The sequence below is a fragment of the Lepidothrix coronata genome, unplaced genomic scaffold, assembly GCF_001604755.1.
Source record: "Lepidothrix coronata isolate B3197 unplaced genomic scaffold, Lepidothrix_coronata-1.0 Scaffold37, whole genome shotgun sequence".
In the NCBI taxonomy this organism is placed as follows: domain Eukaryota; kingdom Metazoa; phylum Chordata; class Aves; order Passeriformes; family Pipridae; genus Lepidothrix; species Lepidothrix coronata.
The window spans coordinates 2,381,932-2,453,848 of NW_016690217.1; the positions used below are offsets into that span (position 1 = coordinate 2,381,932).

At 41.5% G+C, this 71,917-nt stretch overlaps 1 protein-coding gene across 6 annotated transcripts; it reads left to right on the top strand.

Annotated features, from left to right (window-relative positions):
• Positions 1–4,838: 4,838 nt before the first annotated feature.
• On the top strand, positions 4,839–35,609 carry PJA2 (praja ring finger ubiquitin ligase 2). Of its 6 annotated transcripts, XM_017812667.1 has the most exons (11): positions 4,839–5,002; positions 8,851–8,917; positions 9,397–9,539; positions 16,814–17,014; positions 23,492–24,497; positions 26,349–26,528; positions 27,941–28,111; positions 29,700–29,805; positions 33,794–33,896; positions 34,197–34,312; positions 35,462–35,609. In XM_017812667.1, the coding sequence occupies exons 4-11, from the start codon at positions 16,816–16,818 to the stop codon at positions 35,534–35,536; spliced, it is 1,956 nt and encodes a 651-aa protein (XP_017668156.1). In that variant the 5' UTR covers positions 4,839–5,002; positions 8,851–8,917; positions 9,397–9,539; positions 16,814–16,815; the 3' UTR covers positions 35,537–35,609. The 6 variants fall into 6 exon arrangements, with proteins under 6 accessions (XP_017668156.1, XP_017668158.1, XP_017668157.1 ...); XM_017812669.1 differs by lacking the exon at positions 9,397–9,539; XM_017812668.1 differs by lacking the exon at positions 8,851–8,917.
• The last annotated feature ends 36,308 nt before the right edge of the window (positions 35,610–71,917 follow it).

Consider the following 71,917-nt stretch of genomic DNA (forward strand, 5'->3'; position numbering starts at 1 on the left):
AACCTTAGGATTAAAGGGTGGGTTCAGTTCAGCGCATACTGTGTCTCACCTAAAAAATCCATTGCGCAGGCTTGAAGGCTTTACCCACATTTGCAAAGCCCTGTATCAACATCTTCTACAAATGCAGTCACACAAAGATCAAAAGACAAAGGCATATATACCTGCCTCCAAAGGTGCAGCCAAATTAACTCTAGCATGCTGGAACATCAGCACCATGCTCGATTCTGCAGAGAGTGGACGTCCTGAGCACCGGTCTGCCCTGTTTGCCCATGAACTGTCACGTCTCAACATCGACATTGCCGCTCTCAGTGAAGTTCGCCTTCACGAAGAAGGCAGCCTCAGAGAACATGGTGCCAGTTACACACTCTTTTGGTCAGGTAAACCCAGAACCGAAAAGCATCTCTCAGGAGTCGGCTTCATGAGCAAAAACTCTGTTGTTCCTAAACTCAAAAATCTGCCAACAGGTCATTCTGATCGAATTATCTCCCTACACCTTCCACTACACAACAAGCAACACATTGTCCTCTTTAGTATATATGCCCCAACTCTCCAAGCTGACCCTACTGAAAAAGATAAATTTTACACCGACCTGTGCCGCCTTGCCCAGAAGATTCCTGCAGAGGATAAGATCATTATCCTTGGTGATTTCAATGCCAGAATAGATAAGAATTTTGAAGCCTGGAAAGGAATATTAGGCAAGCATGGTGTTGGAAACTGCAATGATAATGGTCAACTTCTGCTAGAATTCTGTGCAAAGCAACAGCTCACCATCACTAACACTATCTTTCAGCAGAAAAATAGTCTGAAGACAACCTGGATGCACCCCAGATCCAAACACTGGCACCTCATAGATTATGTCTTGATGTGACGGACAAATGTCCACGATGTCCACCACACCCGCGTGATGCCCAGCGCAGAATGCCAAACACACCATCGACTGGTGCGCTGTAAACTTAACCTCATTCTTAAATTCAAACCTAAAAGAGGCAGCATCCCAAGGAGGAGACTCCATGTTAATAATCTCCAATCAGCCACAGTGAGAAACAAATTCCAGGCTAATCTTCAAACTAGGCTTGATAACCATTCGACAGATTCTACAGATGCCTCTCCTGTAACACTCTGGCACCATATTAAAAATAGCATTCTGCAGTCCTCTGAAGAATCCTTAGGGTTCTCCCTCAAGAAGAACAAGGACTGGTTTGATGGGTTAATGCACCATGAAGAGTATTCACAGAGGGTAATTTTAACCTCTAGTGCCTTTCTCCTGTTCCCTTTTCTGCCAATCTGTGGGTGTGGGAGTTTGATTCCTTAAGAGAATGGTCTTCATAGAATCACAAAATCACAGAATATGCTGAGTTGGAAGGGAACCACAAGGATCATTGAGACCAACTCCTGGCCCTGCACAGGACCATCCCTAGCTGTCACACCATGTGCCTGAGAGTATCATCCAAACGCTTCTTGAACTCTGTCAGGCTTGGTGCTGTGACCACTTCCCTGGGGAACATGTTCCAGTGCCCAACCACACTCTGGGTGCAGAACCTTTTCTCTAAGAGCTTAATATCTTTCTTATATTGTGGTGCCCAAAACTGCCACAATATTCAAGGTGAGGCAGCACAAGTGCTGAATGGGACAATCCCCCTACTCAACTGGCTGCTTTGCCTGATGCCCCCCAGGACATGGTTGGCCCTCCTGGCTGCTAGGGCACTGCTGACTCAGATTCAACTTGGCATCGACCAGCATCCCCAGGTCCCTTTCCGTGGCACTGCTTTCCAGCCTCTCATTCCCCAGTCTGTCCATACATCTGGGGTTGCCCCATCTCAGGTGCAGAATCCAGCACTTTCCCTTTCTGAATGGAAAGCAAGGCCAGTCTTCCAGGGGGCCAAAACCTGGCAGGCAGAGGGCAGACCCCAAGTGTAAGCCTAACTTGAAAAGCTGTGTCCTCTGTTGTTGAGGGATTTAGGCTCTACTGATTGTAGAGGTAGTCTATAAACACTAGCTTCTCTTGATATTTCTGAATAACTAGCCTAATTTCCTCTAAGTATCTGAATTTGGCTTGTCTTTCCATTTGGCTTCTCTGCACACCTGCCTATAGGTGCTCTTACCTAATGGATTTGAACCCCAAAATGGTTTTAGGAAAAAGTTGTAGAAGAAAGGAACTCTAGAATAGAATGGAATGGAACAAAATGGAATGGAACTGACTAGGTCTCACCAACACTGAGTATAGCAGGACAATCCCCTCTCTTGACTGTGTTTGATGCGCTATGCTGTGTTTAATGCACACCAGGATGGGGTTTGCCCTCCTGGCTGCCCAGGCACACTGATGACTGATGTGGAGTTTGCTGTTGATCAGTGTGCCATATCCTTTTCTGCAAGGCTGCTCTCCAGCTAATCATCTCCCAGTTTAGCTTTGTCCCTAAATCTCAGCATCTCCGTTTAGTATCACCAGAAAATCTGCCAATTCCTGCATCCAAATAATTGATAAATATATGGAACAGAACTGCCTCTAGAAGTGAGACCTGAGGAAGGGCACCAGCAGCAAGCCAGACATAGCCCCATTCACTACAACCCTTTGATCTCTGTCCTTAGCCAGTTCTTCACCCAGCACACCTTGTACCTGCTCATCCCACAGCTGCACAACTTGTCCAGAAGGATACTGTGAGGGACAGATTAAAAAGCCTTGCTAAAATCCAGAAAACCAACGTGCATATTGGATGAAGCCTTTCCTTCATTCCCTGGGCAGGTGACCTCATAATAGAAGGAGAGCAAATCAGTTAAACAGGACATTCTGTTTGTGAAGCCGTGTTGACTGTGCCTGATGATCACATTTTCTTTGAATGTCTTTCAACAGTATCCAGTACAATCTTCTCCATAATTTGCCCAGGTACTGAGGTTAGACTCCAGGTTTGTTATTTCCTGGGTCCTCCCTCACACCCTTTTTTTGTAAATTGGAATAACTCTGGTAAACTTCCAGTCAGCAGGGATCTCTCTGGACTCCCAAGACTTTTTAGATCACCAAGAGGGGTCCTGCCGTATCATCTGCCAGCTCCATCAGTACCCTGGGATGAATCCCACCAGGCTCCCACAGACTTGTGAACATTCACATGATACAGCTGACTCTTAGTTTTAGTGTCCAGGAATGGAACACCACTGTTCCCATACTGGTGGTGCTCTGACTCCAGGGATGGGACAGCCCAAGGTCTGTGAGTTTATGAAAGATTGAAGCAAAAAAACCCAAAACATTGAATGCCTCTGCTTCTTCTTCATCCCTGTTACTCAGAGATCTAAGTAAATGGATGACTGGGGATTCTTATTGCTGAAGGATATCAGGAATATGGGATACATTCATAGAAATCACATTTCATTAGGTCCTGTGTTCACTTATTTTCTTCTTTGGGGATGAAGTTTATTCTCTGTCATGGTTGTCATGATTCAACATCTACCAATGTAGATATTGGTGTTCATAAATGATTATTTCCTGACTGTTATGTTTAGAGTGTACCCAACATGGTAATACTGAACAACTAAAAAACTTTTGCTGTAGATGGAAGCAGGTTAGGGTACCATCATCTAATAAGTTGTTGTTTTGTGTTTTGTTTTTGGTTGGTTGGTTGGTTTGTTTTGGTTTGCTTTTCCGAGAAGTGACTATGTTTATTATTGGGACAGACTGTAGGAATCCCTATGCTGACAAGAGGACTGTAGCCTTCCCTTATGCTTGTTGACATATTCCACACGAAGTTGATAGCAAGAGATTTCCCTGAGGAATGACTAGTCATATGAACAAAAAACAATATGCAAACCTCATCTTGTTTTGGCTGGTATTAAGTTAGTTTTCTTACCAGTGGCTGTTATGAGAGCTGTGTTTTGGATTTGTGCTGAATACAGGGATGTTTTTGTTATTGGTGAGCAGGGCTTACACAGAGCCAAGGGTTTTTCTGTTTTTCACAAGGCCACTTGTCGAGGAGAATGGGGGTGCACTGGGGGAAAACACAGCCAGGATAGGTGCCCCCAGCTGACCAAAGGGGGCCCAGACCATATGGCATCATATGAGGGGAAGAAGAAGGAAGGGGGGGCGTTTGGAGTGATGGTGTTTGTCTTCCCAAGTAACCACTACATGTGATTGGGCCCTGCTCTCCTGGACATGGCTGAACACCTGCCTGCCCACGGGGCACAGTGAATTAATTCCTTTTTTTACTTTGCTTGTGTGTGCAGCTTTTGCTTTCCTTATTAAACCATTTTAATCTAAACCCATGAGTTTTCCAGCTTGTACTCTTCTGATTCTCTCCCTGACCCTCCTGGTGATGGAGTGAGCAAGCAAGCAGCTGCCCGCTGCCTCTGTGCTGGCTGGGGTTAATCACAGAATCACAGAACCAACTGGGTGGAAAAGACCTCCAAGATCATCGAGTCCAATCTCTGACTGAACATGACCTTGTCAACTAGACCACGACATTAAGTGCCACATCCAGTCTCTTCTTAAACACCTCCAAGGACAGTGACTCCACCACCTCCCTGGGCAGCCCGTGCCAATGCCCCATCATCCTTTCCGTGGAAGAACTACATTTTAATGTCTAACCTAAACCTCCCTTGGCGCAGCTTAAGACTGTGTCCTCTTGTCTTTGTTAAACTACCATAAAAGCTCATAAATACAGCGTTTAAGAGCAAGTGAAGCGCGTTACTCTTCCACTGCCCCAGCCACTCTTAGGGGCCGCCAGCGCCCTGGTCCCCTCAGTGCTCGGCAGGGTCCCGCCCCCCAGCCGCGATTGGCCGCCTCTCTCCCTCCCGGGCCGCCATTGGCCGACGCGAGCGCCGCGCGCAGCGCGATTGGCCGAGCGACGGCGGCGGCGGCGGGACGAGCGCGGAGCGGGCCCAGCCCGGCGCGCTGGGACGCCATAAAGGGGCGCCCGCAGGCCCTCGGGCTGCCCTGAGTGCCTAGTTCCTGTTCTCTCTCACTTTCTTCGGGGACGGCGCTGCGGAAGCGGCCTGTATGGTTCTGTGGGAGCAGCCGGTGGGTCGAGTGGACGCTGCGCCCGTGAGGCCGTTGCGGGATACAGGGGGGGCCCGGCGGGGTACGCAGGGACACGGCAGGCACGGGCGGGACTGTGTGGCAAAGGGGTTTGAATTTATTCCCTTTCTTTTTTGGAGGGTGAGTTTCTTGTTTGGTTGGTTGTCTTGTTTTGGTGTGTTTGATCTTGCCCCTCACAACACCGTGGCAGTGCCTCACTGCCCCCGCGAGGAAGGGGGGCCCTGTCGCTGCCCAGGTGACCCCGGGCTCGCTGCTGAGGTGCTGCTTGACATCGCCTGGTGAAGCACCCACACTTTACTGGAGGAGAGATGGGCTGAGCCACCCCCAAACTGAGGGCTAGCAAGAACGTGCCTTGGGCCCAGAATTCAAAGGATGTTTGTTAATGGGTGCTTTTAGCTGATGGCACTTTTTTTTTCCAGACGAGCGAAATTGAATTAACCTGCGGTAACAGGTTAACCCACAGCAGGGTGGGTTTTGCACCTGGAGGAAAGTTGCACCTCCTATTGCACATTTAAAAGTTCACTTGAGCTGCTTGTCCTCAGCTGTGCTGGCTGCGGTGGAACTGAGGTCTGTCAAGATACTCTGCACTGCTGATAGGTGTGGCTGGATACTGCTGGTGAATTAACACTTTGAAACATATATTTTAGCTACATACTGTGTGAGTCTCCATGATGCACAAAGATGTAAAAAGTTTTTTTAAAGTTTATTATAACTTGAAGGCTGAGTACTTTAGAGGATGTGTTTGAAAACTTGGAGACTGCATTTAGGTCATTTTCCCATGCTCTGACATGTTCAGCACTTCATTTTTTCAGTATAGTTTTTGGTTTGTACTTGTCTGTGCAACTGTGCACAGCTGCGAAGAATGATTTTTGATAGAGTTGCACAAATTTAGTCTAGAAAAAAATCATTGTAGCAATGGACAGTGCTGTCAGAGTGTTAAGTGTTCTCTTTTAATGCAAAAATGAAGAATACCTACTTTATAGATTGAAATTTCATTTAGGAGAAGTGTGCTTTTTTATGGTTGTGTAAGCAAATTCATGTAATAAAATAAGTTTGTTTACAGCTGAGTCAGACTTGCACAGAATGATTTCCTCATCTTTCTCACCCATCAAAGCAAGGAAACAGTCTGGGGAAAAAAGTTATTCACAAAAATCTTATTTTGAAGTTGCATTAAAATGCAGGATCAGGAAAATTCTGTGAAATAGGCCTGGTTTTTTTAATTTTCTTTGCAATGCAGTGACTTGCAGTGTGGCGTAGGTAATGTGCAAGAGTTTGTGACAGACCAAAGGCTCATCAAAATAAGACATACTTGTGAATTATCGCTTTGTTAAACTAGCTGTTTCCACAAAGATGTTTACTTTTGCAAAAGCGCTTTGGCATAGCAAATGAAAAATACCGATATGACATACTGGATTAATTCAACAAAAATTGTTATGGTATATGTTGCAAAAAGTTAAGCTGGTGTTGCTGCTGTTTTTACATCTCCCTGGTGGTCCAGAGTAACTTGTAGAAGTGTGTTCATTTTGATTCTTGGCCTCTTAGGAAGGCTTGAATGAAACCAGAAGTATTATTGTGCTGTACAGCAGTAGAGGCTAGAATCCTGTTGTACTGGGGACATTTTTGGTGCTTGTGTGTTTACAGTATGAGTCGCATTCGTTTGGCATCTGAGGTAATCGGGGGCGTGGGTGTCATTGAAACTGTCACCATAAAATTTATGGTTCCTTCAAGATTTATCCTAGTATTTCTGCAAAATATGTTGAACAAAGTGTGGGGAATAAATGTGTTATAATTCATTTATTCACTGATACAGTAGTGACCCTCCCCTCTGTTTTAGTGGGTAGTTTGATAAAGTTCACTGCAGTTGCAATGGTGCTTCAGCAATCTTTTGTCTGTATGTTTAGTCATGTGTTTCAACAGGTCCCTAAGGGCTGCTTTGCATTTATTTTTCAATTGGGAAATGTATTTAAAAACTTCACTTAATACCATGAAACAATGCTGGAGCTACAGAAACAACTTTGAATGTGGAATAAGCTGAGGTAAACTTGAACCTCTGGAAGAGTTGTTCTGTTCAGAACATCCATGAGCAGGGGGTGCTCTGACTGTCCCTAAAGGAGACACTAACTTGAACTGCGCACAGTACTTTCCATCAGTGTCTGGAACTTCAACTTCTGTGCTTTTGATAGCCTGAACTCAAACAAAACACACCATGCAGTTTAACGGGAGTATCCTAAAGCACTCTTAGTAGTGTTGTACGTACATAGTGCAGGGACAGTTGTTTGGGTTGTCAAAGTGCAAAATATAGTAGGTCTTACAAGAACCTTGGTTATCATGCAGGCCACACCTGGCTGTCTGTGTGGAGCACAGCTATAACTTATTTATATGGGAAATTGAGGTAATTATTGATGAGCTCGTAGTAATGAGTGGACTACTCTGCAAGGATGACAGAGTGGATGGCCATGTAAATTGCTAAATGCTCATGTGTCGTGGGGAAAAATATTTAGCAATTCTGCTGCCAATGGCATTAATCATTCTGAGTAGTTTTAAAACAGCTTTTCAAATTTGATTATTTCAAGTCTGATGTTTTTATACTAAACCCTTACACAGCATTTCAGGTAACTAAAAATGTGACTGTGGAAGCAGAGAGAATTCCAGCTGACACACATATGTGTGTGTCTGTAATGCTCATTAAAACATAATTTGAAAAGGTTGTGGTGGTTCAGATTCCAAAATCCCCTGTGGTTTTTCTGAATTGCTGTGGCATCTCAATATCTCTCTATTAGATGCTAAGCGGGGGGGAGGGAAATCCAAGGTGATAACAGATTTGAGATTTAAATGATGCCACTAGTTGATACTATAGAAAAGTATAATACAGAGAAACAGTTCTGATCCTGAGGGTGGATTGGGCATGATTGCTCAGGAGATTAGGATAATCTGTTATACCGAAATGTCCTATCATGTCATCTTAGTGTCAGAATGTTCCAAAACATTCAAGAGAAGTTTCCATAACCTAGATGAGTTTANAAACAACAGCAAGACCTGCCTTCTGTTCTAGTGGCTCTAGTCAACTTTATATATTAGATAAGTGTCTGTTCATTAAATGTTTGGTGAACCAGACATTTGCAGTTTGGTGATAGCTTAAAAAAAATTGTGGAGTAAGATTTTGAGCAGTTCTGTCAGGAATCTGCAACAGTATTTTTGAGGCCTGAAAATTGTCTCCTAGGTAATGGATCTGTAATATGTTTCCATGATTGTAATAAGTTGCTTTAAGGGAAAAGTAATAGTTTTTAAAAGGAGATGACAAAAAAAAAGAAATCAAGTATTTGTACCCACCCAATAAAATGAGTGCAATTTCATACAGCATTTTGACTGTGTGATCTTTCAGAAATTTAAAAAATAAAAATGTGTGTAAAAGTAATAAGGAAGTTGATCAGTAGATAAATTGTGATTTATGTGAGAATGAGGAAATAGTGAAAAGGAGTAATGCTACAGGTTGTATCTTATTCTGCACACCAGTGTGGAGAAAAAAACCCCACACAGATTTTCCCCTCACCTCAAACATAGATGTGTGACTGTGATTTCAGCCCTGGGAGCAGAATAAATATCCTGTCTTATGGCCTTCACTCCAGTGCAGCTCTGTATGTTGCTATTTGCCAAAACAGAGGGAAGTGTTGACTTGTGTGTAAACTTGTCCTCTGTAATCCTCCACTGCTCTTCTACTTAGCTGGACATTGCTAATTATTTCCCCATTAGTAATTTGCTCAGTTGTTTATTCCTACCTGACAATAATAGCCCATGCTTCTCTTTTTGAGGATGGTCTTGCTTATTCACAGATATACTAGAATTGCTTCAGATTCTGTTGCTGAAATTTTTACGTATTGAAGGCCCATCTGACTTCAGGTGAGTTATCCTGTCTATCTGTTGGTTCAGAGGCTTTTGTTACTCTTGTATCCAAGGTACAGAATTATGTTTATGAAAGGAAAAGAATGGATTTTAAGTGGTGAGATTTCACTATTCTTCAGGGGTAAAAACACCTTTCCAAAAAATTACTTTTGCCATTTCTGGTTGTGAATAATGTTTTGTTACATGTTTTGAGTTAACTTTACTTTAACAAAGGCAGTTATATAAGTGTGATGAATTATATAATAGTCTGATAAATTGTACCTCTTCATCATGTAAGAGTTTCCAGGACCTGAACTTCCACCTTGGGATTCTTTGGTCATTTCTTATTTTCTGTGTTTATCAGACAGAAAGGAAGTGATTGTTCTAATTTCTAGCATATGTTGGGGTCATCTGCACTGGCAAAAGTAGAAGTGTACCTTGTCTGCTTAAAGAATAGAAAAGTTTTGGCATTTGAGTATTGAGTGTTTGTCTTTCAGCTCTAGAGAGATGCTTCATCCTCTGGAAAGTTTGTAATTGGAACTGAAACAGAAATGCAAAATGTGGAAGTCATAAAAAGAGAGGATATAATCCAGGGGGGAGGTAGTGACTGAATTTTTGGAAGTCTTCTGACAATCTGTAGGTAAGAATTGCAACTTCCATGCCTTTAGTTTAGTACACCTGTTTAGTATACAAAAACTTGTGATATTGAGGAAGGAGAGAGATAAGAAAGCTTCCCTGATGATTAGCAGCCCATGATAGTATTCTGTATTAACAGAAAAGATTGCTACAGGGACTAGTGGCAAAGTAAAGCTTTTTATTCCCTAAGTTGTAATGCTTTCTAAGGGAGGATGGACTTGCTCTTACTTGGTTAGTGCATAACACTGTCCTCATTTTTAAAAGCTTTTAATACTTCACTTACTTAATCTTCCCTGTCAAGTTGAGGTTTAATGTGTAGTTTCTGCTGAAGCTATTAGTCAGGATAAAAACTGAAAAAGACAACTGAAAAGCTGATAGATTTTAACAATAGTAAAGTAGAGCTGTCAATTGATCAGATCAAACACAGGATTGAGATAAAGTCAAGGAAGGTGAAAATGTTGCATTTTAACTCTTTACAGTTTTGTGTAAGACAGTAAAGAGAACAGGGCTAAAGTCAGAGCAAGTCAATACAAATAAACTGGAAGTAGTGCAAAGTTGTGTAGTGTTGCAGCAGCTGGATCACGGAATGGCTCAGTTCCCTCACTCCAGTTGTGCTAATGCAACTGCTGAGCTTTTTAAGAGTGAAGACAGATTTAGATCCTCAAAGAAGGAGATTTAGTAGAGCTGAGTAGGTTCATGCAGTCTGACTTACAGCTAAATTTCTTCCTAGGAGTTTGTGTGGGACTATGTTCTGTATTTTCTGCTGGGAACTGTTGATAACACAACAGGGATGTTTCTGTAATTGCTGAGCAAGTCTCTCATTGAGCCAGGGCCTTTTCTGCCTCTCACTCCACCTGTGAGCAGGCTGGGGGTGCACAAGGAGCTGGGAGGGGGCATAGCCAGGACAGCTGATTCCATCTGACCACAGGAATACCTCAGACCATACTGTGTCATGCTCAGCATGTGAAGCTGATGTGGGGCAAAGGAGGTTGGCCAGGCTGCTATTATTTAGGGACTGGGCATCAGTGGGGTGCTGGTGAGCAGTTAGGGGGTTTTTTTTGCATCATTCTCCTCACTTGTTTTTATTTCTTTGCCTCCTTATTTTTTTTCTTTCGAAAAGAAATTAAGCTGTCTTTATCACTGCCCATGGGTTTCCTCACTTTTACCTTTCTGAGTCTCACCTTTCCTCCTGGGTGAGAGAGTGGGAGAGCACCTGTGTTGTGCTTTGCTGCCTACCAGATTTAGACCATGGCATGGTTTTCTGAGGTTCAGATAAATCCTGGACGGTAAAAGTAAATTCTAACTAAGTATTCATTGTTTGGAATAGTAATTTGATACTGTATGTAGTTTGAAGCTCTTGAGCATAATAAAAAAAAAAATTAAAGAGTTTTGTGTTAATTTACCCATAGTGGTGAGAGGTAAATTGTGATAGTAATATGTTGTTTCAATAATTTAAATAGATATACTCCTCTCCCTTTTGGGAATTATTACTTGCCTTTCCTCTGTTAACTGAAAAGAAGCAATTTCTTCTCAGTCCTGAGCAGTGGTGCTTAGAAAACTGAAAAGTCTCCATTCTAATTCAAATTTCCTTTTAATTCATCTGCTCTTGGAAGCTTTCAATACCTACAGGAAAGAAAGAGATTTAGAATATTGGTTAAAGGTAAAGAATGTTGGAGGATAAAGTTGCAAGTAAAAATATTCATATTGTCTTTTAAACTGTAAGTTGATCAGGGAGGTGCTTTCATTATGATTTAGAATTACTCAGGTAAGGGAAAAGGTGCCAAGAATGTGAGCTGGTTTTAAGTTTTGCCCATTTGACAGCCAAATGAAGTCATATACTTCTGGGAATAAATGCAGATTTATTTTTTTTTTTAAGATGGTAACCTAGAAAACAGTAATTGTGTCAATATTACATGCTTTCCCTTTTCAAACCTTGAATGCAAGATCCTGTTGTTGCCTTGTAGAAGAAAATGTTTTCTGTAATTCATAGAAGTGAAAGAAAAAAGAGCAACCGAGTAGGATAAAGGATTTATTTTTCCTTCCATGTCAAGTGTTGTTGAGATTGGGACCAGAATAGGGATATAAGTTTTTTAAGAATGCTAGGAAAAGTCTGAGGAAGAACATAAAAAGATATGAGTTATTAGAAGACTGAAAAAAGAAATTCTTAGATATTTGGGGCTAACTTCACATTTCTTAAAAAAAACCCAACAACCTAGTTGAATACCTTCTGCAGCAGAAAATCACCTGAGACTGCTTCCCCCACCCCCCCAACTCTTCCCCTACTCCCATTCCTGCTTCCCATTCCACATTCTCCCAAGTTTTTTTTCTTCTGTGAGGTGTATAATAGGCCTAGGAGATAACTCTGTGTGAAGGAATGATACCAACAAAATAAAATTCTACATAATAGGGTGAAAATAAAATCCAGGTAAATTTGATGAAACCTTGGGAGGTTTCAGTGGAAGTTACGACATGCAGTTGTGTGTTCCTTTAACTACAAAAATTGCTGGGTGTGTAAGGGTGTCCATTATATCAGCTCTTGGAAGAAAGGTAGGATTTTGTTCAGATGTTCAGAACTGCTTTGGATAAACTGATTCTAATTTATATGATTTTTTTTACCATTGCTTTTATGAGCTAGACTGCTGCAACAAAGTTGTGCCAGGTAGATCACAGCAGCTCTGGGAGTCACAAATAAGACCAGCCTGCCTGCTTCTTTGGCACTCAGCATCACCCTGTTCAGGAATTAGGTTCATGCCACAAGTCACAGAATCAGAGAATGCTTTGGGTTGGTGATTTCTTTGAGCAGTGTTGTAAGATCCCAGTCATATACCTTTGTCCCAAGAAAGCTGCTTCTTTTTATCTGTAGTGTGCGGGATGTGAGGGAGTTGAGAAGATGGGTAAGAACAAAAAGTAATGGAGAGGAAAGTAAAGGGAGGGGATTGGGTTTCGGTGGGTGAGAATTGGATCCTGTCACCATGTGACTGAGCAGGAAACTCCGATTGTCCTACATTTGACTCTGTAAAGTGGAATGGTTTGAGATTTTTATGTAGGATTGTGCTCAAGGAAGTGGATCATTTCTGAATGCTCAAATTACAGTACTAAGTTGTGAACACCTGCATGCATGCATCTGCTCTAGTCTTGAACATTGTCTTACTTCTGGAAAAACAGTTTGGGGTTTTTTTTTCCTTTGAAAGAGGACAAGTTGGTTAGGCAAGTCAGATGGATTGGGTCTAGGTTCTGAGGCTTCCTGTGCTACAGCCTGTAATTTGCTGATTTTAGGGAGTGGTGTTCTTAGTGCAGTATTTGTAGAAGAAGAAGCATTCTACTCTGCATCTATTGTTAAGGCAGTGCCTGGGAAAGGCCGGACCTACCTGTTTGCATACTGTGCATCTTAGGAGATGGTCTCTCCTGTTTTTGTTCTTTTTAATCCAGCTCTGGTAATCTAAAATACTTTCCTGCTAATGATCCCTCTGAGGGGTTCAGGTAGTTGGAGGTGTGTGTAGAAGTGAGTTACTGGGTTGTGTGCCCTACCTTAGTTATTTAATCATGAGTGCATTGCATCTCTAAGATGGTCAGTTTTGCAGAACTGCATATTGTCAGTGGATATTGAGTGTTTTTGAACAGGACCACTAAACTAAGCTTCTGACGGAGGATAGAGCAAAACCCACTTTTAAGGCTGAGTTAGCCTGGAAGTACCTGAGAGAGGATATTGTGTCTCATGAGCTTGATTGCCTGGAGGGTTTCTGGTAAATTTGGTGTCTGGATTCAGATGCATAATTGTAGCTCATTTTAAGCATGCAGGCAAATAACTAAATGCATACATCCTTCTCTTATTTTGAGCTATTTTATATCTAGGTAAAAGTTAACCTCTTATGAAAACCAAATGTGACATCCATACTTTCATGTGACATCCAGTGATGAAAGCTTTCACTATGTTGATGCAATAAATCTTCCCCAGGGCAGAAGAATAATAACTGCATGCTGTATCTTTTAAGAACAGCTGAATACAAGATGAGATACTCTGAATGCGTTATTTGGAACAAAAAAATGTAGTGCATTGCACAGATTTTGCATGCTGTGAGCATCAATTTTTTAAAAATAAAACATTTACATTCAGAGATTTTTGACTCTCTTGAGTGGACATGTGCTTTTGAACAATACTGGTGTTTTAGAGAACAAAATTAGGAATTAGACAGTTGTGTTGTATTTTTACCTTGTTTCTTTCAACCACTTGAGGACAGATTTCTGCATTGCTGTTGTGATTTACTAATCTAACTGCTGTGTTCTGCTCTTCAAGTTTGGACGTTGCTGCTTTTTGTCAGCTCCCTCTGGCAGTCTGCTGACCAACCACATTGTAATCAGTTGAAATTTAAGAATTGTTAGAGCTTGCTTGAATAAAATTACCTTGCTGGTTGACTTAGTAGAGATATTAACTACTGGCTGACTTGTTAAAAATATTGCCAGTGCTATTTTTCCTGCATTAGTTGCAAAGTGGGGGTTTTTTGTTTGTTTGTTTGTTTTTTGTGAAGATTGATTGGGTTTTCACCTTTCTAAGGAGTGCTATAGTTAAAAGCAAAATTGCCATTTTAGCTTCTGTAGTTTAATATGGGATGGGCACGTTTGGACAAATACCTGAAAATATTTTCAGGGAAGATTATATGTAATCAGACTACATAAAGCTTCATAGATAAATGAGGAAAAAAGACTAAGATACTGGTAATAGATATTCTCTTTTTAAGGGCAATGAAGAGATTAATTTCACAGCCAGGAAATAAAAAAGCTTTCATATTTTTGTGAAGTTTGTAATACTCTGTATTAATGGTGGCAAAATTTATCTTCCTAGTCTTTAATGTCAACTTTTTAATTTGGTGAGTTTCAAGAACAGAAACTTACTACTTTGTTAATTCCATATATAGTAAAGATTAAAAGTGACTTAGGGGACACAAAAAAGCCACTGTACATTTGAAATACTGAACTTCTAATTGCATTTGTACAAGCAATAGCCTTTGGATGTGAACCCTTTTGTTAGATTATTAACAGCTGATACTACTGCTGTATGAAAATCTGTCTTTATTACAATGTTGGCAGCTTTTCCCCACTGTTTTTCCTGTTCCTTTGTGCTACTTAACCCATATTTTCTTGGTAAAAGGAGTAAGTTCCAATAATATAAAAAACTGCTGTAAGAAGCAGCTGTTATATGGCAGTGCTTTCTGTGGCTATTCCTGAGCGCAATACCTCATCATCATGGCTGGGCTTCGCGAATGAAGATTTGGGAAGGCTCTATCCACATTTGTTACAGGCACATTGGTGACTTATGAGGCCAATACGAGACAGACATATCCTATTGCAAAAGGCACAGTAGAAAGACTCTTTAGATGGTGTATTCTGCAGAACATGGTTCTTTCTGCGTTGCCTTTTCTCCTCGAGAGTGATCCTGCATGTGTTCTCGAAGGAGACAGCTGCGTTATAGATGGTGTGTCTCCAGGCCTCCCGATTGGAGGCCAGAGTAGACCAGTTCTGGTGATCAATATGGCCAAGGCTGAGATGTTGTTTCAGGGAGTCCATGTATATTTTCTTCGGGGCTCCTCTCTTGGGGCAGCCGGTGGCAAGTTCACCATAAAGCAAGATCTTAGGAAGGCAGTGGTCCTTCGTCCTTGAGACGTGCCCTGCCCATCGCAGCTGTGTTCTCAGCAACATGGCCTCAATACTTGTGACTGCTGCTTGTTCTAGAACAGATGTATAGGTCACATAATCTGACCAGTGGATGTTTAAGATTGTTCGGAGGCAGCGTTGATGGAAGTGTTCTAGGAGTCGCAGGTGGTGGCGGTAGATGACCCATGATTCGGAACCATATAAGAGAGTAGACAGCACAATGGCTCTGTAAACATTGATCTTGGTACTTTTCTTCAAGTGTTTATTACGCCATACTCTTTTGTGGAGTTTTCCTGAAAGTCAGTGTGGTTTCAGAGCCAACAGGAGCACCACACACATGGTGTTTGTTCTCAAACAACTGCAAGAGAAGTGTAGGGAACAGAACAAAGGTCTCTATGTAACCTTTGTCGACCTCACCAAGGCTTTCAATACTGTGAGCAGAAAAGGTCTGTGGCAGATTTTGGAACGTTTAGGATGTCCCCCCAAGTTCCTTAAAATGATCATCTCACTCCATGAGGATCAACACCGTCAAGTCAGATATGGCAATGCACTTTCTGAGCCCTTTTTAATTAAGAATGGTGTAAAACAAGGCTGTGTTCTCGCTCCTACCCTATTCACAGTCTTCTTTAGCATGATGCTCCAAAGGGCCACAGCAGACCTCGAGGATCAGGACGGTATCTACATTCGATACCGTACTGATGGAAGCCTATTCAACCTAAGGCGACTGAAGGCCCACACCAAGACCTTAAACCATCTTGTCTGGGAGCTGCTTTATGCTGATGTCGTCACCCTTGTCGCCCACACAGAAACAGCCCTGCAGCGTTTAACATCCTGCTTTGCAGATGCTGCTGAGCTCTTTGGGCTGGAAGTCAGCTTAAAGAAGACAGAGGTTCTCCATCAACCTGCACCTCAGGAAGTCCCCTATCATCCCCACATCACCATTGGCCAATCAGAGCTCAAATCAGTCCAGTAGTTTAATTACCTAGGTAACCTCATCTCCTCGGATGGTAAGATTAACGGAGAGATAGACGACAGGATAGCAAAGGCATACAGTGCTTTTGGAAAACTCCACAAAAGAACATGATACCTAGTATTAAGAATAAAGCTTTCTCCCTGGGAGTTGGGCCTTTTGCTTTAGAAAGTGTGATGTGATTAATTCTACTTTTCTGGTCACAAAGTTAAGCTATCTAGGGCTGCCTGAATTATTCTGAATAATCTGAAGGATTTTCCATTACAGTGCTTGCAAATCTTTTCTGAAAACTGATACATTTTGTGTCAAATTTATGTGTAGAAGTGCAAAAAAAAAAAAAAAAAGTTTGACATCCGGACTTGATCTTTAAATTTTTTTTGTAAAGTGTCTGGTATTTACTACAAATATGTTAAGGTAGAGGTAATATCAGTGTTTGCCAATATTATTTCGTGTCAATGAAGACTGTTACATTCTTGTATAACATACAGGCCCAGAGCACTTCTTAATAATTGTATTGTTGGTAAAGCTCAAGACTTTACAGAAATGGAAAATTCCTTCCTAAAAAAGTACAGCAGAGTTTTAGAGAAGAGGAAAATTACAAAGCCATATTGTTGTCTAATGAGTACCTGTCTTTTTCTTTCCTTTATAATCTCACGTAGCAATGGGCCAGGCAGCTGCCAAACCTGCAGGCCCAAAACCTGCAGGAATATATCAGGCTATTACAGGTAGAAGATGTGGAAGAAGACATACCTATGTTGGCTTTACACCACTTTCAAATAGTCAAGATGGAGATGCACATAAACCCAATGAAGACTGCAAACAATTGGACTTGGAGGATGTTCAGGAAGAGAGTTCTTTATGTATGTACATATCTTTGTGTATGTGCTTTTTAGTTGCAAACTGGGATGCTTGTGGGTGGAGGAGGAAGGCACATAGAGAAATGTGGAGGGAAGAGAACAGCCACTTAAATAATGTGTAAAGTACATTGCATATGTCTTTATTTTGTCTTCGTACTGAATTTCATTTTACAAAGTGTAGTCTAATCTAGGCTGTGTGATTTTGCCTGAATGAGTTAATGCATTCTAACAAACTAGATAATAGTGTATAATTCAAATTATTTTGTCTTCATATCAAATTAAAAATCACATTTGGAAGAGAATGCCTATTCTAACCTTCTTTTTGGAACTAGGCTACAAAATATTTGCTATGTCATAGACCAGGTTGTTCTGTCTTTGTCAGACCTACTGTAAATACATTGGGAATTAGTTTAAGCCTATAAAAAATCTTTAAAAGTTGTTTTTTGTTTGTTTGTACCAGTTACACCACTTCCCTTTCTTGTTTAATGAATATTGGATGCCAGTATTTCCCAAAATATCTTCTTTGACTTCAAAATATCTTCTGAATAATAACTTAATAGAGGAATACAGAACGGCTTCTTGGATTAGAAATACAGTCCCATTTCTCTGGCTGAAGTTTTCAGCAAAAAAACCCCCCACATTTGATATAACCTCAGATCTTCCAAAGTGCCTGGGGAAAAAGGACTTAGGAGTGCTGGTTGACACCAGCTAAACATGAGCCAGCAATGCCCGTGTGGCCATGGAATCCTGGCCTGCATCAACAATAGTGTGGGAGCAGGAACAGGGAAGTGACTGCCCCCCTGTGCTGGACACTGGTGAGGCACCTTGAGTGCTGTGTCCAGATTTGGGTCCCTCACTATAAAAAGGACACTGAGGTGTTGGAGCATGTCCAGAGAAGGGCAGCAGAGCTGGGAAGAGTCTGGAGCACAAGTCTGAGGAGCAGCTGAGGGAGCTGAGGGTGTTTAGTCTGGAGAAAAGGAGGGTCAGGAGGGACCGTCTCACTCTCTACAACTACCTCAGAGGAGGTTGTAGTAAGGTGGGTGTGGGTCTCTTCTGCCAAATAACAAGGAATAGGACAAGATGAAGTGGCCTCAGGTTGTACCAGGGGAGTTATAGGTTGAATATTAGGGAAAATTTCATCACCAGAGAGTTTGTAAAGAATTGGAACAGGCTGCCCAGAAAAGTGATGGAGTCAGCAATTCCTGGTGAGGGATGCTGGAGGTATTTAAAAGGTGTGCATACATGGTGCTTAGGAACACAGTCTGGTGGTAGACTTGGCAGTGGTAGATTTATGGTTGGACTCAATGATCTTAGAGGTCTTTTCCAACCTGACTGATTTTGTGATTCTACAGAGTAGCATTTTTTTCCTCCTTCCTTTATAAGACTGTTTTGAACTGTTTTCTTCTAATTTTTTTTTTCATAATAGCATAGCGCTAGTTTAGCTTTGTCATATACTCCTGTTCTTGTAGTCTTGTGTGATGTAGATTGTCTTGGGGTGGTTTTAATTTTTTGTAATTTGTATATTTTTACTGTTGTCTCTGCTTCTTACATTTTCTACACTTTCATAGAGTTAAAGGTTTATCTCCTGTAAGGAAGTATTGACATTTATGGAACCTTCCTTCTGTCTCTGTATAATGCTACCACATTTCTTGTTTCAGCTACACAGACACGAGCATACAGTTATTTTAGGGGCCACTAGAAATATGCAGTTTAAGGGTGTATTATCTCCTTGTTCTTAATACAGTTGCTCTGTATGTAAACTAGACTAACTACAAAATGCTAATTTTCCTTGTGTGTGTTACAACTCTTCAGATTTATCTTTGAGAAACATTTTGGATTGATTTACTTTCTTTACCTGAACTGGGTTACATTTTTCCCCAATAAGATAACTTATTTTTTTATGGGTAGGTATTACCAAAAATGCTGCATATTTCCTTCCTAATTGGCATGACATTTTATATAGAACTGTAGTATCATTGAATATCCTGAGTTGGAAGGGGACCCACAAGGATCATCAGAGTTCAACTCCTGGCCCTTCACAGGTCATTCCAAAAATCACATAATAGAGAGTATTGTCCAAATGCTTCTTGAACTGTAAGGCTTGGTGCTGTGACCACTTCCCCGGGGAGCCTGTTCCAGTGCCCAGCCACCATCTGGGTAAAGCAACGTTTCCTAATATCCAGCCTAAAGCTCCCCTGCCACAATGTCAGGCTGTTCCCTCGGGTCCTGTCACTGGTCACCACAGAGAAGAGATCAGTGCCTGCCCCTCCTCTTCACCTTGGGAGGAAGGTGCAGACTGCAGTGAGGTCTTCCTTCAGTCTCCTCTTCTTCAGGCTGAACAGACCAAGTGCCCTCAGCTGCTCCTCATATGAAGGTACCTCTAGACCCTCACCATCTTTATGGCCCTCCTTTGGACACTCTTTATTGTAGTGCCCAAAACTGCCACAATATTCCAGGTGAGGCTGCCCCAGGTCAGAGCAGAGCAGGACAGTCCCCTCCCTTGCCTGACTGGTGATGCTTTGCCTGATGCTCCCCAGGATACGGTTGGCCCTCCTGGCTACCAGGGCACTGTTGACTCATATTCAACTTGCCATTGACCAGGACCTCTAAGTCCCTTTCCATTGGGTTACTTTCCAGCATCTCATTAAATCTTGCTTTTAGTATCATCCACAAACTTACTTGATGTACCTTTGAGTTGTGATTCCAAGTTGTTTATGAAGATGTGGAAGAGCACTGGCCCTAGAATGGAGCCCACCCATCAGCCAGTTGCTTACCCACCACACAATGTGTATGTCCAGCTGTGAGCTGGGAATTTTGTCCAGAAGAATCCTCTGAGAGACAGTATTGAAAGCTTTACTGCTTGCAATCAAACAACTGCATCAACTGGCTTCTCTTGATCCAGTAGGTGGGTTATCTTGTGACAAAAGGAAATTAGGTTTGTCCAGCAGGACATTCCCCTTATGAAGCCGTGCTGGCTGTAACCAATGGCTGCATTGTCCTTCAAATGTTTATCAGTACATCCTGGAATCATATTCTCCATAATTTTACCAGTCAGAGCGAGACTGACAGGCCTGTAGTTTCCAGGATCATCCTTCCTGCCCTTCTTGAAAATTGGGAAATTGTTTGCCAGCTTCCAGTTGACTGGAATATCCCTGTGATTCCCAAAACCATTAAAAAATTGTTGAGAGAGGCCTTGTGATGACATCAGCGAGCTCTTTGATTATCCTTGGATGAATCCTATCAGCCCCCCACAGATTTACAGAGATCCCAGCTGGAGCAAGCAGCAGATCCCACACAAGTTCAGTGTCAACTGGGAGTTTATTGCTCTCACAGTCATGGTCCTCCAGCTTGGGGCACTGGACCCCCTTAGCCCACCATTTCTATTGAAGATAGAGGCAAAGAAAGATTTAAACATCTCTGCCTTGTTTATGTCCCTGTCATCATATATATCCTGTATATCCTCATCCTGCAACATGCCGATGTTATTTCTGCACTGCCTTTTGCTCTTGCTGTATTTAAAAGAGCTGTTTTTATTGTCCCTTGCATTTCTTCCCAGCTTCAACTCCAGCTGAGCTCTGGCCACTTGAATTTTCTCCCTACAGTGATGAGCAGCCTCTCTGTATTCCTCTCACATTACCCAACCTTTCTTCCACTGGGCATACACCTTTTTTTTTTTTTTTTTTTTGCTTTAGCTTCAGAAGAAGATCCTTGCTCAGCCAAACCGGCCTTCTGCTTCCCCTGCTTGACTTCAGACATCTTGGAATTGCCTGTTTCCGTACCCTTAGGAGGTGGTGCTTAAAGAGTGACCGGCACTGCTGGACTCTAGCACCTTCAGAGTCATTTTCCTGCGGGACCTCACTAACTTTTTTTCTGAGCAGCCTGGAGTCTACTTCCCTCCTGTCCAGGGTTGAAGTTTTGCTGGCACTTTTCTTTCTGCCACCTGAGATTTTACATTGGATCACGTTGTGTTTGCTGTGGCCAAGACGGCTGCCAGTCCCCACGCATGAGACCCTCTCTGTTAACAAGCAACAGCTCAAGGAGGGCACCTTTCCTAGTCAGCCCTTTAGTACCTGTACCATGAATTTATCATCCAGGTGTTTAAAGAATCTAGGAAACTGGAAGATAGGTAGAAGGAGATATCCTTGGAAATATTAAAAATATGACTGGATTTGGTCCTTGGTAACCTACTGTATGTAAATCTGAGCAAGCGGAGTGGACTGGATGATTTCCAGAGGGGCCTGCCTGCCAGCCTTGGCTGTTAGTGGTTTAGTAAAGGAGCTTCAAGATTTTAATTAGATAAAATGTAATGATACAGTATTACTTCCTGGAAGCCATACTCCTAGTGCTGAGAGGCACAGCTCTCATAAGATTCCAGTGCCACGAATTCACCAACCTAGTCATGGATAACTGTTTAGATGAGAGATGAGACTTTTTTTTTCTGATTTTTTTAAGGTCTTGTAGTTATGTTTCTAAACCCCTAAATATTGACTTAAAGTGCTTTCAAGTTATGCAAACCATTTTGTGTTCAAAAATAGATTGGACAATTGCCTTGCATAGGAGTTTACAAATTACTTGAACAGAGGATTGATTTTGTAGTAGCAGCAGTATACATGTTTTAACTCTTGCTGCTACATTTGATGTTTATTGTCCCTTTATGCAAGAGGTGTTGTAGTGTAATATAACTAAACTGTATTTGTGATGAGGCAACTATTAGCTGCAATACAACATTCAACCCTGCTATTATTTTCTTATGTGGAGTTACACTCAAAACTGCACATGCAAAATACAGTGCTCTTAGTATGTAATTTATAGTACCAATAAGTGACTTTATCTGAGTGTGGTAGAAGGCACAGTTTAGCCAGTGTAGTGGTTTGAACCAGGTTTTCCCCCTGAAGCTAAGAAAATGGTAAAACCCCAGGGGGTGGTGACCCCTGGAAATTTTGAAGTTTTGTCCAATGGGCGCTTCTGCAAAATGTAAACATACCACAAGCAAACGGAAGAGAAGGTTAGTTGTCCTTGCGTTGTAGAAGTGGTAGCCATGTTCTGAGGCCACGAGGAGCAGAGGGCAAGAGCCCCTGGGGGGGCTTTGGCTCCCCAGCCCCCAGCGGGGCCTGCAGGGACCTGGAACAGCATAAAGCTGGGCTAGGTGCCTGCAGGTGAGAGCTAAGAAAGTTTTCTCCACTGTGAGTGAGCAGAGACAGCAGCGGCAGAAGCGGCGTCCAGAAGCGATGGCAGACAGCCAAAAAGATAAGATGCGGCAGAGGCATTACAGCCAAGCAGGAGAGACACAGTGTTGTCCGAAAAAGAAGCTAGAAGCAGCCAAAAGAGAGAACTGAGTTCTACAGAGAGGAAGTTTGGGGGTAAGAACTGCAAAACTCCCCTAAACTTCCTTTGAGATCCCTCCAAAATGGAGGGGGGTGGACTCTTACTGATTAGAAGTCCTAAGTGGAGTAAAGGAGCTAAGAAGCTCGGTTGTCCTGAGAACTCAGCCAGGACGGTGTGTAGGAGGTTGACCTTGGGGCCCTCCCTTGCTGCAAGCTACAAAGAAGCTCGCAGCCATCTTGAGGCAGAGCACAGAAGCTCTGCAAGGGGCTTGAGTCCCCTGAAGATACCAGACCGTCACGAAGACCCCCTGTGCTCGTGGTATGACCGTGGTGGAACGACCTTTGTCTGGGGTGAACGTAGCCCACGGAAGACCCCTCACTTGGAGACGACAGGGCTGAGGAGGCTTGGATACCCCCCTCATGAGTGCTGGCAGAAATCCAGCTATCAGCTGCTGCATGTGAAGAAGACAGATGACTGCTGCCTTAGAAGATACTGCTGCTTAGAGACTGAAGAAGAGATCTGTCCTTCTTCCCTCCTGGACTTTTATTTGGAGGGGAGAAGAGATCTGATCCATTGTAAATACTTATGTCATGGTAGGGATAGTTGTGATCGTGTATATAATGTATTATAATATTTATTTGTACAGTCATTGTAATATATTCCTATATTCCCTTTCCCCCTATTTTGAGTCTTGTGTGTTTGTCTGGAAAACCCATCTCACATTGGATTGAGATGTGACAGGGGGCTAGGACTAGGGAATGAGAATTTTGGGGATCTCAAACCATAACACCAGTCAATGAATTAATAGTCTAATATGGAGAGAAATGGTTTTTTGAGTTTTCCTGTTATCTTATAATTCCCTTCTTTATAAACAGTGCAAAAATTCTGCTTATGAACATGTTCCTTTAATACTATTTTTTCCTATCACATTCTGAGCTGGTACTGTATAATTTAGGTCTATTTCTGTAGACTTAGTTTGTATAAAAGAGAAAGGAAATGTATATTAGTGAAGAATGACTGCATCTCTGATAAATGTTTCTGTCTATCATTTTGCGCTGCGGTCCTAGTAAATTTTCCCTTCTTTTTATTGAGCGGTTGTTGTAGATGAGAATATTTCTGTTGGTTTTGATTATTCCAATGTATTTCTTCTTACAGCTTTCTCTGAAAGTTCCAGACCACTGGTTCAAGTTCCTCCTGCTCTATTAGATAAGCCTTTGTCAGAAAATGGTGGAACTAGAGAACTCATTTGCCAAAATGTATCAAGCCAAACTTCTGAAGCAAACACACCACTATTTTCTGTAGTCTGTACTGGTCCAGAAGGCAATCAAATCTCACAGGACTTTGCAGAAAACACATCTGGAAGACATAATGATTTGAATGGTAAGAATGGAATTGCTTTTGTAAACATTGACTCTTATGAGCCAGATAGCAGTGATGGAGAGGAAGATGATGCTCAAGACAAATGTTCTTTGGTAAAAGAAGCAGCATGTCTCATTCAGGGACGATTAGATAACATACTTTCTCAGTGCGAAAAAGACGTGGAGTGTCTTATGGACTTACAGTCACAACTGTCTTCTTTCAACCACGGTGTTTCTAGAGAAAATTGTGAAGGAGCAGGACCAATGCCTTTGGCATGTCCAAACAATAGGACACTTACATCCACTGAAGATCAAGCTATACCAAAAAGTAACCTGAGTGGTACCAGTTGTGAAACACAGCAGATAAATCATATACTGGATGTTGGAATCAGAACCCCTGTTGCTGATGTACTAAATGTCAGTGATGGAAAGGCTGACCAAGAAAAGTCATCTGAGCCAGTAGTGAGACCTAAAATTAGAACACGAAATACTGCAAACCAGCTTGAGAGAGAAAAGCAACTCCCTAATGATGAAGAGCAAAAACCACTTTCCTCTTCCTGGAAGAGAATTGGAGTTGCTGATTGCCAGCGATGCCATCCTGAGTGTCCCTTGAGAGACAGCGAAGAGATAAGTTCTGGTGTGTTCTTTCTCTCAAGAGTGTACAGTGATCAAAAGAACACAGAAAGAGACCTAGGAAAAAATGCAGCAGCTCAAAACCAAAATGTTCCAGATGATAGCAGTTTTTGGGATGAATTTGAAAACTGCAACAGATACTTCTTAATGTCCCATGAAGATGAAGACAGGTAGAATTTCAATTTTATATCTGTTTTAGTGTTGAATCTCTTGTGTAAATCATGTGCAAAACTGAATAATATGTTAGCAAATGGGACGTGAAAACTTGAGACATTTTAGAATATGATCAGATAACAAGATACCAACATTTCCTTTCAGTTCTTCTTTACTCTTCTGGTCATGTAAAAAGCCTTTCCTTATATCTAGCATTAGAGCATCTTACCACTAAGGAATATTACTTGTTTATGGGTCTTTGAAAGTTCTCTTCAAGAGTTAGTCTTTTCAGAATTTGTTTTTTTTGCCATGTAATCTCAGTATTCTGCATGGCAGCCTATATATGTTCTTGTCTCCAGCCCTTTGAAAGAAATTGTTCTTCCTTGTGATATCTGAAGAATAACTTGATGGGGTTGCTTATATCCCTTTTTTAATGGAAATTCTTCAGACTAATAGGAGTTTCCAAAGTACAGAAATTTGCCTTGTCTTACCGTATGCTTAGATAATCTTTTTAAATATATATTAAAAAACTTGACCAAACAAAATAAATCCAAAACAAACAATAAAACTTTCAACCCAAAACCAGGCAAAGAACCAAATAAACAAATGGTTCTAATATGTTAGTATTCAGCTTTAGTTGGTGCAATTTCAGATGCATTACACTACCTATCAGAATTTCTTAATAGATGTGATTTCTGTTGTAAAGTAATCCATTAAAGTAGCCCAAAGTTAATGAATATTCTTATTTCCATCACTTTTCTTAGTCATCAAAATGATGATAGAAAAACATATTCCTGCCTCAAATTAAAATTCTTAAATATAATCTGTGGAACTTTTTTATTCTTATAATACTTACAGAGCATAATGTGCAGTTTTTTGGAAGTACTTAGATATTATGGAAGTTCTTAGATAGAACTTTTATTGGCATGTACTTGTAATATGAGATATAAGGAGGGTTAATTTAAAGTGAGTTTATGAGGTAACATTAATACACCTAAACATGCTGGGTTTAGCAGATTGAAAACTGAGCTGTGGATATTGTGGATTGCCGTATAAAATGTGCTCTGTTAAGCATGTTTGCTATTCATGTATTTTTCTCTAACTTTTTGAAGTGACGTGGTTAGTTCACTATATTTTGAATTTCAGCAGGTGTCAACTGTCACTGTACTGAGTGAACCGTCTAAGTGGTATTGCCAATGGTAGCAGTAGTTCATCTTTCTGGAGGTTCTGCTACCATTATGATTTTAGCTGCCCACAACTTGTTATTTACTACCCTTTTCCATGTGGTGTCTGAGCAAATTGTCTTGGAAAAAACTCCCTGCCATTCATCTGTTTGGGCTAGTGAATTATATAATCTGTAGGGAGTCATCTGTTGTATCTTTTTATGGTTGAAAGGAGAGGATCATTCTATATGGCTTATATGTTGTGAGAGCTTTAAGTTTGGCTAAGAGGCAAGGTTGACTTTGCTTATTATTTGTTAATCAAACACTGGTGTTCTCAGTGTCACTGCTGCTGTTTCTGTGTTCTGGGAGAAAGATGTGTATAGTGGGTATGGGTTTCTGTTCTTGTTTCTTGTACTCTGCAAATGTGGAGAGGGAAGAACAAAACATTTTTGCAAAGTAGGATGGGCAGAATTCTTGATTTATTTTTTTTTTCCTTACAGACTAGTTGTTTATTTAATCGATTCTTTATGTATACCCGACTTTTAATATGTCTATAAATAGCACAAAATTCATTTCTCCTAGAAAAAAAAAATCATCTATATTGAATGCAATGTTGACAGAAAGGTAGAAAATCGCAGAACATTTATTTTGTTTCCCCTAAAGCAGTGTTTAAATTCATGCCCTGTCGCCTTGTTTAAATGGCAGCTCAGAATGCAGCGATGGAGAATGGGCTACGGCTGTGCCTAGCTGTTTGACTGCTGCGGAACAAGAGCAGTCCTCAAGTGAAGAGAGCTGGGATACTCTCCCAGGCGGGGAGGAATGTGAAGAGCAGAGCATCAGCTGTGATGTAAAAGAAGAGAACACAAACTGCAGTTTCCAAGAAGGGTATGGCTTTATTTCATATAGCTGACTTCCTGTAGCTTCTAAGTTCAGCACCAACAGGGTTATCCCCATGACACTATACCAAGTGAGATCTATTCTAAAAGCAGTTACTGTACTAGCAGCAATCATTATAACAATTTGAGTAGTTGTGTTTATTTCAAATTAGGGACAAAATGGCATTTCATGGAAACAATTCTGTTTAATGAAAGATAGAGAAATAATGAGGGCATTGGCATGTAGTGTCTATATGTTTTAATAAATTTGATGTAGTGACTTTAGAAAGCCAGATTAGGAAAATTAATTGTTAAATGTTACATAAAAATCTTCTGACACTGCTTAGTACTCCTTGAAAAGCACTTGTTTAACTCTTTGCTTTATTACGTCTCCTATTCCGCTGCTGCTCCCTGTTTTCTGCAGCCCTATCAATGATTCAAGCAAACTTGTATTACTTGCTTGCTGTAGTTCATACAACTTATTTATTTTTCCGGTCATTCAGTGCTTAATAAATTGTAGCTGCAAGTCAAAATTTGTAGCTATATGGAGCCAAGGAAAGTGTTTGGTTTTGTTTTTTTAACGTAAGCATCTAATATTGACTTTAGCTTGTGTCTTTACAAAGCAAAAAAGCCACACCTAAGTGACGTTTCAGCTTCTTCCACTCTTGACAGCACTTGTTGCCAAGCAGTTCATTTTTCTGTTAATTCTTTTTTAGTATTGGTATCCCTTGAGGTTTGGAGAATTAGTGTGACTTTATGGAAACTTTACAGATAGCATCTCTTTCAGAATAACAACAATGCAGCTGCGTAATCTTTAGCTTTCTTTGACGTGAACAACCTGGAAATGTACACAGTTTTAATGTGATTCCTGTTTATTTGCCCATTTACAAGGAAAATGGGACTCACAGCCCTGTGGCTGTAAATAAACATCCAGGTGACTTGTGCTCCTCTAGAATATCCAGGAATGAGATGATACTTTCTCCTTATGCAGATAGGAAATACCTTATGTAGTACCTTATGCAGGTACTACTTCTCTTGCAAGTAGTACCTCTTTGCGTTGTATTCAGGCCAAGCTTTGCCATGAAGACTGTTCCAAGGTGTCAAGACAGTCTTTCTTTTTGATAAATAAGAAAATATTTAGTACCAAATCTACTAGCCCTGGCAGGGCTGTACTGCTGGCCTTGAGCATTAGACAAATAGCTTTGCTGTAGAACCATGGGTGTTCCTAGATTCTGACTCTGGAGCTGATACCACTTGGAGTTTCTTGAATTTTTATGGCAAACCGTAAATTTTTAATCTGGGACTCTGCTGTCTGGGAAACAGACTCTTTAGTCTTTGTAGTATGTTTAGCTATTGTTGTTCACATATGTTTGTAAATTCTCTTAGCTTTTTAGTTTTACTTTTTCATTTATTTATTTGAAGGGAGGAAGGTGAGATTCTTTGGTTACCGTACCGAGAAGAAGTAGAAAGTAGCAGTGATGAGGAAAATAATCCAGTTAATGATTTCATGCATCCTGCATTCTTCCCGTTCAATGGAAATAACAGCTTTGAAGATGACTCCAGTGTGAGTGAAGACCTGGATGTGGAGTGGAGGTATGCATCTGATAGTTGTCTGCCATAATTTCGGAGGTTTTGTACTTGCTATTTGGCTTTTTATGTAAGATGTCAAAAGCACTCATGGCTATCAGTATGCAGTTACTTCAAAGGTTTATAATCTCAGTTTTAAGGTTTAAAGTACTTCAAGTGCTAGGTGTCTTCTAATGAGAGAAAAAGGATGTAGATTTGCTAAGTCAGTCTGTGATTTGAGAAAATTCTGGTGCCCTAAATATTCAGGGGATGGTTGTACCTTTTCAATTAATTTTCAAGATAGTAAGTATAATTAATTTTCAAGTGGAAGTATAACAAAAGTAGAGCAACATAAATGTAATCAGCATTAATCAGCCCTGTTTTATAATTGGTCTTTTCCTCCTTTGAAACTGATGTAGGTTAGACATTATAAGCCTATTTTATTTCTTTGAAATGCCATGCAATTACCTAATATTATCATAATTTTGAATGCTTCAATCAATTTTGTCATTAGATTGCTGAAGAATATTGCAGAATATTTATTACAAAATACTGCAAATACCGGGAGTAAAGTGATTTGAGGCACATTCACAGTCTAATCCTAAAAAGTGTTTGTTTTAAAGTAAGAGTGGGCTAGACAGAGTGCTTTCCAGTAAGAAAATTAACACTTGTTCTCTTCTGCTTATTAAAATATAAACTACAGTCCAGACATACCAAAAACACTGGTATTTTCTCCTTGAGAAGTTACATTGTGGAAAGGCACAGTGGGGACTAACTAATGCATGAAAGTCCAAATTAGAAGTAAGGCATGTGTTCTTGCAATGTCAGGCAGTAAGCCAGCAAGGGAATACTATGATAGGGGGAGAAACTGACTTTTAAATGTTGGAGGTTAGCCTTGGTAAGGTTCCTAATTACTAAAAATAGGAAGGAAGATGTTAATGGTCTGTTAAGGTTTTTCGGTTGAACATATGCAGATCCGCACGTGATTTTGCTTGTTTCAAGGTTTGATTTCTGATTGTTGAAAACAGAACTCAAAGGAGCTGCCACACACCCAACACTGGAGCAGGGAAAACAGTGTGAGGGGGAAGTAATTAGAGAGAGCAACCACCATGCACTGACCACAACCCCCATTCCCTGTCTCTCTGCCTTGCTCAGGGTAGGGGAACATAGAGGAGTCAAGAATGAGGGAGCCAAGTTGAGTTTGGAAATAAAGAGGGCTAAGGGGAAGGTGTTCTAGTTTTTGTCTTTGCTTCTCACCATCAAAATCCATTTCTTTTGGCAATAAATTCATAGAATTGTAGAGCGACCTAAGTTGAAATGAACATAAAAAGATCATCTGGTTCAACCTTTCAATTAAATTAAGGTTTTTCCTAAGATAAGTCTGTTTTTCTTGTGGTGGTGTTTTATGACTGATCAGCCTGTGTTTATCTTGACCTATGAGCTTTTAATCTTATTTACATGCATGTCCAGTTGAGGTAGGGGAGTGAGAGATCAGCTGACTGGGTATCTGGCAGGTAATTAACAGGTTATGGGCAGTAAATTGATTTACCTGGCCCTCATGTTGCTACTGTTTACTTTGAAATTAAGACCATGTTTCCTAACCCATGTTTTTCAGAACACTTGATGAGTTTGAAGTCCTAGGACTTGCTCTAAACATTCCTTACATGGACCCTCAACTTCTCACATTTGTGGCACTAGAGGGACGCTTAGAAGCTGTGGAGGTATTAAAATATTTTCTGTGGTTTTATACTAGTGATGTTGTGACATAAATGTTTATTATTGAATCCTGTTTCTACATAATCTGAAATCCAGGAGAATCAGGGGAAAAAATTGCTTTCCTCTGTTAGCTTGAGCTTTCAGGTCTACAAATCTGCAAATAAATGTTGGAAGTTCTTTTAAATTATGTACTACAAGAAGTCATTGATCAGTGCCCACTCCTTTTAGAATATGTATTTATTTCCTCTTAAAGGAAAAAAGTTACTGATTTCTACCAGTATAAACATAGGCCGTTTAATTTACTTCAATAAATTTTACCAGATTCTGTACATAGCAAAGGAAGGCTTATGCTTTGATCTGTACTTGTGAGTTGTCCTAGCTTTTTTTATTTGCAAGAGTACATTAGGATTATCATGTTTTTATATATCAGTAAAAGACTTTTCTGTGTTTGACCATCTTGACTCATGTGTTTTAAATAAAGAAAACCCCACAGTAACAAACAAACAAAAAAACCCCAATCAGAAAAACAAACCACCCAAAAAAAAAAAAAGCCTTTTACCTTGTTTTAATCCCATTTGATCTGTCTAATTTTGGACAGACTAGAGCATTTATTATCAAGAGCCAGCATAGTTATGATCTTTGTCTTTTCTGTGTTACCTGATGTTGGTCAATGTGAGAGTGAATACAGAGCTACCTGAAATCCAGTTTGGTGCAGAGCAACTGCCAGAAATCTCCCCTGCGGGGTATTTGTCAAAATAAGAGTTAAGTGGTGAATTGAATGTTTTGTGGTTGAGATAAGTTTAGGGCAGCAAGGGGCAGTTTGACTACTAGCACCTATTGTAAAGGTTTGAACGGGGCAGGCTGTATGTCAGTGTGTGCCTGCAGACAAAATACCAAGGGCACTTTGAAATGCTTTCTAAAGCTGGCAGACAGTGGAAAAATCACAGGTAATGGTTTTTTGCTTTTTCCATGGATATGTTCAAAATCAACTATTTTGTGAATAAACTTCATGGTACTTTCCACGGGGGTGGAAGGGCTGTTCTCTGAAGCTGGCAGGCATGCAGTTTCCAGGTATTGTGCATCCCCCGGGGTGTATGGGAGGTCATCATCATTTATGATCCAGCACCATAGGTTCTTCTCCAGCTGTGCAGGATCTTGTTAGCATTAGTCACCTGGAGACACTTCAGAACAACTTGTTAATGGGGAGAAGGTGTGTTGATATCCTTATTTGAAGTTGTACAGAGAAAATTCTTGTCTCCTTCATAGCTGCTGGTTCTCACTACATCAAAAAACCCCAGAACTACAGAAACAGTTGACCTTCTTTGCACCAAAGCAAGACGTTCTGTGTAGACAGGGGAAACCTAATCCCGTCTTTTTTAATTTTTTTGATCTATATGTTAACACTTGAAGAGGAGACTGAGTTTATTGTGACTGAGTTTTTTTTCTCATTCTTGTGTAACATCACCCTCATTACTCTGTCAGAATAAAACTGTGCAGTCTTGTCAGACTGATCTGTAAGTGTAATCCTAGGTGGTTCTGTACATGGCTGGCTGAGAACCTGCTGTCATTTTGCTTGTGTCACTGGGAACAGATTGTCACTGAACACTGACAGATGACTAATAATAATGGCCAGTCTTCGCGAGCGAAGATTTGGGAAAGGTCATTAACCCTTCGAGCCTGCGCAGTGGATTCTTTAGGTGAGACCCAGCGTGCGCTGAACTGAGCCCACCCTTTAATCCTGAGGTTCATCTGCCGGGGCCGAGCAAGCTTGGACAGTGGCAGTGAGGGTCTCAGGACGTAGGTTTGTTTAGAGTGACCTTCTCTTACAGATGACTACAAAGATAGTTATTCTGTGGTACCTGTGGTACAGGTCACTGTGATTATTGGACAAGAGGGGAAAGATGATGATTTGTGCTTGAAATTAGCATTTAAGGGTCTAAAACTTTATGGTGGGCATAGAAGTCTGGCATATTTGGAATTAGCAAAAAGAAATGGTAACTGAGTAGTAAAAGGAACAACTGTATTGATTGTGACCAAATGGACAACACAAGTTTTGAGTAAGAATCCTGACTATTCCCTTCAAATCTCAAGCAGAATATAGAGCAGTATGAAGATGGTTACTAAAAATTGTTCAGAAAACATGAGCAATGTAATTTACTGTAGCTATGAAACACTTGAAAGGGATATGACACAAAGCATCCAAAATTTAAGTGTATCCTCACTGGAGGGGAAAGAGCGGGGCAGATCTGCCTCAATTAGTTGTGACATTTGGAGGGGAGAAATAATGAACACATTAGATATTTCTTCTGTAAGACTCTAGGTTCCTAAAATTTAATAAAATATGTGTGGGGTTTTTTTATTCCATTTCTTTTAAAGAAATTGTGTAGCTGGGAGTGTCTGATTTACTTCATTAGCAGTATAGAATAGATTGGTTGTCTCTGCAGCATCAGCAACTTTATGAGTATTTCCTGTGCCAGTTCACAGATGAGAGAAGCTCAAACCCCTGTACACTGTAGCACTCTTTGTTTTTAACAGAATAATGTCCATTTTGTTATGGTACACAGAGAAGTAAATGGTCACACAAATAAGAGGAAGGACATAAATGTGTTTTGAAGATACAAAGTTATCTTATAAAAGTTGTAAAAAAACCTGCTTTGCTGTGCTTTGTTTTTGAAGATGTGGTTTTAAGCATCAGAGTCATTGTGAGGCTTTGTGTCTATGATGTTTCTTTTGTATAGGTTTCAAAAGCAAGCAATACAGTGTTTTCTGTCAGAGAATACTAATACTGGATGTATACAGAGAGGTTTGACACATCAGTAATAATGCATCTCTCTGTCTGCCTGGGATCCTATCTAATTTTTCCACCTGTGTTGGTTAATCTAATTAAGCATAGTATTTTTACCTACAGCTTATTCTCAGATCATTGCAGTTGTAGCAAAAAAAATTACAAAAACTAAAATCATCTTAACGTTACTAACATAGTGTTGTCTGCTATAGCAGAATTGAATGTTTTTAAGCTGTTATATTGGAGCAGTGTACCTGTTTTGCAGAGGGACTTGCATACTGCAGTAGGGATAACTGTCCCAGGATTTCCTTTATATTGTCAGATTTCTAGATCTTATACTTCTTACTAAGAGAGTTTTGTGGCCATTAGAATGAATAATTTTCAGGCTGATTAGAGCAGTAAGTAGTTGTACCTGAGGGGTATGACTGCTTCATTCAACATAGGAACCCAGTGCTTCTGTGTTCTTGGCTCTTCAGTTTCAGTATGTTTGCTCTTCAAACAGGTATATCTAGTACATTTCTCAGCAAATAAAACCAAATGTTCTGAGTTCTCTGATTTTATCTTTTTTTTCCTACTGGATATCCTTTCAGTGTCTTACAGGGTTGAATGTATGATGTAAACATCAAATATACTTGCTGTAGCCTTGGAGTCTTAAAGATTTTGTATGGTGAAAAACTTAAATTCAAACCAAAGTTACTTCAGAGCATTGTCTGTCTTAAGATGAGAAACATCTATATGGATGCTGGGTTTTCATTTCTGGAAGCTTAAATTGGTAGTGTAGTCAAAGTACTTAATATTTTTGTTTGTGCCTGAGTAATTCAACAGTTAAAACCAGGAAACACATTAATGAGGCATTTATTTTCAGAAAGCAACATGCAGGGGCAGTTTTATGTTGGCAAAATGTATTACATTTTTAACTTGCTGCTGTTTCTGTAACTTTATAAAATTAACAAATGTTTATTAGAAATAAGGTTGTGAATGTCCTCATACTCTAAGAGGGCTTAAAAATGAGGCATTACTGTTTTGACCTTCAGTTTCATCTCATTCTTTACAAATATAGAAATGATGTAGTGGCTAGTTTGACAGACATAACTTCCATTTAAGAAAGTAATACTATTAGAATTGGATTCCTTTTCCTGCTTGTTTGGTTTTATATGAAATGTTACATTTGTGAGTAAGAGAACTTCGTCTCTGCTCACCCTTTTCAGGCTGCTCTGGCACAGTTGGAGTCTCTTGCCTTTGATGTTGAACAGACTCGTCCACCAGCTACTAAGGAAACCATAGATTGTCTGCCAGTGGTTCTCATCACAGGTGACTACAATGGTTTGGAAAAATTATGGAAAAAGTAGTTTCCACAAAGTTTGTAAGAACAACTTTCTGTACTATCACAATACTTAAATATCCTTACTGCCAATGCTGTTTTAAAAGCTTTTGAACCTTGAATCAGACTGAGTATAATTTTAAGCAGTTTGGAAAACTAATCTTTACTAGTGATAGTGTGACTTTATTTTGTACCCATTAGTGATACTGTTGATAATAAATGAATTTTAATCTGAGCTCATCTTAGATACAAAACAAGATAATAATGCTTTTTCTTCATCATGGGTTTAGGTCAAGATGAGAGTTGTACGATCTGTTGCAGTGAATATGTGAGAGGTGAATACGTGGCAGAGCTACCTTGTCATCATTTGTTTCACAAATCTTGTGTAACTCCTTGGTTGCAGAGAGTAAGTACTAAAGGATTGGTGGGGGGAGTTGTAGGGGTTTTGTGTTTTCTTCTGGGGAGGAGCAACTTTTAACTTTTCGAAAATGATGGTGGGATTGGGATGAAATACCAAGAAACAACTGGCTGTTACATTTATGCATTATGGAAGCAAATTCTAGTGCAAGTGAGGAGAGAAACTTAAATCTATGCTTACCTGAAGGGCAATTTCTTGAATAGAGGGGATATTTTTGTGAGAAAAATGTTTTGCTTTTAGTAAGAATGAAAGATGTGGTTGAGTTGTTTTGGTACAAGAAAACCTTTTTTTACTGTATTCCTACCTCGAAGTAAAGATTATGGTTTGGTATTCTCTGAGAAGAGCAATTCTCTGTCTTGCCACAATGTCAGGCCCATTTATGATGTAGGGCTGACAGGAGAAATACTGAAATGCTTATAGATTAATTTTTTAAAATTATGTTTAGTAATTCCGTGTTGTATCATTTCATTTTCATAACCTGTAATCAGTTTCCTTCCAAATGTTTTAAAAAGGCTTGTGTCATATTGAAGCTAGAACTGTAATTAATGAATTGGTATGTTTTATTCCTCGGACTTGCACGCTCCTTTATGTGCAGTGTGAGTCTGGACTTGCTAGTTCTCAGTCTACAGCATACCACATCATTTTCTCAAGAGCATAAGAGAAAGGTTAATTGATTGCACTAGGGAGGTCCTATCAAAACACCTCTAGTGTGGAGGGTTGGTAGATTTAGTTGATGTGGTTTTTTTTTTCCTTGATAATGTTGATTTGATTACCACCTTGATTTTGCTTGTTTTACATTGCTTGTTTTACATGTCTTGCCTTTTTTCTGCTGTCATAGTAAACTGCTCTTCCTGAAAACTAGGACTTATTTTTAATACTTGCCTCAGAAGAAAAAAATACCACATGTAAAATCAATGCCTTGCAGGAGAACTTGGAGAAATTCCAATGCATTTTCTGTGTAACTGGTGTAAAAGCAAAACAAGTCTTTCTTCTGAGTTTATCTCTCTTGGCTCAGGTAGCTATCCAGTCAAATTTGAGTTTAAGACAGTAAATACTTTATAAATAATAACTTTAGCTTTTCAGTGAAATTGAATGCAAACTGTGCAAATGACCTGGTATTTTTTTCTCTTTTTATAGTCGGGAACATGCCCAGTTTGTCGTCATGTGCTTGCTCCTGTGCTTCCTGAAGCAGCGGATGACACTTATCGTTAACTGATTGATGATTCAGTATCTTCTGCTCACAGGACTTTCAATCTAGGGTCTGAAATAAAATCTGCCACCAAGTGCAAATTTTACCTGTTTAATTATATTGTGAAAACAATTCTGTATAAAATATTAACATAGAATCATAGAACAGCTTGAGTGGGAAGGCACCTCAAAGATCATCCTGTTCCAACCCCCTTGCCATGGACAGGGACACCTTTCACTTGACCAGGTTGCTCTGAGCTCCATTCAGTTTGGCATTCAGGGATGGGGTTTCCACAGCTTCTGTGGGCAACCTCTTCTGTAGGCGAACACCAGGATTACGAAGCCTGGAAAGAACAGCTTTAGAAACGGGTCCATTACAGCGGCAGCTTCCCAGGATCGAGCGAAGCAGAAAAACAACTACTTGCGTTTTTTATTTTACGGGTTCTCCCTGAGCTGTGTAATTTCCCTGACCCACACGGCCCCCCCATTCGGAACCATGTTTTCTCCCCTCCCCGATCGCGGACTCCACCCCTGCACAAGCAGGATAGGCTGTCTCACCTGCCTCTCCCCCGTCCCTGGTTCTGTTACTGGAACATGATCCTCCTGTATCCCCTATTGGTCAGTAGAGCCCTCAAGCCACTCCCTTCGCCCTGGACCTTGACTCAATCACATCCCTTCTTCTTGCCCTCCCCCCGAGCCCATATAAACCGTGGAAGTTTGGAAATTAAGGTCTTTTCGACTTGGAACACAGAGAGGAAACTTGGTTGCTCTCTCCTCCTGCCGAAGGGGGACTGCGCGACTGAGTTCTTCTCCAGGAAACCTCTAGCAGAGAGTCCACAATCAAGATCTGTTACTCTTCCAGTGCCTCACCACCCTCACAGCAAAGAACTTCCTCCTGACATCTAACCTAAACCTGATCTCTTTCAGTTTCTGTCCTGTCACTACGTGCTGTTGTAAATAGTCTCTCTCCATCTTTCTTGTGGGCTCCCTTCAGGTACTGGAAGGCCAAATCGAGTCACCCCAAATGTTCAGCCTTTTCTTCTCCAGGCTGAACAATCCCAATTCTCTCAGCCTTTCCTCAGAAGAGAGGCGCTTCATCTGTCTAATCATCTTCATGGTCCTACTCAGCACTTGCTCCAATAGGTCCCCATCCTTCCTGTGCTGGGACCCCAGACCTGGGTGCAGCACTGCAGGTGGGTCTCCCCAGAGCAGAACAGAGGGGCAGAAACCCTCCCTCACCTGCTGCCACACTGCTTTGGATGCAGCCCAGGATATGTTTGGCCTTCTGGGCTGTGAGTACACATTTCTGGCTCATGTCCAGCCTCTCACTCACCAGCTCCGCCGAGTCCTCAGCAGGGCTGCTCTTGGTCTGTTCATCCCCCAGCCTGTGTTGATACTGGTGCTTGCCTAGACCCAGGTGCAGCACCTTGCACGTGGTCATGTTAAACCTCAGGAGATTTCCAGAGGCTCATTTCCTGATCTTGTCCAGGTCCCTCTGGCTGGCCCCACTGTACCACTCAGCTTGGTGTCATCTGTAAATTTGCTGAGGGGGTACTTGATCCCCTCATCTGTGTCATTAGTGAAGGTGTGAAATGCCACTTGTCCCGGTATGGATCCCTTAGGGACACCTCTTGACACCTGTCTCCATCGGAACATTGAGCCATTGATCACTGAATGAAGGAATAAGCAAATGTGAAAAATAAGCTTGTTTCTGTACAAGGTTTTTGTTGTCTATACATGCACTAGTACATTGGAAGCATTCAAATTCCTGCAGGTTTTGAAAGGATAAATTACTTGTTTTGGCTATTAGACAGAGAGGTAACAGTTTTTTCCTAAATAGCAATAGCAAAAGCAGTTGATGTAGTGTGAAAAGGACTCCCTCCTCTACGAGTCAAAGGATTTTGGATAAGCTGCCTCATCACAGTCCCTCTATAGCTTTGCAGACACCATCCTTGTTATACAATGCAGAAAACTACTGTTTTTCCTCCTTGGTTCCTTATTCTGTGCTTAATTGAACACCTGAGAAAAAGAAACTTTCTTTTTTAATAGTGTAAAGCTGCAAAATGCAATTATTCTTTATCTCTAAAACAATAATTCTTTACAAATCATATAAGCTGTTTATATAAGCTGTGAAAAGAGTGTGAGTTGGAGTGTTTGGGCTGAAAGGGACCTTATAAATCACCTACAGATCACTTTCCTTGAGCCCAAGTTCTTCAAAGCCCCATCCAGCCTGGCCTTGAACACTTAAGGCAGCTGCAGCATCTCTGGACAGCTTGTTCCAGTGCCTCATCACCCTCACAGTAAAGAATATCTTCCTAATATCTAATCTAAACCTACTCTTGGTTTAAAACCATTATGCCTCCCATTATCACTCAAGTCCCCCATAAAAAGTCTCTCCTCAGCTATCCTGTAGCCACTCATTAGATATTGGAAAGCTGCTCTAAGAGCTACCTGGAGCCTTCTCCAGGCTGAACAACCGCAGCTCTCTCAGCCTGTCCTTGTAGGGAAGGTTCTTCAACCCCCCTGATCATTTTGTGGCCCTCCTCAGGGCCTGCTTGAGCATGTCCATGACTTTGTTATGCTGAGGGCTCCAGAGCTGTGCACAGCACTCCAGATGGGGTGGGAGTGCACCATCAGAGTGGAGCACAGAGGCAGAATCCCCACACATTCCTGGGTCACATCAAGCTTTTCATCATCCAACACCTGGTTATGATCCGGTTATTAAAATTATTAGAAATGCCTCTGCCCAAATAAAGGTGCAAATGAGACCAGATGCCAAAGTCAATAGTGCGGGTTTTATTTAATGGTAAATGTGAGGCAGAGAAAGAGAGAGAGAAAGAAATAGGAAAAGGAGCGAGGGAAGAAAGAAGGAGACAGAGATTACAATAGGAAATGTGTCACCACACTGTGTAATGTGGCAGCATCCATTGGTCCAGTTCTTCTGGTTTTCTTGGTGAGGAGGGTCCCACAAAACATGGAGTCCAGTGGATAATATATGCTAGGCACCTCCCCTGGTGGGGGGGGTGAAGCTTTTCAGTTTCTTGCAACAGGCTCTGAATTTGTTGCCGCACTTGGATCGTGTGCAATCCTTTGGTGGTAGAAGACCTCAGGAGTGAGCTGGGGGGGGCACTGTGGGGGTCTTTGACGTTTTATGACCCTTCTCAGCTGCCTCTCACACAAATCTCACACAATGTCTGTACGTGGTATTCCCAGAGCAAGGAGGTTTACTCTTTTGGTTTGGAGAGTCACCATGACACACCCCAAACCATTCTCCTCTACCAACCCCTGAGCCCAGCTAGGGCTGATTTTTAACACAGATACATTCTTCTTTCCTGAGCCTTGTTTACTTCTCCTCGGACTTGAGATGGTTAGACAACAGTCTTATCTCAAGCCCCCAGTCACAGTCCAAATTCCAGTCAGGAGGCATTGGGGGAGGGTGGTGCTTTGGTGGTTGCAGCAGGCAGTTGCTCACTTGTAGTTTGACAAAAAGTCTTTCTGTGATGTTGACCATGTTTAAGACATTACCAACACTTCAGTCTATCACACACCCAAAAGTCCTTCTCAGGGCTGCTCTCAATCCATTCACCTCCCAGCCTGTATTTGTGCTTGGGATTGCCCCAACCCAGGTGCAAGACCTTGTACTTGTTGAGATTCATGAGGTTCACAGAGTCCCCTTCTCAGGCCTGTCAAGGTCCCTCTGGATGCTTCTATTCCCACTCCCAGCACATTTCTGTTTGAGTGCACTGTCCAACAGAGTTGAAGTCTTCTGGCCTCTTTGTCTTTACATTCCCTTTAATTCCCTTTTGTTGCCCTTGTAACTCTGTAATCTGACCTGCAGAACCCTGCAACCCATCTCACTGCTTGGACTAAGGATAGAAACAGATCACCTTGAAGTAACTCCTCAGGCTTTCAAGAATCCAGTTCAAACCCACCCCTTTCTTTTTAAAATCTATACAGGTTTTCTGCAGTTTACCTCTGAAATACAGCCCCTAACTTGTCTGTCCACCATCAATTCCCCTTTTTCTTGGAGAGGTGTCTTTAACAGGTGTCCTCCTACCCCCTTCTACAAACCTCTTTCACCAGCTTCCAGTTTTGCTCTGAGACCAGCGTGAGGTCTTTCCTTTGCTGATACAATGGCATTGCAGGGGGCACAGTCTGTTCCATTCATTTCCCTCAGCACTGACTGCTTTCCTTCCTTTTGATAGTCAGCTCCTAGAAACAGGAAAAAGAGAGGCAAAGGCTGTGGGCTTTAGTTATAAATCTGGGAGGCAGGTGGAGGTGAATGGCCAGGGAAGAACTCCAGACTTCTCCTGTGTTGTTGGAGGTGGGAACAGCAAGGGCTTTCAGAAGAGTGGTTTGCCTTCATACCTTCTCCAGCCATGCTCTTCCATAGAGGGATGGTGGGGAGGTTGTTCCAACATTACTCTGTCTGACATCAAAATAAGCAGAGCAGGTGAGCTGCCTCTTTTTGCCTATGTGTGAGGTAGCAGGGTAATCATGAAACCAGTTCTGAGAAAGACTACATTTCAGATTTTCAGTGTTGTATAAAAACTAATGGCTTGCTTGCTTGCTAATAGAAAATTCATTAGATTTTGTGGAAATAAGTATATCACCATTTAAGTAAAAAGAGAATTCAAATATTACATTCGATTCATATTAGTCACAGTCAACAGTTCAGCAACTGATGGATGGTTTTTGTAGGTTTTTAGTTGTTAAAGTTCAAGAAAATTTATTTATACTGTAACCAATAAGATTATCACCAGTGAGTAAAATATACTGCTATTGTTGGAAGACTTGTTCTTGCTCAGAAAGCCAAGGTAAAGACTAAAAGAAACAAAATCAAGTTTCCTCTTTGATACCCCAGCTGCTCTTTTACCTTGAAAATGTGTTATTTTTTTTCCAGCTCCTTTTTTTTGAGGCAGATGTAATGAGGTTTTGTGAAACACTAAGAGTATACAAAGAGAGTACTCTTTACACTGAGGCTTGGTTGATTATGGAATGGGGTTCAATCAGTGAATTGTTGAACAGCTGGCAAGTACTAGTGGATAAGGCTCCTCATCTTGTGTTATAAGGAGACAAATGGGCTGGCAATCATCTCTGTGTAGCCTTTGTACAGACCTGATATCAAAGGTGTAAACCAGCATTCAGAGCCACAGACTCTTGCAACCTTGTCACTGAAATCCAATGCAAACTAACCAAAACAAATTCTGGTACTAGACAGAGCCAAGGCCATTCAACACTTCATTGTACACTGATGTCACATTCCTCACATACAGTGTAATAAAACAAATTAAAATAAGAGTTCTCTTCCCTGAGTTTGAAGCAAAATCTGTCAGATTATTTTACGTGGAGAAAGCGAGGATATTTTGCTGAGAATATGATATATTTGGCATGGATGTAATTTCAGTGTGCACTCCCAAAACATATTTCCAGATGCATTATCTTTTGCTTTGAACTTGCAATAGCATCATTCCTGAAAAGGCCCATTGTGTTTTAGTAAATTTAAGACTATTGCCATAATGGACACATTTTAAAGCAGCAACATCAGAGTTGTTTATTTCATAAAACAAATATGTGTAGCTGTAGCAATCCTGTTCCACATTCTCCCTTTAACAGAACAGTCTCTCCATAGTGATGGAGTAACGTGTGAGCACATCTGAACTGATACCATGAATGCTATAGGTATCCTGTTCTGAAAAATGCCAAAGACTGGAAAGGAAAAACAACCCTGGCTCGGTAATTTGGTTTTCATTTTGTTTGCATGTTTTTGGAATCTGTCCTCTTTCCCCTGTTTTTTGCATTGCTGAATGCTTTAGGATATTCACAATGGAAAACATGAAAATATGTTAGTTATGTGCAGTTCTTTGATCAGTGTGGTACACACACACAGGTAAGATGCATAATTATTTAGACAAGAAAAGGAATATCACTATGTGGAGAGTAAGCCTTTAGCTAGGCTAATAAGCAAAACATGTATGTACAGATCTTTATTGTTTTAAAATTCCATTATAATTGTAATTTTTTTTCAGTCTTAAGCCTCTCTGTAGATAGACAATTACCTTGCTCTGAGTCATATATCATAAATAATTATAGACAAAACATCTAATGATGGTTATTAATGAATAAGTATGAGGACTTAATGATGTCTTGGGGCCAAAATGTAAAGGGTATGATTTTCATTTATACCACAGTCAATTTGCCCTCCTGAGGCAAAAGAAAAGGCTTTCAAGAAGACATAAAGGAGAATAAGGTAAGAAATAGGAAGCAGGATTATAGTCCAATGTTTCTCTAACTACCTTTAAATCACAGTAAAAACAAGTCCTTTTTTCAGCTGTGAAGCAGAATTGTCTTCAGCTTACCAGACAGCAGCCTTTGAAAATATGTCAGGGAAGTCAGTAAAAGTGAATATGATGGTGAGAGTTATATTTTCCAAGACAGGTTAGGTATTTTATGTCAGATTTTCTAATCAGGAAGAAGCAAGGGCTACAATTTTAATGTTTTAAGCCGTACTGATTAGTAATAGTAAGGATCTGATGGTTCTTTCATAACTCTCTGTTAGGAAAACCTACTGAAAAAACTATTTGTCAAAGTTTTTCTTTACTCTATATTGAGGACCATGACCTGCTAATTTGGAAGATCATCTCTGTCAATGGGTAGAAGAGTTTCCTGTGTATGAGTGGAATTACCTCCTTTTACTAAAAACAGAACTATGAAAAATACTTTTCTAGCACTGCTTCAATGCTGCAATAGGGATGTGTCAGCTGCAGAAACACTCATACAGACGTAAAAACGTTTTTTGTGTATTCCAGACCATTTGGTAGTAGCTGAATCATATTTTAAGGTGGTAAATTTCTATTTGCTATTCAAGGAAGATGTTCTTGTCAGCAACACTGTAAATAAGTTCCTCTTAAGCTGTTTTAGTGAAATTAATTGGAGCCTGTATAGAACCTGTTCTGTACATATATATGCCTTTATCTTCTCTATTGTTTTACATACCTGAATCGAAAGTCATGTAAGAAAGAAGAATATTTTGCTTTAAAGATTAAGAAGGGGGTTTAGTCCTCATTCTGTACATTAAAGTTATGTTGTTCCATGAGACCATAAGACTTTTTTTCTGATAGTATGAAAGGTAACAAAATGGGCCAATGCAATGCAACTATAAAATCACAAACAAAAATAGCAGAGCATGAGTGAACAGTGAGCTTTTGGGACATGAATCCATATCATCATTTAAACAGAAGCAACACAAGAGAGCAGGTGAGCTTCAGCGGTGTTTCTGAGCAGCAGATGGCCACCGTCCTCCTGGTTTCTTTCTCCCTGTGAGACAGCAAGTATATTCCTTGGAGCTTTTTAAGCAGATTTCAAATTCACTGTTTTTTTTACATTTTGGTGAAAAAATGCCGTTCGGGTCCTTTCAGTTCATGCAGTTTCTTCTTGAAGTGGCCAACAGGAAGAGAAGACATGGGAGCAGAGAAAGTGTGGCCTTTCCAGTGAATCTAAGCAACATACTGCATCAACCAAGATCAAATCCAGTTGTGAGGAGGGAGAAAGAAGCCAAAAAAAGGCATGTGTGGCACAGTCATGCTTTTGGCAGCCCTGTGCCACAGCACAAAGCATGGAAGCTCCCCAGGCACTGCTGTCTTGCCCACTGCACTCCTCTAGCTCATCAGGCAATGTGAAGCCCAATCACTGCAACACATGCAAAATCTCTTGGTCTAAATCGTACATGACCTGTGAGACAGTTTCTTTCTGATTTGGAGGCATAATTTGCATTTATTTGCTGTCAGGGACACAGAAATGATGCCTGTGTGCCCTGGGGGTTATTAAAGTTGTGTTCATGAGGCACATGTGACCTGCAGATGGGTCTCTGTCTTGAATTATCACAGGTCACTCAGACTGTTTCACTGTATACTCTTCTACTCTGAATCAGTTATCATATTTAATTGAAAGAAGCATAATTTAATTTGTTGAAAAATTAATTTCTTCTCTGTTACTGAAAGTGGTTTCACGAATGACAGTAAAGAGAGGCATATTATTGCTTGTGTAGTCAGTGTGTGTGGTGGGAAAGCATCTGAAGGTAACATTTTCTCCATCCATACATTACAGAGGAAATATGTCTCTGTATGTGTGTGTGTAATTCAAGCACAGAGCATCAAGAGCAACCTCTGAATGTTTCATTTTCAGAATGAATATTTAAATTGTAACTCATATTTCTGAACAAACAGATAATTTTGCCTACCTTGTAGGGTTTGTACTTGGGATGCTAGTATCTTTAGCAAGTGTTCATCTTCTATCCTTCATTAAGTATGATATCATGCATCTGAGGCAGATGACTGTATTCTTTCCCATCCACCTGCTGCATTTTGAAGTCATCAGCATAGCAGATAATGAGTTAACTTGCATTAACATTCTGGTTGCCTTGTTATGCTGTGGCTTGGAGCACAGTGGAGAGTGTGGGGTAGTCCCAACTCCTCAAGAGGACCAGAAGAACAGATGCACTCAGGGAATGTACTGCAATGCAGGGTAGCAGCTTGTCAGAAAGACTTTAGACATTATTTCCTAAAAAAAAAAAAATGGGAGTGTGTCAGTGCTGATCATTTCCAGGTTTCCACAGTTTTTTCTGCATAATTTTGACACTGACTATCTAATCATCTGAATACTAAGAGATGATACCAGAGGGCTAGACTGAAGTACAGTATATGAATAAAATATTTGGGTTTTTTTTACATAATTACCTGCCTTCAAAACTGAGATGTACAACATACAGTGGAATTTCTAGTTCACTTTAAAACTCAGGAGATGAGTTAGAAATCCTTTCAGGCTTTTCATTATCCAAGTAGAAAATACATAAAATATTGATGATCTTTTTGAAACATTGTGATCTGTTATTACATCATGTTAATAAAAATACCCCCACTCTAAAAATAAATGTATGTATTTATATTGACTACAGTTAGAACTGATCTCATGAAGCTTTTAGCTATCATTCTTATTAAAAAATTCTATTTATGTCTTCCTGTATCACATAATTTAAGCTTTGATGAAGGTTTAATTCTTCAAAATTCTTGCTGCTCTTTCCTTGCATAAAATTCAAATACATTTGCAGTTCCCAAATGCAAAATGCCATTGCTGTTATATGACACACAACCTCATTCAGAGGCAAATTACTTTTTTTTCTGAGGGAAAAAAATAAAAGCAGTGAGGGATAAAAGTATTTGAGCCTTTGTCTGTTTCCTTAAATCAGTGAGTCTCTTGTCATCTGTGTGTATGACAAATTGACATATAAGGGCATAACTAATTTTGCAAAACATCAGAGTATGACTCAGAATGGCAAAACTTGCTGAAAGATGTTGTGAAATTTCAGTTTGAAATTCTAAAATGCATATTCATTGCAAAGATGCTTACATGCCTGCAAGCATTTGCATTCCCTTCTCCGCTACTTAAAAAACTAATGGAGGATGAATAGTACTGGATTCTCAAGTGTTAACCCTTCAGCCTTTAAATGTCTTCATCATGTGCTAATTATGTTTTCTTAACCATGACCACTACTGTTATTAGCTTTTTTTTGAGAATCTATGTAATGTAACTGGGCAGTGATTTATAGTTCAAAGTGGGGAAGGAGATGGTTGAAGGCTGTCCCTCAGTAACTAAATACAGACTGCAGTGTGCAAGGAAAAATGAAAAGCTTGGTTGTTTTCCAGAAATTTTAATAAGAGCTTCGCCACCAGTTTTGGGGGTCTTTTTCAAGCAATATCGCCGCTGAAATCAGTGAACTAAAGTAATATTAAGTATCTTTAAATTTTTCTTCACAACTGTATTATTTAATGCAGAAGCATACCAGTTCTTCTAAAAGCATTTATTTGCTACTACCTCAAGGCGTATGCCATTTGTTTTCTTTAGCTATTCACAAAATTTTAGTTTGTGGATTTTATAATTTTGACATGATACATTCTAGTGCACTTGATAAAGCATTAGGGAATCGTTGTAAGCAATGAACGAAAGAAAAGAAGGAAAATAAAAACATTACATCTCCTAAATGATTGTATAAACTAGTGTAGGATTACACAAGGCATTAGGTAAGAACTGTGCAGCAGGAGTGGATGGTCTATGGGAGACTAAAATGTCTGCAAAATAAACCTGTTTTATGCAAAAATGGGCAGCCTTTGCTTGCCAATTGTCTCAGCATGATCAGATCATAGAGTGGTAGACCTTTCGTGAGGGTTGTGAAGGAGGATGAGGCAGAGGCTTTATGGAGTTTGACAGCTAACATTGCAGTGACACTGTTATACAAGAAGGCATCTTGGTTCTGGGAACAGGAGTCTCTCTGGCACTGTACATGTATTTGCTGCTGCATTTTGTCTGACAAAACACCGGATCTCAGAAGTCGTACTGTAGTCTAAACTGTGTTCTTAAGTGTGTTAAGTCCTGAGGGAGACCTTGACAAATTAGAGAGATGGAGAATCACCAACCGTATGAAGTTCAACAGGGGCAAGTGCCAGATTCTGCATCTGGGAGGAAGCAACTCTGTTTGAGTGTATAGACTGGGGAATGAGAGGCTGTAAAGCACTGCTGGGAAAAGGACCTGGGGACCCTGGCCGATGCCAAGTTGAATATGAGTCAGCAGTGCCCTGGCAGCCAGGAGGGCCAACCATGTCCTGGGGGGCATCAGGCAAAGCATTGCCAGCCTGTCGAGGCAGGTGATTGTCCCACTCTGCTCTGACCTGGGGCGACCTCACCTCAAATACTGGGGCAATTTTGGGCACCACAATCTAAGAAAGGCTATTAGAGAGTGTCCAAAGGAGGGCAACAAAGATGGTGAAGGGCCTTGAGGGGAAGCTGTGTGAGGAGCAGCTGTGGGCACTTGGTCTGTTCAGCCTGGAGAAGAGGAGACTGGGGGAAAAATTTATTTTGGTCTTCAACATCCTTATGAGGTGAAGTAGAAGGGCAGGCACTGATCTCTACTCTCTGGTGACCAGTGACAGGACCTAAGGGTATGACATGAAGATGAATCAAGGAAGGTTTAGGCTGGATATCAGGAAAAGGTCTTTCACCCAGAGCATGGTTGGGCACTGGAACAGGCTCCCTAGGCCAGTAGTCATGGCCCCAAGTCAGCGAGTTCAAGAAGCGTTTGGACAACAGTCTTAAGGCACATGGTGTGATTCTTGTGGTGTCCTGTGCAGGGCCAGGAGTTGGACTTGATGATCCTGATGTGTCCCTTCCAATTCAGCATGTTCTATGATTCTGTGGTTCTATTTTAATCCTGTTTAAAGGCATACTTTTTTAAGGCGAGCTGCCTGAGTTGTGACTCCTAGCTCAGTCCCCCTAGCTTACCTCTTTTCTTTGGTATCTGGAAGCAGATGGCTTTTGCCAAGGTGTCCTCAAAGATGCATATAGCATATTGCTGCATATAGCCACGGGAACTTAGCGTGCACCATTATGGGATAATACAGGTAATCACAACATGCTGCTTTTATACTGTCCAAACCATGCCCTGAGTGTGTTTGAGAATCACTGAACTAACATTTCTTGGTGGAAATAAGGAAGTATTTATAGAGCACAGCGTGGGAGACTGTATGCTCTTGGGTGTGGCCATAGGATCATGATCCACGAACAGGACATTCACCAAGGCCTTTGCAGCCCTTCTATCTGTGCAGGTTCAGTTGGAGGTGGCTCCTGTGGAGCAATAGGGCTTTGCATTATTCCCAAATGGATAGAAGGAAGGGCAAGGCTTTGCTCCCTGGTGCTTAGAAAGGAATTTGAGCCAACAGTTGTGGAACTTCCAATCAAGAAAATCTGTGCCCTTCCAAGAGTATTAGAAGTCAAAAAAAGTAGTTCGTGTCTCAGTGCTATGTTGTAATAGCTGGAAGGATGCAAAAACCATATTGTTTTGAAAATTGTTAAATAGATGGATTTGTGTTTAGATCACGTATTTAAAAATGAGTACAAATCTGTGGTGGCTGTGTGGACAATGTAATTTCAGAACAACTAAATGCAATCTAGTACTTTTTTACGAGTACGAGCAAGTCATAGCCCACATAAAATGAAATAATTTTTTTTAAATACAGTACACGTGAACATAAAATTTTTTACTCTTTTTTTACTGGAACTTTGTTGTTGCCATTGGTCTGGTTGGTCTCAAAACAAATTCAGATAGAGTTTTCTTATATTATTAATGAAATTTTTTAAAAAATTGAACCACATTCATGCATCCATTAACTATATTTATTTCAGTTTGCTTTTTCATAGTTTTTTTTGGCATATTAAGTCCAGGCAATGTGCTGTGTTTTTATCCACTAGACAAGTAGGTCACTGGAGGTGTAGGAAAGAGATCATACTGCCCTTATCAGAAACAGTCCTGTGGTTAAGCATCATCAGGAAAAGGAAGAAGTCATTGTGCTGGTTTTACTGCAAGCAATGAAAATGAAAAATAGACAGCACATACCTATTACATCTCTTGAAAAAGTGGCAGCAAGTTAAATGCTTTCTAATAACCCTTTGGTTAGTATCATGTTTCTGAGCACTCAGACATGTATGAGGTGAAAGTCTTTCTTTTTTGAGAGTGGGAAAAATTAAATACATAAGAGAGTGAGAACAAAGGTCTATTATTTGTCTTTCAATGTCCTCCAACCTATACTGTACAGCACATCAATTGTCAATATTGGATTTCCTGAAAAGGTCCCCAAAAATGCATTCTGGATTTGAAAAGTAGGCGGTATCAGCTTTGGATAGATATAGTATGTTATTTTCAGAAATACTAAGGAGGAGCAAAATATAATCTTCCTATTAATCCTTATATTATCCTCAGTTGTTGGATAAACAAGCAGTCATTGATCCAGTGCTACCATAAAGGCAGAGAAGAATTCATTGCTTCAATCTGTTGGTTTGGCACTATTATTTTTGATTTTTCCATCTATTGCACTGTTTATTATTTTGGATTTTTCTCCAATCAAGAACTGATTTCTCCCTCTGTTATTCCTGTGTTGGGTCCAGTCATGAGATTTGCCTGGGCCTCATGTTTTCTCAACTTTTTCTTTTCTCTATCTCCACTATTTACCTCCTCTCTATCTCTTCCAATATCTTTTTTCCTTCCCAAACAGCTGCTTTTCCCACGTCGACACATTTCTCTCCTACTGGCTCTCAAAAGAGCTGCCCCTTTAGCTGGTTCCTGGGGGACGGGAGAGAGCAAGGGGTTGAGTGTAGCTGCCCAGGGTGTGCTTGCAGCCCCCCCTGCCCATCTGTTCCCCTCACTTCTACTCCTGTCTGCTCCCAGGATGATGTGAAGCAGAAGAGAGAAGCACAGGCAATGTTACCAGCAGCAGCTCCAGGGTTTTTACCCAAAAAGAGATGCCTGCAGAGCTTGTTAAGTTTCTGGGAATGGGTTGGTTGGACAGGTGACTCTTTAAATTTTTCTGACTCGTAAAATATGTTGCAACAGTGGTGTTTCAGTGGAATGTTTAATCACTTTGCAGTAAGAGATTTCTCCATTTAAATGTCAAATCAAATGCCTCAATCCACTGAGTGGTAGATGCATTTTTGTCAGCAGTGTTTTTAGGAGAAAACACTGTTAAGATAGCGCTTCCCTGGAAAACTCCCAGCCTGGATGTGGGTGTGGAAACCAGACCCCTTTGGCTTGGAAAACGGCTTCTGTGGGGCTGCAGGAGCAATGGCCAGGTGTGGTGACAAGCAACTCGCTGCCTCCCGCAGCCCAAAGAGCCAGTGAGGACTGAGTGACGCCAACAAAAACTCACCTTCAAAGCTAATAAAAGTAGGAAGTTCTTTATGCCGCAAGCAGCATCTTAATCCTTGCCAGGGGACCTTGTGGATGCATGAGCTGCAGCATGTGGCCCAGCTTATGCCTGCCATTAATCAGCTTCTCGGTGGGTCCTTGTTTTTCGCACTACCCCTCTAGGATGCTGGGTTTTCCACTGGGTGGAAAGCAAAAGCCCTGCTGCCTCCCAGAGAGCAGCATCCAGCTGTTGGGTGTGTGGGTGTCTGCCAGTCAGGCTCTGAAATCTCTTGGCTCTGAAATGGAGGAAATCAAGGAGAGAAAAAAAAAAAAAAACAAACACACAAACACTTCAGGGAAAAAAAATGCAGGGAAATGTCTAAGATAAAAATCCAGACAGCTTTATTTATCACCAGGGCTCTTTATTTATTTATTTATTTGTGTCTTGGTCATTAGAGCACTGATCGACCAAGCATAGCTCCTCTCTGAGCACCTGACAGGGAGCTGCTGGGTGGGGGGGCTTGAGAAGCTTGTATTCTATCTAATATAACATAAACATTTAGGGTATCTATACTAGCCTAGTGTATGTACTATAATATAAACATCTGTTCTATCTATACTGCTCTAGTATCTGTACTATAATATAAACATCTACTCTATACTAGTCTAGTATATCCCCTCAAGTTTAGTAAATTCCCCCCAAGGGATTTAGGTTACTTCTGCCTTGTGGGATGGGTCGTAACAGGGGGGAATAGGGATATTGCATTAATGTAGAAAGGGGTGGTATAAAAGGAGGGCATGAAGAAAGGGAAACGGTCTGCAAATTAGGGAGCCCCCAAATTGGGGGTGGTGAGCCTGCCAGGCTTGGTGTGGAATCTGTCAGGCTTGGTGAGTTGGTGGTGAGCCTGCCAGGCTTGGTGGAGGGCCTGCCAGGCTTGGCAGGGACCTACCACGGGGAGCAAAGAGCCCCCTGCAAAGTGATTGGGCTGTGGAGCTCAGAACCGCGCTCTTCTATCAGGCCACATGAGCTCAGTCCTGCCTGGCTGCCGGTGCAGCCTTCTCCTCTTGCACTGGAGAGTGGACCAGAATGAGTCAATTAATTGAAGATGGGAGATGAGGGACATGGAAGAAGAGATAATAAGTGAAGGGATGAAGCACAGTTTTGCACTTTTGGTTTAAAGAAACACAAAGTCAAGAAAATCTGCAACAGCACAGAAAGTAGGAAAGACACAGATGAAAGGCAGCAGCAACACCTGAGAAGATGAAAAGCAGGATGTTTTAATTCTGATTCTGTCACAATTCAGTTTATGGGTTTGTGGAAACAATTTCCCCCGGGACTCAGTTCTCCCCTGTTTGAAACTGGAATGACAGCATGGATTTAGAAGGGGCAGGTCCTGTCCGACCAACCTGATCTCCTTTTATGACCAGGTGACCCGCCTGGTGGATGAGGGGAAGGCTGTGGATGTGTCTACCTGGACTTCAGCAAAGCCTTTGACACCATGTCCTACAGCATTCTCCTGGAAAAGCTGCAGCCCACGGGCACTCTCTCCTGGGTTAAGAACTGGCTGATGGCCGGGCCCGGAGAGTGGTGGTGAACGGTGCTGCATCCATTTGACAGCCAGTCACTAGTGGTGTCCCCCAGGGATCAGTGTTGGGCCCAGTTCTGTTTAATATCTTTACTGATGATTTGGATGAGCAGATCAAATTTGCAGATGACACCAAGTTGGGAGGGAGTGTCAATCTGCTAGAGGGTAGGAGGGCTCTGCAGAGGGACCTGGACAGGCTGGAGAGTTGGGCTGAATCCAACAGTATGAGGTTCAACAAAGCCGAATGCTGGGTCCTGCACTTTGGCTACAACAACCCTGTGGAGCTTTACAGGCTGGGCACAGGGTGGCTGGAGAGCAGCCAGGCAGAGAGGGACGTGGGGGTACTCACTGACAGTGGCTGAACATGAGCCAGCAATGCCCAGGTGGCCAAGAAGGCTAAGGGCATCCTGGCCTTCCAGGACATTCCTGTATCAGGAACAGTGTGGCCAGCAGGACCAGGGAAATGATTCTTCCCCTGTGCTTGGCACAGGTGAGGCTGCACTTTAAGCACTATGTTCAGTTCTGGGCCTCTTAATTTGGGCAGGATGTTGTGGTGTTGGATTGAGTCCAGAGAAGGGCAATGAAGCTGGTGAAGAGTCTGGAGCACAAGTCCTATGAGGAGAGGCTGAGGGAGCTGGGGCTGTTCAGCCTGGGCAAGACAAGGCTCAGGAGGGACCTCATCTCTCTCTACAGCTCCCTGAAAGGAGGTTTGTAGCCAGGTGGGGGTTGGTCTCTTCTCCCAGGCAACCAGCCATAGGACAAGAGGGCACAGTCTTAAGCTGTGCCAGGGGAGGTTTAGGTTAGACATTAGGAAGAATTTCTTCAGAAAGGGTGATCAGGCATTGGAATGGGCTGCCCAGGGAGGTGGTAGAGTCGTCATCCCTGGAGGTGTTTAAGAAAAGACTGGATATGGCAGTGCCATGGTCTAGTTGACAAGGTGATGTTCAGTCAGAGGTTGGACTCAATGATCTCAGAGGGGTTTTTCTACCTGGCTAGTTCTGTGATTGTGTGATTCAGTTTCTCAGAAGTGCACTCAGCTAACGGGTCACTGTATCCTACCAGCCTTTCCACGTGTTAACCACTGATAAAACAAAAGCATGTGAGCTTTTCTGTAGTGGCTTATGTTTCTGGAAGAATCTAGCAAAGGATCTTGGGATTTGTAGTTTTCTGGGCTCTGACGCATGCTCAATAAAATACTTTAATGTCATTGGTTGAGAGATCATGTGACACGTTTTGAGCGCTGTACTTAAACTTCTGCCTTTTGTAATAAAGTTTAATTCTGCTCTTGCACTCGATGGAGTAAGGAACGGGGTTCGTGCACATAGAAGCACCTCACTTTTCTATCAGAGTTGGCAATTGGTAAGTAAGTATGTTATTGGCTGTAGTTTTCAAGTTCACAGTATGAAATGTAATAATTCCCATGCTGTGCCGGACCTGTTGTACACACAGCATAGAGTTTTTCCTTGCTAAGTAAGTTTTCAGATGACACAAAACTGGGAGGAGCTGTTGACTCCCTCAAAGGCGGGGAGGCCCTGCACAGGGACCTCGACAAATCAGAGGGCTGGGCAATCACCAGCTATATGAAGTTTAACAAGGGCAAGTGTTGGATTCTGCACCTTGAATGGGGCAACCCCGGATGTATGGACAGACTGGGGAACGAGAGGCTTGAGAGCAATTCCGTGGAAAGGGACCTGGGGTCCTGGTTGAAGGCAAGTTGAATATGAGTCAGCAGTGCCCTGGCAGCCAGAACGGCCAACCATGTCCAGGAGGGCATCAGGCAAAGCATCGCCAGCCAGACGGGGGAGGGGATTGTCCCGCTCTGCTCTGCACTGGGGCGGCCTCACCTCAAATACTGGGGCAGTGTTGGCCACCACAATGTAAGATATTAAGCTACTAGAGAGTGTCCAAAGGAGAGCAGCGAAGATGGTGAAGGGCCTTGAGGGGAAGTCGTGAGGAGTGGCTGAGGGTACTTGGTCTGTTCAGCCTGGAGGAGACTGAGGGGAGACCTCATCACAGTCTACAACTTCCTTGTGAGGGGAAGGGGAGGGGCAGGTACTGATCTCTTTTCTGTGTTGACCAGTGACAGAACCTGAGGGAATGGCATGAAGCTGAGTTGGGGGAGGTTTAGTCTGGATATTAGAAAAAGGTTCTTCCCTCAGAGGGTGGTTGGACATTGGAACAGGCTTTGCTAGGGCAGTGGTCACAGCACCAAGCCTGTCTGGCTTCAAGAAGTGTTTGGACAATACTCTCACTCACATGGTATGATTCCTGGGTCTATCCTCAGCAGGGCCAGAATTTAGACTTCAGTGATCCTTGTGGGTCCCCTCCAAGTTAGGATATTCTATGATGTTATGATTTTTTTCTACATTTTCTTATACGAGCTGGATGTGCTCTTAGTCAAATGTTTTTTGACTGCTTTGGTTTTTTTTTTCTTTTAAATTATTTTTAAAAAGCAAAAAGCCAGTGATAGCATTTAAAGGGTAGTTTGGATCTCTTGACCAGGTATTGAAAAGCTTGTAAGGCAAAAAGCTGCCTTTTACATTGATAATATACACCACACTCTCCCTAAAAGTTTTCTGGTAATGGCAGTCCTAGGTGGCACAGAATAAAACTGCAGTCTCAGAAGCACATTACCTAAGGACTTTTAAATTCAGAGCAGTGAAATTGTTGAAATATTGAGAGCTAATGCAATGTGTCTTGTGTTCAGAACTTGTGTGTGACTGATCAGCCTCTGTATGTCTTGTTCCACTAATGTTCTTGTCTAAAATCACTCTTTGCTCTAAATTACTCTAGTGGGATGGCAGTGAGTGCTGAGTGCTGAAGCTATACCTCATAGTGCTTGCTAGTACACATTTTGGTCAAAAGTGGATAATAATGTGACCTAAAACTAACTAAACATATGGTTTCTCACAGGTCCAGCTGAATCAGTGAAATGTATCTGTATGTTTTCTAGATATAAAACTAGTGATTTGAAATTCAGGTTATTGATTGTTGCTTTGGAAAAAGTAGCCAGACTTGACTAGTGAGAATTCCTATGATCTCTAAACTAAATGGTGGCTATAAATGGTAATTTTCAGATGAGCTGTTGAGCAACTGGCTAGATATAGTTTTGGGATGAGATATAGTGTATAGAAGTGTTACATGTCTGAGTTTCTGTCTAGTGCTCTCCTTCAGCCTAAGAACAACGTACTCATTTCAGGAAGAAGGGCTTATTTTATCAGAAGTGAAACAGTAAATTTGTCTTGCCCTTTGTTTTGTAAAGTGGATTTGACTTTTTTGAGGATATGGATCTTCTTTTCTAAGCACATTAATATCCCTATATCCCTTTGGGTAGTCATGATGAGATTGGTGCTGGTACTGAACAAGGGAATTTGTGGGTTTTCTTAATTATTTCGTTTTGTATGAGGAATAGAAACAGAAGGTGGTCCTTGCATATGTAACAAGCATGATTGAATCCTACCATGCAATGAACAATTCTGCTGTCTTTGTCAAATTTATTCATCTCCACCCCAAATCAAAACAAACCTTTCAGCAACATGACCCAAACCTAGGCCTTGGTGACAAAAAATACAGTCCTCTACTCTGTACAGATGACCACGCCTTCAGAAGCTTTTCTTTTCATCTGCTCACTGGCCCTCTCACTACATGGTTTTAAGTCCTGGAGTATGCATACAGAAGTTGTTTTAAGTACCAAAGCAGCATTCATCTCTTCATACAGCAGAATTTTTATTTTACCCAGCTTTCCACTCAGCATCAAAATTTTATCAAAAAGTTCATTTATTGAAGTTAAGCTACAGCCTGGCAGCTGTGATGCTCAAGCATTGCAGACTCCCTAGGGGTAATGTTTAGCACAGAAATCCTTCTGTACAGACTCCCTGGGCAGTGATCTCCAGCAGGCCACCTGCTTGCTCTGACTATTGGTGGATTAGCCTTCATTTCAGGATAAGTCAACAAAAGTAATTTTTAGGAGCCAAAAAAATGAGCAACTGATTTATTTGATACAAGTTCCTAAACTGATACAGTAAAACCTAGGCTACAAATAGTACTTGAAGTCCTAATTCAACACTTCAGATGTGTTGTTGGATGATGTAAATGCAGCAAAGAGGCTGTTTTACTATTCCTTTACAGTCTAGGATCAATGGAAAACAAAAACAGAGGACATCCATCACAGTCAGAGAAACCAATACTACCTTCTGTGGAGGTGGAAAAATTGTGCATTAATACTCCTGTAAACACCCTGTGCAGCACATTTGTTGCATATCTAGATCAAAAAATTGTATAAAGAGACAACACAGAAGAACATCTGTATTCACTAACTTGATCTTATGCTCAGAAAAGTGGTTACTTATATATCTCCTATCTTAACCATGCCTTCTAAATATGCAACTACACCTTTTAAAACAGGATATTGACCTCTAGCAGTGGGTAAAACATGCTGCCTTTCCTTAATCCTTTTACCCTGCTGTAACAGTAGTAGTGCTGATGTGGCTGGAGCAAGGGACAGCAAAGACATAGGACTAAAAAGGTTCATAGAGACAGCCAGTGCTACATGTCCTTGCAAGACTGTACCTTGCTCTGTTTCAGAGAGGTACTGTGGACATTGAAAAGGTTGGATGATGTAAAAGGTTGGTCACTGTATTAAACACAGATAATATTTATTATTGGATAAATTTAAGAGTGCTTCTGGACATGCACTTTACCTTTTCAAGCCTGCTAACTCCCCTTGTGTCCTCTTGGTTTACTCCTTTGCCATACTCAAAACAGGAACTTCTTTTTCCAGGTAAGATAGTGGTATACTATGCTTTTTGGTCTTCCTTCTTATCTTGCACTTTAAAATCTTGTTCCTTAATCCGCCATAGGATTGCTCATTTTTCTGCAGAGCTAAAATTTAAGTTGACTGTAAGTATAGTTGGAATGCTTCTTTTCACACAAAAAACAATCAGCAGAGAAATTTGATTTTAGTCAGAACTTGTGCTGCATTTGGGAGGACAAGTGCTCTTTGATTAATTTTGTAAGGCAGACATGGGTTTGCCCAGGGTGCTTCTGTATATTTCTGAGGAAGAACTGCTACATTTGTCTCCAGTGTAGAGCATCTATGTCCAGATTGAGGGATGCTGTGGATTTCAGGAAGGGATGCAGGTTGTTTTTGGAGCACTGTGTTGGTTACCAGGGATTGCAATTTTGGTTGTTTTGTTTGGTTTTGTTCTGTTTTCAAGTAAGCAGCATTCTACTTAAAAGATACTTATTTCTTTAGTGATCTATTCTGTCCCTGGTGGAAGGTGGAAATTTGGAAATACATGGGCAGAAAAGAGAAAGTTGAGGATAACTGGCAAATAGCTTTGTCAACTAGCATGCAAATAACTTGCTGCAAAAAAAGTATTATTATTGCTAATTTGCAAAGGTGAGGAGATGAGAACTGAAATGTTCTGGGTTAGGAGAGTTGCCCTGTCCTAAGGGTGCTGCAGGAGCAGGGAGAGGTGAAGCATGCTTTGAAAAACTTGCAGTGGGATATGGAAAGCAGCTGAGAATGAGTCAACAAAAAGGGTGTTTTTCCTTTTTTCAAATACAGAAATCAGCTGCTTTATTCCTACTTCACATAAAACAGACATTTTGTAGGTCAGTTAGACTGTACTTTTTAACATCAATTTCCAGCTTTTACTTCCCTGAAATATCGTCTTATGTTCTTACAAGGATCACCCCAAAGAACTAACCAAGATGCCATGAAATTTATTTCAGCCTACTTATGTTATGAATCTGACAACTTTTTATTCCATGCAATGTGTTTTCTGTAACAAGGACAACCCTACCATTCATTTTTAAGTGCATCATTGATATTAACAAGGGGCAGAAAACATCTGAGAGCCATCTTATTTGATATTTAAAAATAAACTTTAGCAGTTCAAGTGTGTTGTTTTGATTTTTTTCCTTTTGAATTTCATTTGCTAAGCTGCAGGGTTTGTTGGTCCCTCAACATGGTTGGTCAAACCTTTCTCAAAGACCTATTGGCTTGAAATGTTCTTTGCTTTCTCCCTGCCTAAAAGTGTCTCCCAGTCTTTCCTGGAAATCTGTAGCAACAAAGCAGTCTAATTCCATGGTTTCTGATGGAGTCTTTGGGCCTCTGTGCCAAGCACTGGATACCTTTGACTTTTGGGGATGTTTAGTTCAGAATTGGCTAAATTTGTGCTGAGCTACTGTAGCTGGACAGCAAATTTTACCTGCAATACACCTGCATAACAGTGCCTACAGTGAAGTTTTTCTCCCTTTTTTTCACCTGAATTTGGCTGGTTGTTTCCTCCTCCTTTTCTTTTCCTCACTCTTTGACCTTTCCTTTTTCTTCTGTTCTTCCTGTTTTACTTGCTCTGCCTTTGACTTTATCCTTGCTTTCTCTTCGATTAGATCTAATCTCTATTATAAGGTTCGCTTTTCTTCCCTGAGAAACAAGGCAAGAGGATTTGGTACTGTAGGAAAGAGGTCATACATTGGTTTGCATCCACTGCCTGGTTTTGGACATAGAGCATTCCCCTCTTCCCAACAGGGGTGAGCAAATCCAGAGCTGCGGCAGCTCCTCTCCTCACCACTGTGTGGGCATGGTGACTGATATGGGGATCTGTCTCCTGCAACTCCCGATTCAGATGGAAACACTTTCTTCACTGTGCCCAGAAAAGACTGTAAGAACAGGAATGTGGTATGGTCTGGAGAGGGAACTCTGGACAGATCTCTTAGGGTAGGCTTTTATTTGGTTTCTGCTATTTTTTTTCTCCTGACAGAAATGCAGAAATTGTAGCCCTTTTAATCCCAATGAGAAAAAAGCAATCAAAAAATGTGAATCTAATTATTCTCTTGACTTACAGTGAGTTTCTACAGGGAACAAAACTAACCTGGCAGAAATTGGGATTATATGATTTTCATAGGAAAAAACCAATCCTGCTTTGAGTTTTGGAGAAGCTGACAGCCATTCTAAAGTACATGTGCTTCTGCAATTGTGAATACTGACCTTTCAGAACAGTGACTTATGATACTTTGCACCGTGAAAGTGGTATTTTATATAGAACATTTGAATAATTTTTTGGTTTTTCTAAATTGCTTCTCAGTTGTGGCCATAGACTGAGCAGAAGTTGGGTGAACAAAATCATTTAATACATTCTGGACTATTTATATTTTACAATACAAGAAACTAGAATTTCCATGTTCTTTCCCCTCTCTTTCTTGCTTTTTTTGACTGCTGTATTGCCCCTTGCATGCTACAGCAAAAATCATGGTAAAACCACTACTCCACATTTGTTAGCTAGACAGGTCTGTAGGTGTTGCTGTTACAGGCAGTGTTGCACAAGGACCTTTAGGTGTAGCTGGGAAAGATGATTGTGCAGACTTTTGAACTGTGACATACAATGATAACAAACCTTCTCAAGGCTTTTGCATATTTTGTTATTTTCTTCTTTCAAAATCTAGATGCTCTTTCAAAAACTGGACAATAGATGTTACCAAGTGTGCATATTGCAGCACCCTAAAATACCATTCCATCTTGCTGTAAGTTGTGTGTAATGAGGAGGAAAAAGACTAGTTGCTAAGGAAGAAACATAGCAGAGAAAACCCGTTTTTCTCTCTTTGTTGCTCCAGTCTTCTCACTGGGCAATATTTACCCTTGAAAATAAAGGGTCCTTCAAGAATTCCATTTCAAAGTGTCTGAAAAGGCTTTTCATGTATAAGATCTATGTTAATTTGTTGTTACATGAGGTGGCTGCAGTAATACAAAATAATACTGTTTTCAAAAAAATATGTAAAGGAAAAGGAAACAGGCTAGTTTACGAAACACAAAAGAATTAAGCAAGACTGCTGGCACACCAGCTTGCTCTTCTGTGTCCGTTTAACCTGTAGAAGGGGGAGTGGTTGGATGGCTGCTCATCTGGGCTCCAGGGAAGAGACACCTTGGGCTCCCTGTGAAGGGCAGCAGAGAAGGGCCTGCCCTCTATCCTGCCCACCACTGTAGCTCCACAGACTTGGCAGAGCTTTCAGGAAGCAGATGTTCAAGGTGTCTGAAGCCATTTATTCCCACAGCCTGCACAATGTGTATATTGCAGACATGTATTACCTACATGGGAGATTTAGCTGCTGCTCTCTGCTGCTCTTGATTGGTGGTTTAATGATACTGGATCAAACCCTGATGAGGGAAACTGGCCAGGGTGGGAGGAGAGGAACTTTATGAGATGGAAGACAATACCAGCACAAAAAATGAGAGGATGAATTGGAGACTAGAAAGCACCTTCTGATCAGCGCAGTAGGTTCAGAAACAAATTTCCAAGATGGATAGTGAGGTGGTTTAGAGCATTTATTTTTTTAAGACACATCTTGATCAGTTTGTGACCCAAACTGATGTTTCATGTATGTGAGAGCAGAAAGTTAGAGTAAGAAGGGCCCTGATTTTTTTTCCATCTTTGTGCTTCCAGTGCAAAGGTTTTAAGACTAAAGTGTCCTTTTAAAATTTCTGAACTGTGCACATAGTATTTTGTTGGAGGTGATTGTTACAGTTTATACTGGACTTGATGATAGTGCAGGTGTATGTTTTACAATGGTAATGGATGTGTCCTAATTGTGCAGGACACAAAACCGTGAACATAAGGACATGACAATTTTCATAATAAATACACAAAACACTATAAGAAGTTTTTAAACAAATACTCAAAAAGAATTTTAGTACCTTATCCATGGCAGCAGTGTCATAAGAGGAGGGATGAAAGAGAGAACATACTTACAGTGTTTTGGGTGCTGTTTTTCATTTTAACACAGTTTTCTCAGTAGACCATCTCTAGTCTGAGAAGAGTAAATTTGCTTTATTGATTTGGTTGTATGGGATCTGAGAACTCTTGAATAGTGCTGAAACAAGGGACAGTTGTAACAGTTGGTGCTTGCTGATGGTGTTAATATCCATTAAAAAAATAATTAAAACTTCTGTGTCTTTTGACCACCTATCTAAGTGAGCACAGATATGGGAAGGAAGGGGTTTGCAAGGAAAATGGTTTCTGGTACCACTGGTAGACAAAAGGACATGCTGATGTGTCCTGTAGGGAGATACAAGGATAGTGACAAAGCAACTACCTTGAAGTGTCCTTTGCCAAATCAAAGCCCTGGCTTGACTGAGCTCTAAGAAGAACTCATAATGTACCTGACAGTCTTGAAACCTGAGCCTGAAGGCTACAGAAGCCTTGAAATAACTTGCCATCAACAGCCAGGCCAATTTCAGTTGCAGCAAAGGGTAGTCAAAGGAACCTGGAGAAGAAAGACCACTCTGTTACCATATACAGTATGTTTGAAAGCTCTGTCTGATACAAAGCAGATTTCCAGTGTAAATGAGCCTTCCAGAATCCTCCAGACCTCAGGTGCTTCATTGGCACCAGCAGCAGTGAGAGAGACTGACTGGGGCAGCCTGGCTGGGACTCCCAGCTAGGGGAGCTTCCACCTGAACCAGCTGGGTGATAGCATCCTTGGGGGACCCACCCAAAACCTCCTTAGTACCACATCTGAAGGTGTTGCAGAATTTACTCTCTCCTAAATTCAGAAGCAATTGAATGATAAGAGCCTCTTTAGTGGAAGAGTGGTGTCTTTAGCTTGCAGCATCAGACAATGGATGTTGTTTTGGGGAGGGAGGGAAGTAGTCCCTATTTGAACTAGTTGATGTGGATTTAATGGTATCACAGAAGCAATAACAGAATCACACCTTCCCTTCCCTCCCCCCAACTCTTTTTTTAATGCTTTTCTGAAGCGAAGTTTACTAAGAAACAAAAATGAAGTGCTTCCCTCAGATAAAACTTTGATCTTTGTGAACAAGAAATTAAAAAAAGACAAGACACCATTAAACTTCTTCCTAGTTATGTCTGCTGTCCTGCAAGTTTTCTGCTATTCTTTGAAGCACCATTTTACTGCTGCTGAAGTTAGATTTCTGTAAAATCTGTCCCTGCAGATTCACGCCTGAGTGAGGGGTATGTGATGAAGAGTGATGGATGAAGCCATGAGACCATCTGGAGAGCAGGCTGCCACCTCACTGCTCTGAGCCAGGATGGCCTTGATGGGCAAAAGCTGCCTGCCCACTGTGCCCACCTGCCGTGAGGGCTGGTCTCTCCTCCAAGGGCACTGGGCAGCCCCCAGACAGGGGTCTGGCTAGTGAAAGGTGAGACCCCTCACCACGACTATCCCAGATAAAGACTCTGCCATCAGCTGCCTTGATTTGGAATGTGCTGCTTGTCCAGTAGCATCACCATTTGCTTGGACACTGCCTACTAATAGTGTTCTTTATGCCTGGCTTAATTAAGGCAGAAACTATGAATTTATGTGGAAGATAATATTTTTTATTTTTAAAAAAACTATATTGTTACACTTTTTTCCCTCCAGTCTGTGTTCAGTGTCACTGAAGCAGTCTTGTCGTCTGAGCTTGATTTAAAATGTTAGCATTTGGACACGAGGGTATTAGGGAAGCTCTGTCTCCTCTTTTGTTCACCTCTATTAGTAATTTGCTCTATGCCTTTTTTCTTTTTTAACTGGATATGTAGTAAGATGACAGTCATGACAAAGGTTTATGTGAATGGATTTCTTTTAAACAGAAATAATCAGCTGTCACATGGCTCAAGCACTGTAGCAGAGACTGAAAGAGCAGTTTCAGGAAGAAAATGCATATAAAACAAACAAATGCAGAGATTGAAATGAAATCTTTCTGAGATGAACAGAGCCTGTGTTTTGGTACAGAAAAATAGACAGAAATTGTTGCACTTGGAGGTCTGATAATCTTTTCTGTGAACTTTCATGTATTTTTGTGACACTATGACAAGTGAGGAGGCAGTTGAGATGGGGAGGATTTATTGAAGCAGGTAGGACATCACTGCAATGTTGCATGGCTGCTTCCAGGCTTGTTCGTTGCAGACTTTGAGGGGGGATGATCTTCAGAGGACAGTGCTCTGGTGCTGATAACCCAACCCCCATCTACCCTCATGAAATTTAATTCTCTTCGTTTTCTGCTGCAGTAGTCACAGGGCTCACACATCACAATGAAATGCCTTTGATATATTGCCTACTGTGTAATCAATAGCAAGAAAATTCAATGTACATGCAGTGACAAGGGGCAAAGTAATAGTTATGGGAAGGGAAGGAAAGGTAACAGCTGTAACACCCCTGGCCTCCTATCCCCGTGGCTGTGCTTGCCTACAGGATGCCCAGAGAAGAAAAATGCCTGATTGAATAATGTTTGCACAGAAAACAATTGTAAATCCCCTGGGCAACACAGTTAGGATGCAGTTTGTCAAGTGCGTCTCCTGTGATTGTGGTTCTAACAAGAGCTCTGCTGATGTGTTTTTCATCCAGCAAAAACTTACATTGCCTTCTATTCACCCTCCAGTTGAAGCCTGACTGTGAGGATTGCACTGAATTGTTGAATAATCTTAGCTAATGCATAAGTAATACATGCTGACTTACTTGAGAGTTGGTCCTATTTCTTATTGAGAAATATTTACATTTTTATTAGGAAAAGTAAAAGAAAACCTGCTAGTGAAGACTACAATTCAATACAGGGTTTCACTTTCATTTTGCTGCTCCTTTTTCTTTAAAGCTATATTTTTGCCTGAGCTGCCTGTCTATAGATAGTTTCATTTACTTATAAAAATAAAACTGTATTTTAAAACTATCCAGAAGTTTGAAAGCTGGTGACTCTTTTTGATCTGCAGAATTTGCATAGATGGGCAAATAAACAGCCATAGGCATGTAATGAGCTCTTGCTCAACACAAACAAAAGCCCTAGAGATCTCAAATGTCTGAAAATGTAACATCTTAGCTTTTTTTTGGTATGTGAGTAATTGCATTTACACAGTTGGAGAAGAATATGGGTGGCTATGAGCTCTTTTGTTCATGACACCAACTGCTGTCAGGGAGAATGATAAAAAGAGCAGCTTTTTAAGATTTTACTGGGAAGGTAAAACTGGTGTTACTTTTCTGGTACTGTTTCTTACTAGCTTGCACTAGTTTGCTCCCTTAAATAAGTATTAAGGACTAGTGCCAGCTATCCAGACTTCTTGTTAGTGAGAGGAGTAAAATCCATGCAAGAAAGATTATTATTCAGAAGGACTAGCCAGGCACTTGTTCCTGGGTGTTTAATAATTCTATCCTTTCTTCTCAGGACTTGATCTCCTCTCTCCAGCTCAGTGAGGCCCTGGCTTTGCGGGAGACTCATTCCCTCTGGCAGTGCTGCCACAGCCAAGTGGCTGTGACATGACCTGATCCGAGTGGCACAGCATGTCAGTCTCCTGTCATTTTTCCACTTGGTATGCTGCAGTGTAATGTCTGTTCTCAGAAACAAAGAAGAAGACTTGGAAATGTGTTTTTCAACATACAAATTGGTCTCCCTTGGGAAAACAACCTTGCTGTCAAAGGAGAGAATGCTGATAACTGTCTGCTTGCTGCATCTAGAACATCAGTGCCACATAAGTACCATAATGACCTCCTCAACCCTAGATTATGGAGCATTTCTCCAGAGGCTCAGAAGAACACACAGAAAGAACCGGCTTATTGCTAATGAGGCTGTGGTAGTACTTCTGAGGGAAAGCAAGCTTCCCACATGAAGAAAAATTTTTAAGCTTTAGCAACAGATTCTTTCTTGTCTTCAGTTCCCTTTAAAAATATATTTTAAGACTAATGGAATATATATATTCCATTATATGTGTGTATATATATATAAATATAAATATATTTTAAAACATGGAATGAGCTTGTTTAGAAATGTAGAAAGAAAGTACTTAGAGACATTTTTGTGAATTCTTGATGTTAAAAAATCAGTAGGTGATCTGAGAACAGAAGATAAGCACAGCTGAGTAATCAAAAAGCAGAATACAGAAGTGAAGGGGATACCCAGTGCGATGAGCACCTCTGTGTTGCTCTCGGTACAACAAGGCAAATGAGATCCAAGCATTGCCTTGGATGTGGAGAACTGATGCTCTGAGAGGAGCAACCACCAAACCCCATGTTTGAATTCCATGGTCCCTGTCTTCATACCTAGAGCAGCAAAGGAAGAGAGGGGGTTCTCAGAGGTAAAAAACAGGCCTTTTTGCCCCTGTTTGGTCTTACCACCTGGGATGGCAGCCAAACAGAGGGCAGTGTTGGGAGAATTGCAAGTTTGGCCAATCATTACTTGCTTGGGATTGCAGCTGTAAGTCATAATCATGGCTAGGCTTTGCAAACAGAGATTTGGGAAGGACTCTACCCACACTTGTTACAAGTGCACTGGTGGCTAAAAAGGCCAGTGTGAGATAGACAAGTCAGGTTGCAAAAGGCACAGCAGAAAGACTCCTTAGGTGGTATCGACAGGACACAGTCCTTTCTACGTTGTCTTTTCTCCTCGAGAGTGATCCTGCGTGCGTTCTCAAGAGAAGCAGCAGCATTGTAGATGGTGTGTCTCCAGACCTCCCAACTGGAGGCCAGAGTAGACCAGCGATGATGATCAATATGGCCAAGGCTGAGATGTTCTTTCAGGGAGTCCTTGTATTGCTTCTTCAGGGCTCCTCTCTTGCAGCAGCCAGTGGCAAGTTCACCATAGAGCATGACCTTAGGAAGGCAGTGGTCCTTCATCCTTGAGATGTGTCCTGCCCAGCGCAGCTGTGTTCTCAGCAACATGGCCTCAATGCTCGTAACCACTGCCTGTTCAAGAATAGACGCATTAGTCACATAATCTGACCAGTGGATGTTTAGGATTGTACGGAGACAGCGTTGATGGAAGTGCTCTAGGAGTCGCAAGTGGTGGTGGTAGATGAGCCATGATTCGGACCGATATAAAAGAATAGACAGCACTATGGCTCTGTAAACACTGATCTTGGTACTTTTCTTCAAAAGTTTATTTCGCCAAACTCTTTTATGGAGTTTTCCAAAAGCTCTATATGCCTTTGCTAACCTGTTGTCTATCTCTTAGTCAATCTTACCATCCGAGGAGATGATTCGCCAGTGGTGATATGGGGATGATGGAAGACCTCCTGAGGTGCAATTTGATAGAAAACTTCCGTCTTCTCAAGCTGACTTCCAGCCCAAAAAGCTCAGCAGCCTCTGCAAAGCAGGGTGTTAAACACTGCAGAACTACTGTATGGGTGATGAGGGCATCAGCAGCAGCATAAAGAAACTCCCGGACAAGATGGTTTAAGGTCTTGGTGTGGGCCTTCAGTCACCTTAGGTTGAATAGGCTTCCATCAGTATGATATTGAATGTAGACACCATCTTCTTCATCGAGGTCTGCCGTGGCCCTTTGGAGCATCATGCTGAAAAAGATTGTGAATAGAGTTGGTGCAAGAATACAGCCTTGTTTCACACCACTGATTATTAGAAAGGGCTCAGAAAGTGCATTGCCATATCTGACTTGGCCATGCTGATCCTCATGAAGCGAGATGATAATTTTAAGGAACTTGGGGGGACATCCTAAATGTTCCAAAATCTGCCACAGACCTTTCCTGCTCACAGTATCGAAAGCCTTGGTGAGGTCAACAAAGGTTCCATAGAGACCTTTTTTCTGTTCCCTATACTTGTCTTGCAGTTGTCTGAGAACAAACACCATGTGTGTGGTACTCCTGTTGGCTCTGAAACCACATTGGCTTTCAGGAAGAAGTTCTTCTGCTATAGCAGGTATTAGTCTGTTCAAAAGTATTCTTGCCAGGATTTTGCCAGCAATGGAGAGCAGAGTAATACCTCGGTAATTTGAACAGTCTGATTTATTTCCTTTCTTCTTACACAAAGTGATGATGACTGCATCAGAAAGGTCTGATGGTAGTTCGCCTAGTTCCCAACAGCACACCACAAACTCGTGAAATTTAGCGTGGAGTGCAAGGCCCCCGTGCTTCCAGTCTTCATGTGGAATTCCATCAACCTCAACTGCCTTGCCAGTTTTCACCTGCTGTATGGCCTTGAGGGTTTCTCTCATAGTAGGGGCAATATCCCATTCATCCTTCACCAGTTATTGTGTGATGGACTGAATTGCTGAGTCTTGAACTACACAGTTGGTACTGAAAAGAGTCTGGAAGTGTTCAGACCATCGGTTCAGAATGGAGGTTTTATCTGTGAGAAACATTTGACCATCTGCACTGAGTAGAGGGCTTTGGACCTAGTGTGTAGCTCCATACACTTTTTTCAAGACCTCATAGAATCCTCTGTAATCACCCATATCTGCACATAATTGAATCTTTTCAGCTAGACTGATCCACCACTTGTTCTGGATGTCACGGTGTTTCTGTTGGAGCTTGCTGCATGCGAGACAAAAGGCTGTTTTTCTTACATGACAAGATGGCTGAGCAAGGTGTGCTTGGTGAGCAGTTCTCTTTTCCTCAAAAATTCCTGTATCTTTTGATTGTTTTCATCAAACCAGTCCTTGTTCTTGAAGGAGAACCCTAAGGATTCTTCAGAGGACTGCAGGACGCTATTTTTAATATGTTGCCAAACTGTTTCGGGAGAGGGATCTAAGGAATGATCTTTGAGCCTAGTTTGAAGATTTGCCTGAAAACTGTCTCTCATTGTAGCTGTTTGAAGATTGTTAACTTGGAGTCTCCTCCTTGCAATACCACCCCTTTTAGGTTGAACTAAAGGTAGAAGTTAAGTTTACAACACACAAGTCGATGATCTGTTTGGCATTCTGCACTAGGCATCACGTGGGTATGATGAACATTGTGAACACCTCTCTGTCACACCAAGACATAAGTATGTCAGTATCATAAAGCTCTGTTTCCCAGCGGAGTCTTGCCGGCTTTTGGCAACAGCTGGGAACCTTAACTACAATACTGAATGGTTGCTCAAGTGCTGGGGAGACCACACAGTGGTGTGTTATTCCATGCAGTGTTTACTTCTATGGTCTTAGTGTTGTAAACAGAGCTTAGCTGCCAAGATCTCTGCATGGCCTTCTTTGGTTTATATACAGATGTGGTGCTTCAGATTTTCACTGAGTTTATTGTACCCCCTGTGGTGAAAGGAGGGAAGTCACCATATGAATATTGATATAATAGGACCGTTGGGTGCTGCATTTAATTTTGCATCTCTCTAGCATCAGAAGCTTGAAGTGCCCAAAAAAGTGGTTGTGTGTTAAAACCTGTGCATGAATATTATTGGTATTTTGCCGAACTCACTAGGAAGTGCAGGGACAGAGTAGGCCTACAGCAATGTCACAAGGCATTTTCTCTGGTATTGTGCAATGAATTCCCACATGGAGCATGAAGCCTAGCACTATTTCTATAAGCTCTCACAGGTGTACTTCCTCTCCTAACTTATGTTATTGCTGAATATAGTCTACACAGACTCCATCACTCTTGCTCAACTTTCTTGTAAACCCCCCCCCCCCATCAGAAAAAAAGACAACCCACAGACATCTTTGAGCCAGCTCTTAGCAATAATGAAAGTCTTGTTCCCTTCTTGCTGTCTTACAAGCATGTCTGGTAACAAGACATCAAAATGTAAATGCCAGTGCAATCTCATCAGGCACACCAAGGAATCTCAGGAAAGGCTTCCTGGCATTTGTTGGCAAAAGGATAACATTTCCTGGAGGATGGAGCAGCTGAAATCAGATTTATTCAAAGACTGTGTTGTCACATGAAAATGTATATCTAAGTGTGAATGTGCCCCTGTAAAAATGGTGGGTGCTGAGTCTCACAGTTTCCACATTCTAATCCATTACTTTCTTTCCTTGCTTTCTCTGCTTCGTGAGGAACAGCAAGCAGTGCAGGCATGACATGTCTGCCCATTTGAAGCATTGCAGTTGCCTATCTGACCTCAAAAGACCTGTCACGGTGCAGCTTTTGCTGGAGGCTATATAATGGATGGGTTATTCTCAATGGGAATATGAGAGTCACAAATCATTTCCACACAGAGACCTGAGAAATCACATTATAGACTTAAAGGCCAGTGGAAAGTCAACAAAATGTCCTTGGGCCTGAACAAACTTTTTTCCTGGATCAGAGAGATTATGAAGTTTGAGAGCAATAGATGTGGTATTGGAAATTGTTTTTCTGCTTCTGCAATGAAATGTTTTTGTTCAATATAAAAATAAATACTTGCCATTTTGCTAAGATTATCAATTTGTTAGGCCAGCAGAAGACAATCTCCAAGGCTGGAGCCTCAGATTTACTCATGGCTGTCTCCACTGAAGGATCCACAGTGTCTGGGGCAGACTGACATTCATAATCTGCCTCTGACTTGAGTGTCTGACCATGGCCTGTACCTGGAAGTCTCCTTCCAGGCGTACAGTCTCTGAAGGTCCTTGGCCTGAAGGTCCTTGGCCATGGGTACTGCATGTAAAAGTTGGGTACACTGAGCAACAACCAGGATTAGTTTGTCTTTCAACATGGGAAAGAAATCAGACAGTCACATCAGTTTCTAAGAAAAAAGCCAATCTTAATCTTAATGCAGAGTATATGCAATTCATTATTCATTTTGGTGAAATGCAGAGTGCACCTTGCTGTGCAGGCCAGCTGCTCATTTATAAAATTGATTATGCATTCTCTAAAGCCATCTCTAGGGAGCAGCTAAATTGCATTCATTGCTGCCAAAGTCTTTGATATCCCTATGACTGAAGAATATTAATAATAACCAAGAATAAAAGAAAGACAGGCTATATTCTGATTTTTGATGTTTGTCAAATTTTGCCTGCCTCAGAAAGTTTCAGGAAAATGTGTATCTGGCACATAGACTCTCCTTAACCTCACAGCAGGTGCACCCCAAAGTGTCTTGGAGAGTAAAGGCTACTTTTGTGGTAAAAGAGGGTACAAATTATGCTGCTTTAATTTTTTTTTCCCCATAATAATCAGGTGGTTGGTTCAAGTAATATCTTGACTCTTCGATTCTGTTGTGTCAGTCTGACTTCACCATCAGCTCCCTGAAGAGTAAAAGGAAGACAGAGAGGAAGGAATACTCACCTTGCCTGTGTAAGGCACTTTCTTTTAGGTGTGAAGTCTTGGATGGGGGGGCAGATGTTGCAGGCAAGGCTGAGGATGGTGGGCAGCACAAACCCTGAACTGAGCTGGAATTACTGAGCTGCCTGTTTCAGGGCACCAGGGGCATGTACTGGGCACAGGGACATTCTCCCCTACCCAGCTGTGACTGCAGCTTTTGAGCTGGGTGTGTACACTGTTTTTCTCTGATGAAGCAAGATGGAAGGAGAGGGCTTCTGCCCACTGGACAGTGCTGTGAGAACCTCTGAGCTAGACCAGGCTCCCAAACCCACTTCCAGTCAACATTAGGACTGTGTGTTGAAGTTGGGCTTTAAGAAAGGATAACCATAAGTGCTTAAAATGCCTCATGAATTGGTGGTGGTAACACTGTATGAAAGGCCTAGCAGTCTGGTGTTCACTCTATATACAAATATCTGGGAATAAAACTGCCTGAGCTTCAACTTTTCTGCAATTGTCTGGCACAATTTTATTTCCTGAAATTTATCCTTAATGAACTGCTCACCCTCCCCTCAATAAAAGCTACTGCATACCAGTGTAGGTGAACATCAGAATGTAAAGCAGATAGTGCTTACAAGTGGATCATGAGGAAACTGCAGAAAAATTAAAAGGCTGCATGGTTTTCCCATTTCCTAGCTTTAAATTCATTTAAATCTTGTATTTCACAGTGAACTTGTATTAGAGGAGTTATAGCAATAAACCTAATAATCCCTGAGTGACAGACTGTTGTTTATGCCTGTCAAAGTTATTGATAGTCTCTTGCTTTCAGGAACTGATTTCAGGTGGTGTTTTCAGCTCAGAGGAGAGCAGGACAGGCCTGTGGAAGGATGCAGGATGCTGGACAGGACCTGCCAAGGTCCCAAACAGCAGAGTATAGGCTGCTGATGGCTGTAGACATGTTTTTGAAGGGGCAGGTTGAGCCCTTCTATGGGAAGAAGTAGTGCTACATCCGTGCTAGCCAAGTGTTTCCCACACATTTCTGGATAAACCGCATCTGGAAATTTCAAAATGGGTCTTTTCACAGTTCAGTAGCCACATTTGGAATTGGATCTGCAGGGAGTGGCAACTTACTTTGTCTATAAGGCCTTGGTAAAGCTTCCCCTGCCGCCCTGGAGGCCAAGAATGCCAAGGTCACAGCTGCTGGGCAAAACACGACTTCTTGCTGTTGTGAAAATATAAGCTTCAGGGGGCCACAGGGGGGAAGTTCTTGTATCTGGGTCTCCAAAGAAGAATGTTGGTGTTTGTGAGAGGGCTGGTTAACACTGGACCCTCAACGCTGCCTCCGTTCAATCTTAAACATCCACTGGTCAGATTACGTGACCAATACATCTGTTCTAGAACAAGCAGCTGTCACAAGTATTGAGGCCATGTTACTGAGAACGCAGCTGCGATGGACAGGACACATCTCCAGGATGAAGGACCACCGCCTCCCTAAGATCCTACTCTATGGTGAACTTGCCACCGGCTGCCGCATGAGAGGAGCCCCGAAGAAAAGATACAAGGACTCCCTGAAACAACATCTCAGCCTTGGCCATATTGATCACCATAACTGGTCTACTCTGGCCTCAAATCGGGAGGCCTGGAGACACGCCATCTATAACGCAGCTGTCTCCTTCGAGAACACACGCAGGGTCACTCTTGAGGAAAAAAGGCAGCGCAGAAAGAACCGTAAATTGCAGAATACACCATCTAAAGAGTCTTTCTGCTGTGCCTTTTGCAATCGGATATGTCTGTCACGTATTGGCCTCATAAGCCACCAACGTGCCTGTAACAAATGTGGATAGAGCCTTCCCAAATCTTCGTTCGCGAAGCCTAGCCATGATAGGTTAACACTGGGAACTGGTGAGTGTCCCAAGAATGTTTAGCATTTGTGTGTTTTACTCTAGTGACAGTCTGATATGAACACCTCTGGCATGCTTACAGTGCTTACTTTATCCCTCCACTGCCACACAAGGAACAACCCAGAGCATCTGCTTCTTTCAACTAACACATCTGGAAGTCTTTCACAACAATTTCAGACTCATGGGGTCAGAGTGGGGAATTGTGACTGCTGATGTGAGCTGCACCCTAAGGAATTGCATGTCCACTGCCTCATACCTAAAGTTTCACTGTGTGCTCTGTTGTGCTGGTTTTGACTGGGATGGAGTTAATTTTCTTCACAGTATCTGGCATGGGGCTGTGGTTTGGTTCGTGCTGAAAACAGTGTTGATAACACAGGGATGTTTTAGCTCTTGATGAGCAGGGCTTGCACAGAGCCAAGGCCTTTTCTGCTTCTTACCCTACCCTGTAGCACTAAATCTGATGAGAAACTTGTTTAAACATGTCTTAAAATGGCCTTTTGTGGTCTCTTTGCAAACACGTGTTTCTTCTTCCCAGCACCCCCCAGGACAGGTTATCTCCCATGCAGGAATGTCCTGGGAAAGGTGTCCTGAGGTGTTTCCCATTGGACCTTGTTAACCCCATCCTGTGATTGGGTGTTCCTGTAAGCCCCTTGAGACTTCTAATTGGTTACTCTGTGAATCCCCCTAAACCCTATAAATGTAACACCCCCAACAATAAACTCTCTCTTGCCTCCTCTCCAGGCCCGGTGTGCTGTCTCTGTACCTGCCATGGGACCACGTGCGTGGGGGGAGGGGAGGGCACCTCTCCCCTCCAGGCTCGGGGCCTGAAAAACCCTGTCGCTGGAGTTCCCTTTCCCCATCCCTCAAGACGTCGGAATGGTTCATCAGATGGAGATGGAACTAGAACTGGGCTCCCCCACGCTGTGGGTGGGGAGAGAGATCCAGACTACCCGATCACCGAGTGGGCTGGAGATGGACAAGATGTTGGGAAGGGAAACTGGATAACTGTTTATAATACAGTTAGTTTTCTTGCTTAAATTTTGTTGATATTTAGGAAAAAAAAAAGCATCCTAAGCTTGACAGAGATTGACAAACACCCCCTGAAACAGGTTCATCTGAAGTCTGGGGAAAGACTGAAAATCAAGGTACAAATTTCTACATCAGATGCATAGCAAAAAAATTAGCCTGTTCAGGCCCAGACACTAGACCTAACCCTCTGGATCTGTAACTATGAGTGAAATGGAAATAAGCTGTCTAGCTCCATCATATTTGAAGCTAATTATATCTAGCTAGATCTAGGCTACTGCATTTTT

Excerpts from the sequence above, each read along its gene's own strand:
- PJA2 (XM_017812664.1), top strand. The coding sequence starts at position 4,982 with ATGGTTCTGTGGGAGCAGCCGGTGGGTCGAGTGGACGCTGCGCCCGTG. Across the intron at positions 5,064-16,813 it reads TACAGGGGGGGCCCGGCGGG|CAATGGGCCAGGCAGCTGCC; the intron begins GTACGCAGGGAC and ends AATCTCACGTAG. Across the intron at positions 26,529-27,940 it reads AACTGCAGTTTCCAAGAAGG|GGAGGAAGGTGAGATTCTTT; the intron begins GTATGGCTTTAT and ends ATTTATTTGAAG.